Raw genomic sequence first — 72,089 nt, 5'->3', positions numbered from 1 at the left:
TAGTAACACTAACTTCATAACACACAAAACAAAAGCTACAAGATGGTTGGTCAATAACGCTATGTAAATATCAACGCTCAGTGGTGGAAAATCAAACTGTGAGTTGATTGGTCGAGTACATGCGCAAGATAAAACTCTATTGGAAAAACTTCTCTCGCTTTGTTTACATCACATCAAATTGAAGCATATAGTCAGTCAGTCAGTCAGTCTCTCTCTCTCCACTAATCAACTTCCCGCGCACCACTGGACCGTTCTAAGCGATATTTACATGTGAGTGAATCGACCATTAATATCCTGGTGTGTTGGGAAGCCTTGGCTGGTGATTCACTCTCCTCACCACCAACCACAATCTACATGATCCTCACCAACAACCACAATCTACATGACCCTCACCAACAACCACAATCTACATGACCCTCACCAACAACCACAATCTACATGACCCTCACCAACAACCACAATCTACATGATCCTCACCAACAACCACAATCTACATTATCCTCACCACCAACCACAATCTACATTATCCTCACCAACAACCACAATCTACATGATCCTCACCAACAACCACAATCTACATTATCCTCACCAACAACCACAATCTACATGACCCTCACCAACAACCACAATCTACACTATACATGATCCTAACTTAACCTAACTCAACCTAACTTAACCTAATCTGACCTAACCAAACCCCGCTGGTAAAATAAAACAACAATATTACTGAAATTACACTAAACAGAACTATTCTAATATCTATTCCGATAAATTTTTACTTTAAGACACAGGGGTTGACCAATATGTATTTCCAGTGTATTTTAAACAATCTAACCTTCATTTTTGGTGGAAATTGCTCGTTTTTGCAACAATAATGGGGGAGAGCCTGGGAAATCGGGGTTTTTGGGTGGAGGAGAAAACGAGTCATCTAACCTAACACCTAGCGGACCCCCGGTAGGCCTAACTTAAACTAAACTAAATGTTTCAGTAGTTTAAAACTTTGGGGCGCGCAATGTCCAAAAGCACAATACCTAGGGTAGAAGTGGAAGGACCAGGGATACGTAGGTTAAAACGATCGTCAGTCAATATTGATGCGCCGATGACATCACACAGACGAAGACTGTAAACTACACTATATACGTAAAATCAATTAAATTCAACTGTGTCGTTATTATCCATTTCCGCCTGGTATATATGGGGTTCAAAATGCTCAGAATAAGGAGATCTAAATGTTTCATTACTTTACAACTTTCGGGCGCGCTATATCCTAAAATAAAATAATACCTCTATTCCTAATCTACTTAACGCTATAATTAAGCACAGCATTACAAGGCATAATTTACTGGTATTAATCTTTTAATATTAACCCCTTACGTATCTTCATTACATTTACTATCAGTGTATTTGTAACTTTATAAAACATACTGAAGTGATCGTAGGAATTACCTAATAAACACATCATTTGACTAACTAGATGAACCAATGCATTAAAAAAATCACTTTGCTTTAATATACAGACTGCCCACCCCTGCAAGTACAAAAACGCATTTCACCAGGGTTTTTTCTCCTCCTCCGACAATCTGATTTTTTTTTCTTCCGAGTATGACCTAGTTCAGCATAATTTTCACTGTGTTAATGATAATTGCGATACAACAAGCACTTACCAGCATTAGCATAATTAACCAAATTAGCGATAAAACTTTGGAATGAAACAATCAGTTGAGATAATGAGCTCATTTAGCGTAGTGGTGAGTATTCAGAGCCAGCCACACGCACAACTCTGTTCACGTATTATTTGTTGTTACTATTTATAAAAACTCCGCTTGAGTCTCTGCAAAGCGAATCATAAGCTGGCTCAAAATGACCCCGTCACCCAGCTGCCATTTTCTTTGTATCAATAAAATGTTTTTTGTCATTCGTTATACTATAAAACAAAAGATTAGTCAACACATTCTGTACTTTACATAACCTATAATTTATACACTGTTTCCGCTTAGTAATTTACTGCACTCGGCAATTCTTGTACTTTACACGCTAAACACTTAACTGATTTTTTTCATAGAACATGATTGTCAGGATACACCACCAACCCTCCCTCCTAAACGTTCATTAGATCAATTTTCTGAATCTATCACAAAACAAGAATGAACACAACAACCAACATCGAGGAAAACAATACCTGTGCTCTGTTCTAGACATAGTAAACACCAAAGATCCCCGGACGTTCCCTAAATACACAACTATTGTTTAGATGGTAAATGCGCAAAAAAAAAAATCCTCGGACAGGATCTAAATACATAATTATCATTTCTAAGTGTTTTGTACCAGCAAGTTTCATACTGTTTCATGGAAAACTACAGAGGTTTATTTTGCAAAGTTATATGGACGAGTGAACAGCACAAACACCCAACGCTTATATAAGAGACTTCAGAACAAAAGTTGACAATTCAATTACCTTGTGCCTGCATGTGGAGGGCAGCGTAGTGTCAGGGAGGGTAGTATACTTCCAGGGAGGGTAGCGTAGTGCCAGGGAGTGTAGCGTGCTTCCAGGGAGGGTACTGGTAGTGTAGTTCCTTGAGGTGTTGAGGTTCAGTTCTCAGTTGCACCTAAATATATAAGTACAGTACATAAGTATTTCTGTATAATGTATCATAGCACATTCAATACAGTACATGTAAACAGTGTACAGTACTATCAACATGTAAACAGTGTACAGTACTATCAACATGTAAACAGTGTACAGTACTCTCAACATGTAAACAGTGTACAGTACTCTCAACATGTAAACAGTGTACAGTACAATCAACATGTAAACAGTGTACAGTACTATCAACATGTAAACAGTGTACAGTACAATCAACATGTAAACACTGTACAGTACTCTCAACATGTAAACAGTGTACAGTACTATCAACATGTAAACAGTGTACAGTACTATCAACATGTAAACAGTGTACAGTACTATCAACATGTAAACAGTGTACAGTACAATCAACATGTAAACACTGTACAGTACTCTCAACATGTAAACAGTGTACAGTACTATCAACATGTAAACAGTGTACAGTACAATCAACATGTAAACACTGTACAGTACTATCAACATGTAAACAGTGTACAGTACTATCAACATGTAAACAGTGTACAGTACTATCAACATGTAAACACTGTACAGTACTATCAACATGTAAACAGTGTACAGTACTATCAACATGTAAACAGTGTACATTACAATCAACATGTAAACACTGTACAGTACTATCAACATGTAAACAGTGTACAGTACTATCAACATGTAAACAGTGTACAGTACTATCAACATGTAAACAGTGTACAGTACTATCAACATGTAAACAACATGTAAACAGTGTACAGTACTATCAACATGTAAACAGTGTACAGTACTATCAACATGTAAACAGTGTACAGTACAACAGTGTACAGTACATCTAAAACATGTGTACAATCAACATGTAAACAGTGTACAGTACTATCAACATGTAAACAGTGTACAGTACTATCAACATGTAAACAGTGTACAGTACTATCAACATGTACAACAGTAAACAGTGTACAGTACTATCAACATGTAAACAGTGTACAGTACTATCAACACGTAAACAGTGTACAGTACAATCAACATGTAAACAGTGTACAGTACTATCAACATGTAAACAGTGTACAGTACTATCAACACGTAACAGTGTACAGTATTATCAACATGTAAACAGTGTACAGTACAATCAACATGTAAACACTGTACAGTACTATCAACATGTAAACAGTGTACAGTACTATCAACATGTAAACAGTGTACAGTACAATCAACATGTAAACACTGTACAGTACTATCAACATGTAAACAGTGTACAGTACTATCAACACGTAAACAGTGTACAGTACAATCAACATGTAAACACTGTACAGTACTATCAACATGTAAACAGTGTACAGTACTATCAACACGTAAACAGTGTACAGTATTATCAACATGTAAACAGTGTACAGTACTATCAACATGTAAACAGTGTACAGTACTATCAACATGTAAACAGTGTACAGTACTATCAACATGTAAACAGTGTACAGTACTATCAACATGTAAACAGTGTACAGTACTATCAACATGTAAACAGTGTACAGTACTATCAACATGTAAACAGTGTACAGTACTATCAACATGTAAACAGTGTACAGTACTATCAACATGTAAACAGTGTACAGTACTATCAACATGTAAACAGTGTACAGTACTATCAACATGTTAGCCTAGTATGGGTGCTGCTGCGGTGGTCTAGGATGGTGTTAGTTATCTGGTGAGTATTAAATAAAGTATATACTAATTCAGGTTAGTTAATTTAGCTTTGCGGCAACTGAGATGGTGGAAGATGAATTTGAAATCCATGGCAAGAGATTTTAAAAGATATTTTCAACAATTTATTACGAGTGAATGGTTTTTGGTTTTCAGAGATGACGTGGTGGATTAGTTCCTCTGACACTACAGTACACCAGCACCATGCGCCTCCTGGCAATGATTCAAGTCTTCTGAAAGAAAAAATAATAATCCCGAAAAAATAAACTAAAACAAGGGTACAAGGGTAAAGTAGCAAGCCCTGGTACCTGCTTGTTGTCATAAAACAAAAAACCTGTATGAAAATACTGACTTCCGTAGTGTATTTAAAATCTAGAATACTCTCCTAAAGTTCTTCGTCGATAAACCGTAGGAATACATTATAAAACCTGTTTACCCTATTATAGCGGGGAACACACCAGTAATAACTTTATCAGAACAGGTAATACTAAGGTAAATATTGAGTAGTTTCAACGCCGTCAGAAATGAGCCGTAAACAAAACGGACGACACCAGACCTATTGTTTGTCTGTACACTGATACCAATCGTTGGGAAATTACTGGAGACTGGCGGGACAACCAGTGGTAACTCGACAACACTGCTTCTGTTCATACGACCCTAGCCGCTGGTAACCAGTGGTGGAAGCTGGGTAAGCGGTGGAGGATGGTCGTAACATAGTGAAACCAGAAATATCTGGCCGGGATGGGGGTAGTCCCCCTGTGTATAAGAAACTTACCTTAATTAAGAGACGCAGGAGGATTGAGTGATGCCCAGATCTCTTCGTCAGTGTCCGTCTCTTATCACAGCACCACATACGGGCATCTACACGCTACTGACAGTTGGAATCACATTTTTGACACTTTACTGACGAAACGAGAACACCGTGAGCACTAAATATGTCAACGGCTGTGGCTTCGTACTCCAAAACGCCATGAATAAAGCGCCAATCAGCCAAAGTACTACTTACAAAAAAAAAAAAAAACTTACACACACTCACGCCATTTTCCAACCGCCCGTGCCCGGCTGCCCGCTCATCGAGACTGGCGCTGATTGGCCAATGAAGAATTAAGCGCATGCGCACGACTGTCACGTCACATCGACACTCACGCTGATTGGCCGAGTAATTACAATATAAAAATGAAAGAACTCGAAAACAATAAATTTGCGACGGAAACGCCATAGAAATAATTAAATTTTTCCCCTCTATCTCTCTGTTAAATATTAACCCATAAAGCGTAACACAACACCAGAGGACTAATAATCCAGTCATTATTTATTATTGTTTATATCGTGTGTATGGCTGCATAATCTGCGTTTGTGTTGACATGTTCACTCCAGCGTGTGTTTTGAGGAGTATTTACCAAGGACTGTAAACAGCATAACTATGATCCTTGGTATTTAGCTCCTTCTCAGTTACTTTACTAACGACATGTTCAAAATTGTGCATCCATTTGTCAGTTTTGAAAATGTTTACAAGCCACTGTATAGGTGTCGTATCTTCAAAAATGTGTTCACATGTTCGTGAGTGTGTACAGTATGTCTTCAAACAACACTCACAGCATTCATCAGTCCCATTGTGTATTTTTATCATTCATAATTACAGCAATCTACTTTATAACTCACTAAAAATCACTCAAAATATTGAGGAAATTATTCCGATTGTGTTGCATGTGTTAACCACACATCGCTGTTACGGTGACCCCGCCTCCTCCCCGCCGCCCTTATACTCCCAACCTCTACAATATTTTCAACAGTTAATTTTTTCTTGTACAGCACAGTTTAACAGCTATCCGAAAAATAGTTTAACAATATTCTTTATTGTATTAGTATTTAATTTTATACGATCACATTAAATAAAAAGAACATTACTACTACTACTACTACTACTACTACTAATAATAATAATAATAATAATAATAATAATAATAATAATAATAATAATATCAACTACGGCACCAGGACAAATTGCCAGTACATCCAGTCTAATATTTTTTTAGCCACGTAAGCATTAGGCACACTACCAAAACCAGCCACCTGTGGCAGGTCATGTCATAGTTTTCTTTAACACCCGAATATATCCAGTGGGTTTTTTAACATCTACAGTATATGTGCTAAGAATGTGTGAACCCTTACCATACCAACACTTGGTCAATTTAATGAGATTTACACCAACAATTTAGCTTCACGAATATTGGTAAAACGTGCCTAAAATGTGATGCAAATCCGCAAACCTGTGGTCAAATTATTTTGGTGAAACTACAGTCAGGACCGAAAACAACACCCCGCCCTGTAGTAAGCAAGTTAATAAACAAGTTAACTACAAGAAAAAGTTGGATAAAACACATAAACGGTAAAACAAAAATGTGATGCAGAGAAGTTGGGGAGACTATAACGTTGGCAGAGTTATAGGTGAAGAATGTAGCAGGACAACAGTGAAGGGTGAGAGGACCGTCCCAACCACCTCTCAGGAGCACCGCTCTTGGCTGGCCGTGAACCAAGAAGAATGGGACCCCGAGTGACCATCACCGCCGGCAGAAGGAGTTTTCCTGGGGTGCGCGTCTCCTGATGGAGGCAGAAGTGCTGCCCATATAGACCAGGGATGGCTGAAGGCGTCGACTAAGTGAAGGTTACGCCGGCCCGGGGCGTCACCTTAAGTAAAGCTTATTCAGGTTTGGGTGTCACCTTAAGTAAAGCTTACACAGACGGGGTCGTCCGCCAGAAAAAGTTCGGGACTGGAGGATGTTACACGTGGCCAATGGCTGTCTCAGTGACCTGTGAGGTACTGGTCAAGATGCTGCTGCTGCTACTGCTGCCGCTGTAGTTTCTACTACTAAGGTTGATGAGCGACTATTACCTCCTGTTGATAATGGTTTTGTAGTCACCTAGGCCGCTTTCTGTTCATGTTCTTGGTATAGTGATGGTGTTCAATACGATATGATTTTTACATTTCTGGAATAGCCGCTACAATCTACATTCCGACTGTGAGGTGATACTGTCTGCAGCACAGCATACGTGTTTGGTGACCTTGTCTTTATCGGTTAATTCTGCGGACTATATGCACAGATATACTCTACTACCAGCCACATACTGTATATATTCGTGTAATGTATGAACAAACTATAGTACTTTTGTCAGTGTTTCAAATGGGGGAATTACCTGCTATTAGATGATAGCTTTCGGTAGTCTGTCGAATGCTATGTTAAAGAAAGGTGGAATACAAACTAGGTCTTTGATGTGCGCTTAAAAAGATTTGTATTCAGTTAGGTGAATGACTAGTGTATGTAGTGATATTCATCATCATATATTTTATCTGCTCAACATGTTAAATTTGGGTTTCATTTGCGTGTTTTGATTTCACTAAAAGGAAAAAACTGATGACCCAGATACAGTATATGAAAATGTACACAAATACATGTCAATACCGAGGTTGGTGGGGGGTCACATGTTTGTAAGCTTTTAACCACAAATTTGGTTCAGTATTTGCACCGAAATGTTTGAAAATAGTGAGCATGAATATTTTACCAGTGAAAAATTGTCCGCCTCTGTGCAACGAGTCTCTCTCTCTCTCTCTCTCTTGATTATAACATTGCAACAAAACTGCCCAGAATGTGAATATTAATATACGGAAATGACGTCATATAATGTACGCAGAATCGACTAAACCATAATAAATATACGGTAGCATTAATTGTATTTTTACTGGTGATCTTTCCGCTTCCATTGACTTGATCTTAGTGTTATGTAGAGTGGTTGGTGATACGTAGCTGACATTAAATGATGATGTTGTGATGGTGAGGCTATTGTTGACACTTATAATGGTGATGATAAGGCCATAAAAGATATAATCACAGAACAATGCAGTAGGTACCGGGTCCAAACATTCATCCCCCGATTAGTTAACTTACAAACATTATCGATCACGTCTTCCCCCCCAACAAAATAATACAAAAAATATTAACAAATAAGGATTAGTTTTTTTTTAATTAAATGTTTAATCATCGTTTGCTATATATTTTAACGGCTCTAAAAGAACTGCATGGGATGTAGACACTGTAGAGTAGTGATAGTATATATAAAGTTTGGATCGAACCATTAAATGAAGACTTCACGTAAGAACTAAAGCGCACACACACACACACACACACACACACACACACACACACACACACACACACATACACACACACACATACACACACACACGACGGATTTTTCACAGATATATATATAACTTCCCCAGACGCCCAGAAAACGTCCATTGTGTGTGCTTCAACGAGAGGCTATGTGCAAATACGCTACACAAATATTTGGAGGACATTTTCCCCTCGCTACAGAGAGGGGAAGAGAGGGAGAGGGGAGGGAGGAGAAAGGGGGTGGGGAGGAGAGGGGATGGGAATGGAAGAGGAGGGGACGGGAGGATAAGAGAGGGGGAGATGTCCTCAAGACCGACACGAGAACTGCTTCAGGAGGCCATATTATACCTGGTCACCACGCTAAGAGCTTTTCCCTTAGGCATGTCATCTGTCCCTTCCAACACCACCATCCTATACTACTTCATGTTGCTGGAGGTTACGAGGGGAGGTCATTCTAGAGGTCACGGGTGGAGGTAAATCTAGAGGTCATGGGTGGAGGTTATTCTAGAGGTCACGGCTGAAGGTCACTATAGAGGTCACGGGGGAGGTAAATGTAGGGGTCACGGGGAGGTAAATCTAGAGGTCACGGGAGGTCACGGGGGGGATAAATCCAGAGGTCTTATAGACGGGTAAGAGGTTTAAAGATGGGTGGTAAAGTCTTGTAGTCTGTCACCAGAGCCTTACTAAACTGACGACCGAGGCCTATACTAAGACTGATAATTTAGCTCCGGTTAAGAGCCTCATAGACGGGTGGTGAAGTATTATAGTTGTACAGTGGCTTGAATGACAGGCTGAGTTTTATAGTCAAGAAATCTACACCCAAAGATACGGAATGAAGTCTTATGGGATGGTGTGTCGGTTAAAAAGCCTTACAGGACAGAGCTTTCTAAATCGTGATAGACAAGGGCTGGTCTTATAGAGTGAGACAAAAGCTCTAAAGACGGGTGTTGAGAGGGCCAGGACAGCTTTCTAAATCATGGAAGACAGGAGTTGGTCTTATAACATGGTGGACAGGAGTTGGCTTTATAGCATGGTGGACAGGAGTTGGTCTTATAGCATGTTGGACAGGAGTTAGTCTTATAGCATGTTGGACAGGAGTTGGCTTTATAGCATGTTGGACAGGAGTTGGCCTTATAACATGGTGGACAGGAGTTGGCTTTATAGCATGTTGGACAGGAGTTAGTCTTATAGCATGTTGGGATGGGGTGAGTTGGTCTTATAAAGCATGTTGACAGAGTTGTGTATTCTTATAACATGGTGGACAGGAGTTGGTCTTATAGCATGTTGGACAGGAGTTGGTCTTATAGCATGTTGACAGGAGTTGGTCTTATAGCATGTTGGACAGGGAGTTGGCCTTATAGCATGTTGGACAGGAGTTATTCATAGCATGTTGGACAGGAGGTCTTATATATGTTGGACAGAGTTGGTCTTATAGCATGTTGACAGAGTTGGTCTTATAGCATGTTGGACAGGAGTTGGGTCTTATAACACAGGGACAGAGTTGGTCTTTATAGCATGTTGACAGGAGTTGGCCTTATAGCATGTTGACAGGAGTTGGTCTTTTATAGCATGTTGACAGGAGTTGGTCTATAGCATGTTGGACAGAGTTGGGGTCTTTATAGCATGTTGACAGGGAGTTAGCCTTATAAATATGGTGGACAGGAGTTGGTCTTGTATAGCATGTTGGACAGAGTTATTTTATAGCATGTTGGACAGGAGTTGGTCTTTTATAGCATGTTGGACAGGAGTTGGTCTTATAGCATGCTGGGACAGAGTTAGTCTTATAGCATGTTGACAGAGTTAGTCTATAACATGGTGGATGCAGAGTTGGTCTTATAGCATGTTGGACAGGAGCTATGTTGGACAGGAGTTAGTCTGAGTAGCATGTTGACAGGAGTTAGTTTTATAACATGGTGGCAGGAGTTGGTCTTATAGCATGTTGACAGGAGTTGGTCTTATAGTGTGTTGGACAGGAGTGTCTTATAGCATGTTGACAGGAGTTAGTCTTATAGCATGTTGGACAGGAGTTAGTCTTATAACATGGTGGACAGGAGTTGGTCTTTTACAGCATGTTGACAGGAGTTGGTCTTATAGCATGTTGACAGAGTTGGCCCTGACAGGAGTTGGTCTTATAACATGGTGGACAGGAGTTGGCTTTATAGCATGGTGGACAGGAGTTGGTCTTATAGCATGTTGGACAGGAGTTAGTCTTATAGCATGTTGGACAGGAGTTGGCTTTATAGCATGTTGGACAGGAGTTGGCCTTATAACATGGTGGACAGGAGTTGGCTTTATAGCATGTTGGACAGGAGTTAGTCTTATAGCATGTTGGACAGGAGTTGGCCTTATAGATTTTGAGACAGCAGCTCTAAAGACGGGTGTTGAGAGGGCCAGGACAGAAGCTCTTGAACGTGTAGTAGACCAAGTAATTAACGTCAGCCTCAGATGTGGCCAAGTTTAAGATGCGTTTAGTTAGTTTGTGTCGAGATTACGATGCGTCGCCGCTTAAGACCTCGTTAGCAGCAGGTGCAGCCCAAGTTTACCACACCTCTCACGACCACCCTCTCTCTCTCTCTCTCTCTCTCTCTCTCTCACGACCTCTCTGACTTTCTCTCCTTACCTCTCACGACCACTCTCTTTATATCTCACGACCACACTCTTTATATCTCACGACCACTCTCTCTTTATATCTCACGACCACACTCTCTTTATATCTCACGACCACTCTCTTTATATCTCACGACCACTCTCTTTATATCTCACGACCACTCTCTTTATATCTCACGACCACTCTCTTTATATCTCACGACCACTCTCTTTATATCTCACGACCACACTCTCCACCACCACCAAGTTCTACCAGACTCAACGACCATACGACCAAGAGGAAAGTTCACTCACACGTCAACCAGACACAGTGAGATAAAATGCAGGAAATGCCAATTGAGTCATTCCTCCCTAACCTCCTAAGACGCTCGTATTAAGAATAGGGGGAGAACGAGAGAGCAAGTGAGGAGTGGAAAGTAAACAGAGAGGGAGATGTTTTATTATCAATGCTTTAAGTGAGTTAACGCATGACAGCTTTGTAGACATTCATCGCTCTTATTTAGTTGTAATATTAAAAACGTGTTTGTACAAAACTTTGTCAAGCTTGCTGTCTTTACCTGGGTGTGGTGTCAGTGACCGGAGCGTGGGGACGGGAGCATGGGGGCGGGAGCATGGGGGCGGGAGCATGGGGGTGATGTAGCTGTGTTCTAGTGTGTCGTCACCCAACCCGCCGACGTGGTCGTTTACAACCATCTCGATACTGTGATCATTACGTTGCAACCTTCTTAACTCTCGAGGTTAATGTGTCCGATGTAAAGGTGTCAGCGACAAGGTACAGACTCAGCCATTTTCCCCTTTGGTTTAGCACAGCCTCAGTCACATCACAATGTCTGGTGAACTTCAACAACACCTCGTCCAGGGGAGCTTTCCTCTGGATTTTCTCTCGGTCCAGATTTGCATGACAATATTGAGGTTGTAATGTCATGTAAACACCTTCGGCACGACTGTTCACCAGACGTGTAGGCCACTGGCCACTTGTATACTAGGGTGACGTTGGTTAAATTCCACTCTCAAGAGGTTTATCCTTGATCAAGAGATTTCCTAAATAGAGTCTTAGTAGAATGCAAGTCTCGTTTACCACGTACAGTACTTCCTTTATCACTTTGGTCTGTGATCCGTCCACTCCAGGGGCTTTGAATTATTTCAAGCTGGTTATTTTTTTTTTGATGATGTCGTCTGTAATTGCTAACTCTTAATTCATTTTCCACCCCTGAGGTAGACATTCTCCCAGATACTGGCATGTTATCTATTATCTCGTGTGTGGACACTGGGGCAAGGTCATCATTCAGGGCATCTGGTGTTTGTTTATCATCCTCCAGGGCCACGTTGTAATCGCCCTTTAGAGGACTAACAATACCGATGGTTTTCGTTTTATTCCTGGCATACGCATAAAAGGACTTGGGATCTTCTGAATATTTTGAGGTAACTTCATCTCGAAGCGCCATTGAGCTTATCTAATTTCCTGATTGGGCATATTTACCTGGGGCTCTTTTGTATATTACTTAGTCAACAGATGTTTTGTTCCCGTGTTTCTTCCACAGGTCATGTTTTATTTTGGAGGCTTTCCTGCATCTGTAATTCATTTGACGTATTCCTTCTCTTCCTTGATTTCTGGGGTGTAAAGGTGTTGTTTACTGCATCCGAATATACAAAATATATATGTTAGAGTGCATTAAATGACTGGGGTCCTGATCCACTGAATCCATTCCTGCTATATAATGTGTCACACTTATATACACTTTCCCCCATATTTTTCTATAGAACCTTTGCTGCAAAATGACACAAGATGGAAATAACAAGTTTAACCTTAAAATATTATTCAGAGAAAATGAAACTTATCTAGACTGACAAAGAAAACGTTACTCTACATATACTAAATGGATAACTAATATATTGGATACCTACACTATCTGTTATTTTACATACTGTATTTGGCTAAGATCGCCAGAAACCTTACAAAAGTTAGCTCTCTACAGCATAGAATATTTATATATAAAATTACCTTACGATTATCTTAGAAGGACCTGAGAATCGACAACTGCGCCGGAAAGGAGCAAGTGTAATCAGCTGATATCATTCCGACCTCCCCCAAGATAAACTGATAATTAAGTGTTGCAACACCCCTTACACGGTGTGGCAGAGCTAGTTGGTCGTGCTGGTGTGGTGTCGTTTCTTCAGTATTCAGGTGAGATATCAACTAATGGGTTTTAAGTTAAAAATCTCACGTTATCTTTTACTTTACTTTTTCTTAAGTTTTATCCTCTTTGCCACTGATCGGCTCGTTAGCAGCTTGGGTGGGCGTTCACGTCTCTGTTATGTATTGTTGGCAAGTACTGGCTCCAGAACGTATCTGAATCTTCGCCAGTGTTGGTCAATGTCTGGTCTTGAAAGAGCTCACACACTCAATGCCGTCACAACACTCTCTGGCAGATTGTTCCAAGAGTTCATAATTCTCACCCGTAAAAGCTTGCCCTGACGATTTTCTGGACTTGTGGCTCCTTCAACCTTGAGCTGTGACCCCAAGTGGGGCGGGCGTCCGCCAGCTCCAGGTATTGACACTCGAGTAGTGCCCTCAGAGATGTTTATAAACTTCAAATAGGTCGCTCCTTGCCCGTCTATAGTATAATCTAGGCAGTTGCAGGCGTTCTAATCTCTCTGGGTAATTGATGTGTCGTCGAGCAGGCACCAGTGTGGTGGCCCTCCTTTGGACAAGAACATTACGCGGGACGGACTGGCTAGACATCTGAACGACGTTCTTATAATACCTACTAGCTTAATTGCTTGGTTCAACATACACACTCAGGTCCTTTTCACATTCGGTCTCCATTAATGCTGTTTCCTTGTCCCGTTACGACATGTGATACGCCCCCTTACTGTTGGCACAACTCAGGTGCATCCTCTTACACTTCTTGACATTGAATCTTAACAGCCATTTCTTCGACCACTTTTGAAGCTGACAGAAATCTTTCTGTAGCTCTTCACAGTCTGCTTGATCCTTAATTTCCCTGAATAACTTGGCATCGTCCGCAAACATTTGTATGGGGAGTGTATAGCTTCTGGCATGTCATTTACGAAACAAACAAACAAACAACAACGGGCCGAGTACACTGCCCTGTCACGGGTACACATGACGATTTCGTGCCATTAAACACCAGACACTGTTTGCGGCCATGAAGAAAGTCTCCGATCCACGCTAAGACACTTCCCCGAATCACGTACCCTTCCAGTTTAATTCTCAGCCTTTCATGGGATACGCTGTCGAAAGCCTAGGCATAACCCAGGTATATAATGATGATATTGCCACCCTATTCCAGAATTTGAGTCCAAACATCCAGACACCTTCATTAATTGTGTCAAGCGTGAGCGCCCCGGCATAAAAACATGTTAGGAATTCTTCACAAGGTTGTTTCGTTAACGATGTTCCATCATGGCTTTTCTTGTAATGCTCTCTAGTACTTTACACACTATGCTGGTCAGGCTCACCGGTCTTTAATTATTCGTGGAATGGGGATCACCCTGCTTGAATATAGGACTCACATAAGCCATTTTCCAGGTACAATACCTTCACCTTGCAGCTTTGACTTGGGCTGAGAGAATATACTGTACAGAACTCATTGGGGTATTCAAGTCATGCCTAAATGTCTGATCATGTACAGTCAGCCAAAGATGCACCGACCCCACCCTGGGTCTCGTGCTCGCAATTTTACCTGGCAATACTTGGTAAAGTAAGGCTGTATGTAAAGGTGATTGTAATTGGTGGATCTGTTTTCGGCTGTATCACTGTCAGGATAAATATTAAACAATCCAAAGGTAGAATTATTATAATAATAAACTGTTCATTGTTATTTAAGATAATGAGAAGTTTCCAAATGTTCGTATATGTGCTTAAATATCGAAGAAATTATACTAATGAATTGGCAACTCAACTACAACGAGGAGCAAGGACTGCCACGAGATTCTCAGATCAAATTTTCTTAATTATTTAAGCAAATATAAGAACATTTGGAAACTTCTCATGATCTTAAATAACAATGAACAGTTTATTATTATAATAATTCTACCTTTGGTTTCTTTAATAATTATCCTGACAGTGATACAGCCGAAAACAGATCCACCAATCAAAATAACCTTTACATACCGCCTTCCTTTACCAAGTATTGCCAGGTAAAATTGCGAGCACGAGATCCAGGGTGGGGTCGGTGCATCTTTGGCTGACTGTACAATGATAAGCCTTGGTTCAGTCATCTTTGTCAGATGTGTATCTTATATTATACCAAGTAATATTTATAGTTTAATTAATAGGTATAGTTATTTCTCTGTGTAGTTATTTAGAAGCTTGGGAGGTAGTAACGAGAATGGACGTTATTTTCACCGCCCCCAAATGTTCAATTTTACATTATTGTTTATGATGAAACATAAGCCAGACATTCGCTGCAGGCGACATATACCCCTGCCATGAGTTAGTGACCAGAAACCATAGTTGCCAACGTCAGGTTATGACTAATACATAACAAACCAGTAATTACCAAACGTAGCCAAGATATTGATGAAATATGGCTATTTTATAAAATTTGATGTAGATCCATCAATTTATTAACGTAATTATTGATCTAAAATCACACTTGCAATGCACTAACGGACGGATTTGAGAATTTTTGCTTCCTTCATTATTATGTCGGGGCATAAGACAACCCCAAAAAAAAAGAAAAAAGAAAAAAGAATCCAAGGTTAGGCAGTGAGCCCAGTGGCCTCGCTGACTCATTATCATTGGACATTTTTTTATTTTATGCTATCCCTTGTTGTAGACTAAAAAAGCAAACATTGTAATATACTAATTGTCATTTAAAAATATTTGTATAAAGCCATAAACCTTTTTTGAAATACATCTTAAAATTGAAAATTAAAATGTTCAATTCAGTAAGACGAATTAACGGATAACATATACATGTATTATGAATACTGTATTTACTCTCCATCTTGTGTGATAACAAGATACACAAGAAAGTATAACATGATTTAAATCTGAGTGGCGAAAAAAATCCGATCATTGTGGTGGACCTGTTCTTGTCACACACTACAACTGAACATGATAAAATAACTTTTTTAAGTAAAACCTTGAGACAACCGACACGAGAGCTGGCAGCCAGACCTGAACAAGGCTTACCCAGGGAGGCGGACCTGGCCGTAGCCAAGTCTGGTATTGATCTGCCAAGAGCTCCTACTGTTCACTAGCATTGGTGGTAGCCCTCAGCACTTTCTTCTCACAGCTACGTACCACTGCAGACAATACTTGGAAATGATCCTCTTAAAGGTCTACAATTGCCGAATATTCGTATCAAATTACAGGTTGAATCAAGCCAGGACGTGGCATAGTGCACATTGTTGCTATTGGCGGTTTCTCAGACATGAACTTATTAAGGCGGGTACGCGTGGGTGTTAGTTGTAATTCGTCCTCGGTTATACATGTACCCAGATAGTTATGCTTGTTATGTATCCTCAAAAGCTTATGTGGTGTCTAATATGCTACTTTTTTTTTCGAGAACATTGTTTATATTATCAACGTTGCCAAATAAAAAAAATCGAATCCGCCTTAACCTGTAACACGTTACTTAGTAGACAACATTTATGTCAATTCGTGATAAATATATATAAAAAAAACAATAGCCTCATATAACCTAGTTCAGGGATACCTCAACTCAGCTTCAGTTTTGCCAGCTTAACTTAAGAAAACTATCTAAATCTCTAGCCACCGTCGTATATCAAGCTAAATTTGAAAATAATTGTATTTGTTCAGTAGGAAAATACTTGTACCAGAAACTCTAAAAAGAAGAATAATTTCAACAAGAGAAATAACCTTTATCAATATCTGAAAAGAAGAGAGACCATAACCCCGAAGCCCATTAATTCTTCATCCCTGCACCACGCCAAACCTGAAACCCTCTAACCCTGAATCCCCTCTTCCTGATTTTTATTTATCTCTAATGCTTAACTGTGGATGACTAGTCTAGAATATGCGCTCAAAGACCTTAGTTTTTGAAGCTCAGTAATGTATTGTAATATCAACATCAACTTCGCAGGAATTTCCACAGGCCGCCACTCAGTCTGTAAGGAGTACCCAGATAACAGGCATAGTCCTCACCGAGAAAATAGCTTCTTCTTTTTTTTCTTTTTTTTTCGTGGGGGGGGGGGGCTACGGGGGGGGGGGGGAAAACTGTTTGCCTATGAAAAGACTAGCTTTCTGCCTGCACAAATATATATCAACACAACAAACTCAATTCTTCCGATAAAAGTTTCAGTAAAGTGTAAGGTAGAAGCAGCAGCACACTGAACCACATCAGTGAAATAATAGGAAGAAAATTTCCTGGCCAATTATAAATCAAAATCAATCACTTGCAGGACTCGTGGCAAAAGAGCACAATGCGGCGGACCGACGTTGCAGGAGTGGTAGTTGTACCCTACGGCCGGGTAAGTCACCTCTGTATTTTTATATCTTTTTCGTACACTGTAGCCCCTGGTTTGAGTATGAATTTTGTATCATTATTTCTAAGTGTGATTTAAAACTGAATAATAAACATTATGTATAAAAGCTACGAGGTTCTAAATATGATGAACTAGTTTATTGTTCGTGCATGACGGAGACTAATTCACAATTTTCAACGGTTAAAAACAAAGTAGTTCAATTTTACAAGGTGGGTGGCATGTTCATATTGATGAGGGCGATGGTGGGGTGTGCCTCCTTTTCCATATCCTTTATTGCCTCGGGGTCAATTCTTCTTGGAATCGACACTGGCGGAGACTCTACTTTGACCACCATGGGCGGCGTCTTCCTTGGTATAGGAGGTAAGTTTGTCGATGGTTATTCTTTTTCACTATACTCCTTCTCTTTGTTTTTACTTAAAAGTGAAAGCTAGATAGCTCATATGGTGCTATCCTGTGGCGATTTTGCTCGTCATTATTCAAGATTTAAATTACATATAATTTTCTTTACCAATTTCTTAGTAAGCAGTTGTGTCAAAAGTAGCTCATCGCCAATTTTGCTTCCAGAAATACTTCCATCTCTACCTCTTGAAGTGCACAGACACCTCCGCATGTAACTCCTTACATGCTGTTCATCACTGGGGTTCCAATTGTCTTTTTTGCATGGGACCTACACCTCAAGTATCGATCTGCACATATATTGTACATTCTTTGCATATGACTATCAGAATTATTTTCCTTCATTAAACATAATAATGAGTTCTACTCTGAACTTGTCTTGGATGTCTTCATTTCTTAGCCTAGTTTACGCCACCTATAAATACGAAGACTCGCTTCTGCTACTTGACCGTAGCTTAGTTTTCATTTTCAAACCATTTAAAACTGACTTGTCGACCAATGCTTTACTTCTCTTTATTAACTTATCTATCATTTCACCACTCATCAGCTACCTATCCGTTCGTGAGGTTAGTCTGCTTCTGGTATATTTTTGTATATAAGTATAGTATATAGGAGAGAGTTTAGTGACGCTCTATAGCTATTTTATGCCATGTTTTATTTCAGCAAAGTATAATGGAAGTTGCCCCATCAACTGTTACATTTAAATATACACAGTTGTGCTTGAATGGCCGACACTTCTATCAATTCAACATAACTTAATAACTTTTCTGTTAGTGATGATCTTGGTTGGAACGATCGTGGGAGGTGTCTACTTCTACAAGAAAATCAAGAACGACGAGCAGGAGCAGAGGAACAACCCAGGCGGTAACGTCGTGCCTCCACCACCTGGATTATATCCCCAACAGACAGGGGGGAACCCTTCCTACCCACAAGTAAATCTAACCCAAATAGAGAATTCATCAGAGGCTGGAGCACACCCTTTTCAACTACATACATATCCACCCACGTCTGGGGCACATCCACCCTATCCAGGAGCATATGCACCTTACCCACAATTTCCTGTCAAACCTGGAGCATACCCAGTACAGCCAGGAGCATACCCAGCACAGTCAGGAGCATACCCAGCACAGTCAGGAGCATACCCCGCACAGCCAGGAACATATCCAACACAGTCAGACAACCCGCATCCTCCACCCAGCTACCAAGAGAGTGAAGCACAGCTAAGAAACAATCTCCAGGAGCAAACATCGGCAGAGTGAAGCACACCCTTCTCGACTCCACTCGGCCACACCAACACATTTAACTGTATTTATTAGTTGAACTGTGGTTAGCGGTGATGAACTACAGTCGCAAAACGTGTTAACGGATAAATAAACTAAACTCCAGAACTATGCTAAAATTAATCCAAATACGAAAAGTATTTCGAAAATATGCGAAATGCTTTAGATTATCTGAACGCCTTCAAAATTATACAGCGGTAAATGCAGTTTAGTAAGGTTAGCTTACCATGCTTGCTTTCAATCCGTGGACCCCTAGCTAGTGTAACATTACTCTGTAATTAATTAACTAGAGCTGTGTACTGATAATCCTATGTTTATAAATATATACCTGAACCTTATGATGAAAATTCGTTAACACTGTCACGGGAATATAAATTAAACTAGGAAGATATTTACCTTTAGTTTTATTATGTGTTTTCCTATACCTTTAGTCTATTAAAACTTACAAAGACTCACGAACATTGTTGCGTTTGGTAATATTGTACGGTATATAAATTACGACGACAAAACACAATGGTTGACATCTCCTACAACAGAGGCTAGGCTACTGATTTTTCTTACCATGTCTTTTATGCAGTGTTCTATGATTTGATGAGCAATTTCGGTTTCCTCTTACTGAAAGGGAGAGGAACTAGTGCGATCACCAAGTTATCTAAGTGTATCACTTATCCATAAACGTACATGTGGGGACTGTATGTTTGTTAGTGCTTGTTCGTGGTGTTTTTGGTATAACGATATCTTTCAAACAGCATGACCAAATACCATGCAACTTAGTATTTAGGTTTATAATAAAAAAAATATTTAATCATCGCTTGGCTGGTCTAACACATAATGAATTCGCTGACTCCAGCCTCCGTGGCTCTCATCCCTAACTTGAAACCAGGAGGGAAATCTCTATTGATTACGTTTGGGAAATCTGCCGAGCTACATTGGTCTGATGATACTTCACAATCACAAATTCGTATTATAACAAAGAACCACAGGAGTTGTACTTTCGGGAAGAGTAAAGATGGATTTTGCTATAATTATATGATTGTGTAGCCTAGCCAACATGAAGATGTCTGTTGATATTTAAAGAAGGCATATGAAGAAAAAAAAAGACTTTATTTAATAACAATCTGTTTACCTTTTTACTTAATTCTTATTCCCAATAGAAACAGCCCATTCGTATACGACTTAATATTTTCAGTTAAATGAAATGAGTTATACAGGAGTAGAAAGGCTCAGTGCAAGAGCTCACGGTAGCAACACTTCCCAAGACAATACAATATTGGACAAGCACTTGAATTGTTACTCGAATGTGAAAATGCGATGTATGAATATATAAAACATATAAACCATTAGAACATCAGTATTCACTGCCACAGGAACTTACCGACATAAATTTTAAGACTACAGGTGAGTCTCACCTTTGCTTACGTGATCGTCTAAGACTTTCAAAAGAGGGCATGCACCAGTTAATGTTTTGATTACGTAATTACAGATTTACTCCTCACTATTAGGTATAAAAGACTTTTACAAAAAAGTTACTGAGAGAATACAATCTTTCCAACGGGTGAAGCTGTAGAAGGATAACTTTATAGGAAGAAATCTATCACTTCAGAAAACTATGGCAGATTAATCGTTTAGCAAGTTTCGAGCACTACTGTATACTGACTCGAGAACAGGCTAAATCTCAGCAAAAATTGACAAGTAAAACTTACGAACTCTGAAACTTAACTTTCTAGAGATATGAATGCTTCTAATTACTGCATGTGTGATGATGTTGGTTGACACAAGGCACGTGACGTGTCCATACGATGTCAAGGCAGGATCACATCTGTCAGTGTTAGGCACTGGGCGAGAAGTTACTTTTCGCCGATGGAATGAAGTTGTAATCACAAAAAAGTGAATATTCCGTAAAAAGCGGGCTGTGAAAATCTGCTGCTCTACATCCATATTCCATTAACCCCTTCAGTATTTCAGCATTAGACAAGATCCAGTTCAAAAACTTTCGCTTGTCAACTTGGATAGTTCTGAGTTACACTCCCTCCGTTTTTTTCAATACTATAATACTGCAACTCTTGTTTCCTTCCATCACGACAACTTTGAATAATGTTGTCCACAATTATTAACCAGTACACCAAACCTCAAGTACAAGACATCCTGTCTCAGGCCATTAATGAAGGGTTGCAACGTAGTCTCGTTTCCATGGTAACCGAAATCGGACATCATTTACAAGACTACTTTTCTAGTTGTATTTCGAAACCAATTCCATTATGTGGACCAAATAATCTTTTTTTAGTCTTATCAATAATACCCTCACCATGTTTCAGCTTTCTCTCAATATTCACCAAATTTAAAACCAATCTATATTCTGAACCCCTCCCCCCCCCATTGTCAGCACAGCGGTAACGAAACATGCACACTGTCCAGCCACCTTCAGGTATCAGCCTATCGTGTACTGTACCAATTTGCTGCTTGATGGAAGTCAGCCTCGTATGTTTCCAAAAAATTTCTCCGAATATTTGGTAGTTGTTTTATTATGGGTCTTCTCTAACCTCACATGACCTATTAAAGTTTCTCCCGACCCACTGATTATACTGACCAGTAACATCAGTTGTGCCAAGACCCCATTTAGACTTTACAGGGGCAATATAGTTTCGAAAAAAATATTACCAACATGTCACAAAAGTTCTGTTTTCCGTCGTAAGCTGTCGTCGCGCGAGCCTATTTTATTGGAATTAGTTAATTTTACTGCCACATCACCCCGTTAAGTACTGTACTGCCGTGTCCCTCAGGACTCATTTAGTTTAAAACTCGGGTTGAAACATGACAACCCTCTTCAAGGGATGATGTTTAATAATACGGAAGTCAATGTTGTCAGGGTGGTGGTAGAGTTGGTGTTAGACCCGTGCTGATGTCCATAGTGTTGTCAAGGTGGTGGTGATGTTAAACCTGTGCTGACGTCCATAATGTTGTCAAAGTGGTGACAGAATTGGTGTTAAACCTGTGCTGACGTCCATAATATTGTCAAAGTGGTGTTAAATCTGTGCTGATGTCCATAGTGCTGTCAGTGTGGTGGTGGTGATGTTAAACCTGTGCTGACGTCAAGAGTGTTGTCAAATTGGTGGTAGAGTTGGTGTTAGACCTGTGCGGATGTTCATAGTGTTGTCAGGGTGGTGGTGGTGGTGATGTCAGACCTGTGCTTGTAGTGTTTGGTGAACGTGTTGACTGTTTGGTGAACTTGTAGTGTTTGGTGAACTTGAAGTGTTTGGTGAACTTGTAGTGTTTGGTGAATTTGTAGTGTTTGGTGAACTTGTAGTGTTTGATGAACTTGTTGACTGTTTGGTGAACTTGTAGAGTGTGTAGGAGTATCTTTCATTTTGACAGCAATACCTCTTTTAGGTGTTTCTGTAATGTGTTTCAAATAACTTGAAAATATTTTGATGTCCCACATGAGAAAATTAAGTCAAGTTTTTAACAAATATCTACACTAACAAAATGATCACTGTCGCAATACAGTGGGTACACTATCCTATTATACTCTATTATTGCCTAACTGACATCAAAAGACTGTAAACAATACATCGTAATTCTTATTTACTAAATCTCTATCATTCATTAAAAAAAACGCGGGGAATGCCACAAGAGACACCAGGTACTAGCTACTCTATTCAGTATTCCCTCTTGACAATACGATACTGTCAAGCACCGTCACATTAAACTGTAGTGTGGAGTAAGACAACCAGTGCAGGTGTTGCCAGGCTGAATTAGCCAACATACCGTCACAGACTGCCGTACTCCTGCCTGGACGCCCGCGGGATACACCTGAGCTCTGGGGGAAGACTTCTAAAAGATTAAACTTCTCTGATGTCATGATATGCGGTGTGGCTGTACTATATGATATACACATTACTGCCATACATACGACATAATACTATAACTGTCAACGCATGTATAACGGTTTTTTATTCCAAACCCTTACTAGACCAGTGAAGGAACACGATAAATTTTTATTTAGCTTGGAGAAACAAACATGACACCAGCGGAGGCCATATTGAGGACGTCACCGATGGATAAGTAATGCTCCGAATTTTTTATTGTAAGACAGTACTATATGTTGTATAATATGCTTTCTTGCCCTTAAAGAAAATGAATAAATTTAAAAAAGAAAATGTCCGCAAGATATGTTCAGAGAAAAGACACAGCAACTGCTCTTTTTTAAATGCTTTCAGCCACCGGGATCAGATTCTCAAAGGTTCGAATGATGAGTTTTCCTCGTAAATGAAGACACAAAAATGCACGTAGACTGACTTAAGGTAGAATATAAAAATAAATTGTTAAAAGTCATAAGATAGAATATAAGAATAAATTGTTAAGTCATATGCCACCCAAAGATCAGAACTTAACTGAGACAGTTAAGTTTCCAACACAAAACGATAATATGTTAACTTCAGAGCGCTACTTACTATCGGTCACGTAATATTTTTATATGGCAAGTAGTTTTTTTTTAATACACTGCCGAGGGATACAACAACTGAGCAATGAGCCCGAGAGAACTTCTGTACATACACGAAATGGTTATCGACAAATATGGCAAAACTCTAAACAATTAACACCCAACTTCAAAACACGTTAAAACAAGTTGTCAATAGTTTTACTTAATTATAATTTGGTAACGAGATCCACACTAACACAATGACAATGTTAATCATCTACGGAGTCTGAAAGAGTAATTTGAACGATTTGTGCAACTGACTGCCATGTGTATCAACATTCCTCTTACCCTGGACAGGTGTTTAGGGGAAGCAGCACAATGTCTCAGGCCACATTACTGACGTATATACAGTACAGATGGATACACATGTAAGACGTTGACAAGGCCGCAGTGGCAAGTTCTGCTGCGTTCAGGAGAATCATAACTAACAATTTATTTTTAAATATTTCGTTTGTCTCCAAGTTCTCTCGGGTACAGAGGTCAGTGGGCTCTAGTGTTGATCATACAATAAGCAGAGCTTTCAAAATCATCTGGTACCCAGTACATTTACTCTCCTAAGCTTGTTGCTGGTACTGTACCGGGTAGTTAGCCCAGTGCCTTCCTTGAGAAGTACTTCGTTTTCACTGTTAAGTACCTCCTGAGAGGAATTATTTTGAAAGCCCTGAATAAACCATAAAACCAATCACATAAACTTTAATTGTGTAACAATAAGTATAATTTATAGTAGCTGCCAGATAGCTGGACCATTCGTTAAGGTTGTCTCCTCAAAGGGGGAGGGAGCACTCTCACGAAGGTACTTGTGGTAGACCTTGTAGCAGCGGCAAGCCACTGCGCCCGCCGCCACAATGCACACTCCTGCGTGACACACAGAAAAACACATTATTATCTTACCTCTGTACAGTGTTTCCAGTTACTTTGCATGAATACAAAGTTTACATGTCCATTCTTCTCTAGGTTGAAAAAGTGAAAGTGGGTTCCATGGGCCTGGTCACCCCTTAAGGACAATGTGGATACAGTTCACTTAATAGTGAGCCTTCGGTACACAAGGAGGACACGTGATTGGCACTACACTCGACTGCCTTCTTTTCTCCAGCTGCAAAGTTAAGTACCCATATTCAGTTAGGTGGATTTGGAGTGCCCTTGGCTTTTTGAATCAGCGACCCTTAGTACAGGAGGCGGTGTCCCTTCTCATGAGCACAAAAAAGAAGCATGATGGGTCAATAAACACTGCCTGCTCGTCTCTCATACAGTACCAAGAATACAATTTGTTTTTGTAACTCTAAACAATTAAGAAAAATATATACCAACCTCCAATACAGCCAAAGACGCCGCACAGAATGTCTATGGTAACGTTGGGCAGACTGTTGAATGCTACACCAAGAATGATGAAAGCAGCGTTGAGGAAGGTGTGTCCAATGCTTGCCAGGAACACAGCCACCCAGAACAACATCAACATGTCAGTGTAGAGCCAGAGCGGAGCCTCGTGTTCATCTGGCATATAAACATTCACCGTGCAACTGGATTCCACTAAGTATACAGGCAGTACAATCATACCAGGAGATATATCTATAGTCCGGAGGTCTGCTAGGTTATCAACACTTCCACTCTTTCTAGAGTTCGTCGTGGCTAAAGTATCCACACTGGCACTCTTCCTCGAGATTCTTGTAGCTAGGTTATCGACACTTCCAGACCTCCCAGAGTTTGTTGTAATCTCTCCCATATTTACTTCACAAATCTTCCCATTACAATACGCTTCCAAGGGCACTACAGTATCACAGATGGTGACTGTGTTGTCACAGGCAGCCATCACTCTCAACAGCTCTCCCCCGGAACCTAAATCAAGAAAGGCGGGTGAGGCGCCCTCACCTCTGGCCATTCGTCTAGCCCTGGCCATGACGGCGCCCACCTGACGGGAGCGGTACTTAGTATACCTCTTGTACCCTACTGCCGACACCACCGTCAACATCACTGAAATAACATAAGTATCTAGTAACAATCATTTACAAAATACACTAAATTCATACACATTAAAAAGAATGGTCCTATATTTTTCCATTGTCAAGGAGATAGCAACGTACATAACAACTTACTGATAAATTCTTTCGGTAATCTAAGGTATTCTGTTTTACAAAACATTAATCAATCAAAGGGCTGTTCTCAGGTCTGACAGATGGCGAACATGGCCCTCCATTCCAAACGTATTCGTACTTTATTTACCGATCTCCCTCGAGTGTGTATATATCTGTATTTTTCTGGCTAAATAAACTGTTACAATTCAATTCAATCTCCTGGGTCCTTCTTTCATCCATCCCTGTTCCTGCCTTCCCATGGTCCTCCTACCCTCAAACTTTCCATTAATATCTCTAATAATATCCTCTCACCCGTAATTCCATGGCCAAAGTGAGTTTTCCGTATTCTACGCATTCCAGCATTTTTACCCCCCCCCCTCCCCAGCCAGTCTCCATACCTCTTCATTCCCTTTACTATAAGTATTTTTAACTATATCTCCTGCTGCACAACATTTCGAAAGCCTTTTCGCAATCCTTTCGTCTCTGCTGACCAATACAACATAACTGAAATTATATTCCAATAGTCATAACTTTAAACTAATATAAGTTAACCTTTTAACACACCTCATTAAGATGACAGGTGTGAGGATAAAGAGGAACAGGTGTGAGGGCAGATACAGACCTCCAATCAGTATGAGTGTTGATCCAACGACAGCGGCGGCGGTGGAGGAGCCATCCACAGCCATGGTCACCACTCCCTCGAACACTGTGCTGCTGCCCGTCGCCATACCCACAATGGCCGCCCGCTGTATCACACAAAGAGAGAAATCCCAGACGGCATTACAAGTTAGAAAACCAGAGGCATTAAACAGAAACACCAGAAGCATTAAACATAGATAAACCTACACTAGAGGCATTAAACACAGAATAAACATAAAGCATTAAACAAAGAAAACTAAGAAGTAATAAACATAGAAAAAATGTTTTACACGCAGTAAAGCCTTGAGGCACTAAACACACAGACTCACTAAACACCCAAAACCGGGAGCCATTAAAAACGCCAAAAAAAAAACAAGACATTAAACACCAAAAATATAAACCTTGAAGCATTAAACACAAAAAAAACCCAGAGGCATTAAACACACACACACAATAAACCCTTGAGACACCAAGCACACAAAACCCAGACGCATAAAAACACAAAAACCAGGAGCCATTAAACATACAAACACCGGGAGCCATTAACACAAAAAAACGGGAGATATTAAACACATAAAACTTTGAGATATTAAGCATACAAAAAAACCGGAGGACATCAAACACAAAAACCGTGACATCAAATTCACAAAATCTCGGGAAGCATTAATTACCCAAAATCGGAGACATTAAAACAAAACAAAATGGGAGGCATTAAAAACAAAACCCAGAGGCATTAAACGGGTATATTCGATAGAACACGGCGGGTATACTGTGTGGAGCATGACGGGTATACTGTGTGGAGCATGACGGGTATACTCTGGAGCATAACGGGTATATTCAGCGGGTTTGGTAATTGATATAATAACAGTATGAGCGAAAGCAATACTTCTCCCTGAGTGAGCGAAAGAGGGAGAGAATGAGTAAAGAAAGTGAGTGACTGAGTGAGGGAATGAATGAAGGAGTAGGTGATTGTGTGAGGGAGTGGAGGGGGGGGGGGCTGGGAAGGCAACTGAGTGGTGACATTGAAGGGTAATAAGGCAGTAGGCGCAGTTACCATTCAGGGAGACATTAAATAAACAAACCGGAACATCAAAAAATTAACACCAGACACACTATAAATATAAGCCAAGGAAAAATTCATAAAACCAGGACAGGAAGGCATTAAGCAAAAAACCAGCGAGGCATTGCTCTTTTAACTCGGAAAAAATGGTGGCATGAATATAGCAACCAGGAAGGTATAGTATAAATAAATCATAAACCGCCGCCAGAAACCATCATACTTGGGACAGAAACCACAAAAAATAGATAAACCAGGAAGTCGTAAATATTAGAAACCAGTGTGTGTGTAATTACGTGCCAAAGAGAAACCAAAATTCACGAAACAGAAGCCAAGGAAGAATATATTAGAAACCAGAGCGAATACTGTAACCACATACGTGTAAAAAAAAACGTGATAAAACCACACGTCACACACCACAGAAATATAGGAAAGATTCTCTCTGCTCAGATTGTAGAAACCCGTCACACAAACAATACGCGACTGACAAAATTCCTAAAATTATACAAGTTACACAAGAAATAGTGTACAGTAGTTACTCGAGGAACAATTTATACGAGAGATATTAGCTGCAATTACAGTATATGTGAATAAAATCATGCTGAGTAATACAAAGTATACGGTTACTATACACCATCATGCTGGATAATACAAGACGTATGGTTTGTTTACATCATAATGGACAAACAACAGAATGTACATCATATAATCTCTTTTTTACCGATATCATACCGTGAGACTTATCAACAACAGGAGATTAATTATCGTAACTGTTTGTTAAGATGTTCCTCTTAAGAGAAAAAGTCAACAAATTTGGGAATTGGAATTATGGGGTGTCATTTTCTTTAGGCGTATGTTATAAGTTAACTACAGTAGATCTTGAAAACTATCTACACCGCACTGAAGTATCCAATCTCTTCGCTTCACGATAAATGGACGAAAGTCGTACAATCAATACTTGACATTCAGAGCACAACAGAAAACTGTATGGGAATATGTAACAGGGAGACACATCCTACCCGACTTTGGTAACTTGGGTAGACACGAATTAATGTGAGATTAGTTGACGAATAACCCGCTAGGCTAACAAGTGATCAAGATGAACAGATAGGCCACGTATTGTGTCATCAAAAGTAAAAACGCGGCAAATTAAACAACAGTATATAAGCTCTTACAATAAATAATAATTATCATATTAAATTCATTGCGAAGTTTATATAAAAAACCATAATTTCATTTGTTATACTCTGGGCTCAGTCATAAACTTTAGATAGCAGTCACAAAAAAAATAATTAACATTGCGATACCTGGTATGTGGTGCAAGTATTTTGAAAGAGTGCCTTGGTCAGTATGGCTGTGATATATGGGAACTGGAAAAAAAAGTCAGCTGTAGTGATTGGGTGTAGTGCGCAAGATACATTCTGAGTGTGAAGCCTCGTACTCACAATGAATTGACTGCTGGCTTGATGTCCTCACCATTACAAACAATAATTTACAGTTGGTTGGTCTTCTGTAGTGGAGGAGTTACCCGTCCTGTTAAAAACATTCTGTTACTATCTAACCAACTGCTTCACCATCCTTCTTCCAGGATTTTTTTTTTTTACAAATATGAAAACAATGATAAAAATAGCCTATCTTAGTTTTTGGTTTAAAAAACTCTCACCGTGTTAAAATACAATGTTATGTCAAAAACTCCTTTGGCAATGATGGCAAGAATTGTAAAGACTTTATTGTTAATCATAACACTGACAGTTCCCCAAATTGATATCCTACTTTTTTTTTAATACGCGGAGCACATCTCAATGACCTCATCCATAAGATACCAGGTCGTAAGCCTTCACGTGCCAAGCAACGCATTCTTATATACGAGTAATTTAAAGGACATCCAAGCATAAATTAAACGTCAGAGAAATAAGACAATACTCGATTGAGATCTAGCTGACTCTTCTTACAGTGAGTTAATATATTATAAACTACGTATTGCACGAGGTGTATAATCTCCAAATATACTATACAGTATATTATATACATACACATGTATACTCTTACCTTAAATCCTCTTTTAATAAGTACATCGGTGACCTCGTTGGTGGCGTTTGGCATGACTCCTCTCGCGAAGACCTTCACTGTGGCCTGCTAATGAGGGTCGGCAAAGTCTTGAAGGAGGCGCCACGCTGGTGCCACGAGGTAGGGGCCACGCCGGAGCCACAGGGGAGGTGCCACGCTGGTGTCACAGGAGTGGGGGTAACGCTTTAACCACCGGGGAGGTTGATACACTGGTGTCACAGGAGGGGCCACGCTGGTGTCACAGGAGGTGCCACGCTTGTGTCACACGAGGTGCCACGATGGTGTCACAGGAAGAAGGTCCACGCTGGAGCCACAGGGGAGGTGCCACAGGTAGAGGGGCCTCGCTGAAGCCACAGGGGTGCAGGCCGCGTTAGGGTTATAGAGGTTGGCGCCTCTCTGGAACCATAAAGCTCCCGGGAGGGCCACGTTGGATGCACAGTGGATGGCGCCACGCTGAGTCACAAATCGAAGAGAACCACCTGGTTCTGAGTTCTAGCATGTCCTGACTGGGGAAGAAATTGTGAACAATATAGAGTGATGACTTCAAACAGCAAGAAATTCACACAAAAAAATAATATATCTAATACTCAGTTCACATAAAAGCACACTGAACACTGTAATGGCATAAAGGAAGTCCCATTGCTAATACCCAGTGACGCGAGATAAACAGAACAGATTTAACAGTATTAACCCCCCCACCCAACTCTGAAAATGTTAAAACGCATATAGCTGGTCCAATTACCGGCTGAAATTCACGGAGATTACTATACTGTACTTCTGAGGTCATGACACTCCTGAATGATCATGACACTCCTGAATGGTCTTGACACACCTTGAAGGGGTTGCGAACATCAGAAGGAACGTTATTACTGAATACTTTGTAACGGAGAGAAAAGCTTACGTTTGAATTACCAAATTCCTTTCAGTGACAACCCTTCAGGTATACTGCACAGTATTCTTACTCCCTGGTTTTTTCTGTAAAATTCTGTCACATGTTATACTATGTTACGCATGACAACGTTTTCATAGCTCATGTTTGCCTTATTCCATTGAGCTTTGTGATTAAAATTACAAGACATCAAGTATGTATACGTCCGGGGAAATGTCATGTATCTTAAAATCACGATTAAATTTATTACTTAATGGAAATAGGCATTTAATAAATACTTGTGTACTTTCCTGTCAACTGCTATCCCCACAGCAAAAGTAGCTTTATCAAAAATTGAGGATACTTAAGTATTTTCAACAGTTATAGGTAATTATTGATGACTGACCCGCGGCAGTTATACAATATAATATTAGCTTCAGCTAACCTTTCGTTATATATCATACAAAGGCACACATAATGTTATATGATGTCAGGTGATATATCAGTTAAGATCTTAACCTTTAACTGAAAATTTTGTTTTGTTTCCCTTGGTGTTTTTTTTACAGTTGAGTACCTCAAGTTACGATTCCAATCCCCAATTCATTTTTTTCATTGTCACTTCACTGAATAGTTTTGTTACACACATATTACGATATTTAATACCTTTAATCCATGCGAGGAAGAGGCAGTCTGCCTGGTAGTGGGTTTGTTTACGTGACGTCGTCGGCTGCTGCAGTGAGGTGCCGAGTGTGCGCCATCACTCCTACACAGTTACCAACGCCATCATTTCTTACCATATTTTCATATTTTCTTTCATCTTTAAAGATGGTGTTTTTGGCAATTGAACTAATCTTGGTGGACATACGTTGATAATTAAAAAAGAAAATATTATTTTTGGGTAAAACATAATAAAGTTATAGAATGAAGATACTACATCTGGCATCGCTGGTAATAATATTGACGTTTAGGAACAGTTTAACGTCTGGTATTAAATAACATGTGTCAGTCCTCACTGATGAAAAAAAAAACGGGAGAAATTTCGACGGTACAAATTTTATGGATATACAAAGTGCTATAGAGGCTTAAACTATCCGATAAATTAGCAGCGAGTAAAATTCAGTTGAATGAATTCCAGATTCGGCAACTTTATCGAGTTACTTCCTGGCGCGATACTTAAAACTCCATTAGATCAGACTTCATACACTGAGCGAGCCATTTTATCGTTGTGCGTCTGACTGGATAATTGTGTCTATTCACCTTAAGTTGTAAATGATTGAACACTTTTTTACCATCGGCTTTTGTTGATCATTAGTGAAATTTAATGGAACTCCAGCGCAGGTAAACAATATTCACCTCTTGAGACCTGGGTATCACCACTAGACCACGACAGACTAACATTAAAACATTGCTGTCTCGTCCATTAATTAAAATCTTGTCAGGTGGACCAAGTGAAAGGGGGGGGGGGGTGAGGGGGAAAGAAAGGTTTTGTTATTATTTTCTTTTATTTCTTTTATAATTTTTGTTTGTTTTCTAAGTTAATATATTTTTCCAAGTCTTTATTTCTATATGCTTATTAATTTCTTACAAAGTTTTACTTTTCTCACTCATTGTTATTTTTTTTAATGTTTTTATTTATTTATTATAATATTCTTTATCTTTCTTTTCTATATCTTAAATATTTGTTTCAAAGTCATTACTATTTCTTATCTATCCTCTTACTGCTTTCAATATTTATCAGAGCTTAGTTAAGGAGGTTATTGTAAGGCGTTTCAGATGCACGGAATAATAGCTAATGTGTTCGCTATTCTGTCTGCGCAAATGCTGCTGCTGACTTCTGCGCATGACACTTTCAGAGGGAAAAGCTAACACCTCGATCAGGTGTTAGCTTTTGCAGCGGGCGGAGGCGCCCGAATAGCTAATCAATCAACAAGTTTCTCCCACTGAAAATACACGGATCATGGCCGCTTATGGAGAATATTTTGATTATTATTGAAGAGTTGGGGGCATGTAAGGCAATAAAAAACTGTGATACAATATAAAAATAATTCTATACATGGTAGTATATTGGATAGGACCTAAAACAAAGCGTATGGCGTGAAATAATTGAAAAGGATTGCGCCTATGGTTGAAACCAGTTTGGGTTCCGATTTCATTAGCCATTGGTGACTTTGGTGTAACAATATTGATAATTACTCAATTATGATTAAAACTTTAATATCATTACTCATAAGATACTGTGGGGTATGGGTTGTTTGGTTCACACTCAGGATGGGATGGAGAAAGGAAACTCACAATGTGCTCTCTATATACATGTTGTATTGGATGTACAATGCAGCTTGGTGCTGGGAAGGCAGCATGGTTACAAGCGTGATGTAGAGAGAGCTGGTTGGTGAGGACGCTCAGAGAAGGACAGCTTGTGGGTCGCCATGCTCGCCAGCGGGAGAGAGGACCGCCAGGCAGGCGGAGGAGCGAGGGCCGCCAGGCAGGCGGAGGTGTTGCTGGCTGGTTGGTGTAGGTAGAAAGAGAGACAGATCACCACGAGGTCAGGTCTTAAATAGCGGGGGTAGGCGTGGCTTAGCAGTTGACCCCCGCTCCGTGGTGTATGGCGGCGCTGGTTGACCTAGACCACGAGGCATACACTGGGGAATTGGTGGGGTCGGCTAGGCAGCGACAAACAGCGTTTGTAGGGGAGAATTCCACTACAATACTCCCCCTTCCCTCCAGGCTGTGTAGGAGACTTGTTGTCTGCAGGGTTGCATAGCACATGTGAGGCAGAACGGGCGGTGCGTGCCTCATGTGAGACAACGGCGATGGCGTGGATGAGCCGGTCGCTGGGGACAACTGTCTAGATACACAATATCTGTGGGAGTAGAGAGGGAGAATAAGGGTGTGTGGAGGCGATGAATTTTGTGCTTCCCTCACGGCAGGTACAGAGTCGCCAGATGCGCCTGCTGGGGTGTGTGGGCCTGGGTCAGGAGCAGGGGCTGCGTCAGCAGAAGCGGATGAGGGCTCGTGACAGCAGCTGGGTCCACGACAGCAGCAGGGTGCAGGACATTAGCAGGGAGTACCTGAGGGAGAAAAGAGGGGTGTGTGGGTCCGCACTCAGGAACAGAGGCCGCATCAGGGGCGGCAGGGGTTACTGCTGGGCCGGGGTCGGCGTCTGAGGCAGGACGGGTGTGCTGGGGTCGGTAGGACGTGGTGCTTAGGGCAGGAAGAGGAGCTGGTGTCTGCTTAGAGTAGCAGAGCTGCTCTAGGGTGTCTAACCTGCGGTGTAGAGACAGTAGCTGTAGAGCCGATGAGAGCTGCTTCTGGGTGGATAAGCCAGTCTTCCATGTTGCTTGAAGACTGGGAGCGTGATCAGTTTCTCCTCCATCCTGTGTGAGTGCGAATCTCCGGGGGTCACCATTTGTGGGGTATGAGATTGTTTGGTTCACACTCAGGATGGGATGGAGAAAGGAAACTCACAATGTGCTCTCTATATACATGTTGTATTGGATGTACAATGCAGCTTGGTGCTGGGAAGGCAGCATGGTTACAAGCGTGATGTAGAGAGAGCTGGTTGGTGAGGACGCTCAGAGAAGGACAGCTTGTGGGTCGCCATGCTCGCCAGCGGGAGAGAGGACCGCCAGGCAGGCGGAGGAGGAGCGAGGACCGCCAGGCAGGAGGAGGTGTTGCTGGCTGGTTGGTGTAGGTAGAAAGAGAGACAGATCACCACGAGGTCAGGTCTTAAATAGCGGGGGTAGGCGTGGCTTAGCAGTTGACCCCCGCTCCGTGGTGTATGGCGGCGCTGGTTGACCTAGACCACGAGGCATACACTGGGGAATTGGTGGGGTCGGCTAGGCAGCGACAAACAGCGTTTGTAGGGGAGAATTCCACTACAATACTTTTAATAAGGGTGAAGAAGTTGATTACAGTTCTGAAATTCATCGTATTGCGTGTGTAAATATGTGAACGCCTAGTCGCGTGAGAAGAAGCGTATAGCTGTTCTGCTGGATGTTACATATGGTTTCCTAGTCTGGGAGAAATTACCTTTACAACGGGCCCAATTTTTTGTCTTATTCTTATTTATTATTGACTGATCGACTTTTTTTCCTTTTTGTCTTTCTTTCCATAATTTTCTATATATTTTCTTCACTATTTCTTTCCGTATTGTTTCCAAATAACAGTTCTCCTAATTTTATTGTTCTCTGAAGACTGTGTTGGACAACAGTTATTTCCAAGACAGTACAATGTCATAATTTTTAATGACAGTCCGGGAAGCTAACGCGTTAGCTATTCCATGCATCTTAAAATGCCTTTATATTCTATACAATGGATTAACCTGGGAAAACCATATCATTCTTTAACAACACCTATTGGTATAGTTATGTTACTGACAAGGGTAGACTGCCCCCACCCAGGCTTTTATTAGAATATAACTGATATCATTAAAAATGTTAGGGAGCGTGGTAGATACAAGCTTAGGCACATGAGTTACAGTATTGATTTTCTGAGAAGCAAGTGTTAGAGGGGAAACAGCAGTGATACTCACAATTTACATGTACCAGTTCTCCGCTAGGAATAAACATTGATGGTTTACTCACAATGCATATAACAAACTTTAATACTGGTAATATCAATATTTATGGTTTCCATACTCAACCTGTTAGGACAGGCTTGGAATCCAATGTTCTGTTTGTTCATTTGAGGGATGATAAGCATTGCATTGACTGGGATAATGCCTCCTCAATATTACCTTGTAATTCAATTGACAGTAGGAACATTGTAGGGGTATCGATGTAATAATGTTGTCTGTTGCTGGCCTCCTGGTTGAATGAAATGTTAACAGCTAGGAGCTTGCTGGAGGAGATGTTGCTTGTTCAGGAAAATGGGCAGAATCAGAGTTGGTTGGTGAGGAAGCTCAGAGAAGGACATGCTCGCTGGCGGGAGCGAGGACTGCCAGGCAGGCGGAGGAGAGGCGAGGGTCGCCAGGCAGCGGCGGAGGAGGAGGTGTTGCTTGTTCAAGAAGATTGGTCAGACTGAATCTCAAGGGAGAGACAGAGCTTATATACCTCGCAGCAGCCGCCATGAGTCATGGTGGGAAAACCCGAGAAGTAGCCGGTGAATAGTTTCGTTGCTAAGATACGGTAACATCTGGTTGGTTGCTAGGGAAGGCGGCACATTGGAATGCGATAGCAGGTGGTGAGCTGCTACGCAGTTGTAGGCAGTTGTAGGGGAGAAGTCCACTACAATACTCCCCCTCCCCTCCAGGCGGTGTAGGAGACTTGTTGATTGTAGAGTTGCTTAGCACATGTGAGGAAGACCGGGCGGTGCATGCCTCATGTGAGACAACGGCGATGGCGTGATGAGCCGATCGCTGAAATACAACTGTCTAGATACACACTATCTGTGGGAGAAGGGAGAAAAAGGGTGTGTGGAGGCGATGGATGTTGTGCTTCCCTCACGACAGGTACAGGGTCGTCAGATGCGCCTGCTGGGGTGTGTGTGGGCCTGGATCAGGAGCAGGGGCTGGGTCAGCAGAAGCGGGTTAGGGCTCGTGACAGCAGCTGGGTCCACGACAGCAGCAGGGTGCAGGACATTAGCAGGGAGTACCTGAGGGAGAAAAGAGGGGGTGTGGAGGCGATGGATGTTGTGTGCTTCCCTCACGGCAGGTACTGCTGGGTCGGCGTCTGAGGCAGGACGGGTGTGCTGGGGTCGTCAGAATGTGGTGCGTGAGGCAGGAAGAGGAGCCGGTGTCTGCTTGAAGACTGGGAGCGTGATCAGTGTCTCCTCCATCCTGTGTGAGTGCTAATCTCCGGGAGTCACCATTTGTAGGGGTATCGATGTAATAATGTTGTCTGTTGCTGGCCTCCTGGTTGAATGAAATGTTAACAGCTAGGAGCTTGCTGGAGGAGATGTTACTTGTTCAGGAAAATGGGCAGAATCAGAGTTGGTTGGTGAGGAAGCTCAGAGAAGGACATGCTCGCTGGCGGGAGCGAGGACCGCCAGGCAGGCGGAGGAGAGGCGAGGGTCGCCAGGCAGCGGCGGAGGAGGAGGTGTTGCTTGTTCAAGAAGATTGGTCAGACTGAATCTCAAGGGAGAGACAGAGCTTATATACCCCGCAGCAGCCGCCATGAGTCATGGTGGGAAAACCCGAGAAGTAGCCGGTGAATAGTTTCGTTGCTAAGATACGGTAACATCTGGTTGGTTGCTAGGGAAGGCGGCACATTGGAATGCGATAGCAGGTGGTGAGCTGCTACGCAGTTGTAGGCAGTTGTAGGGGAGAAGTCCACTACAACATTATAGAATCCACGAGTTACACGAGGAGGAGCCTCGGCTGTAAGTACTTCTTTACGGATTGTTCTCTTTATAAAGTGAAGACAACCTTCAAGGACTTTACTACCCACTGAAATTTTAAAACGTAGACATTTTACAATTATTACTCAATACTTATATTATCGATATAATATATATATAGCATAAAATAACGTGTATTATTATTATTCCAAATTAATATAAGAACCACCCATCCGTTGACACAATTTTGACGAAGGCCGAATATATATATATATATATATATATATATATATATATATATATATATATATATATATATATATATATATATATATATATATATATATATATATATATATATATATATATATATATATATATATATATACTGTACTGTATACAGTATATATATATATACTATGCATACCCATTTAAGACCAGTATCGGACTGCCATCTCTAAGGGAGGGGGGAGCCATTAATTGTCAAACACTTATCTTTGGCCCTGCTATGAGCGAGGGGTGTTTGTGATACATACATATTGGTGTTAAAAATGGACTCGTTTAATACTGTATTTCGGATTACCTGGACATCCGATGTGTCCATTAAAACGATATGGTATTGAATTTATCAGAGTGGCCTTTCTCCCAATTAGTCCAATATAGCAAGGTTCCATTTATGCCTGTGGCACTAATTTATATTAATTAAAACAAAGATGAATATTATGCTTTAAATGGTTTATTAAAAATAAACAAATACCATCAACAATATGGGAATTTGTTTTGAATTTCCATATGTGAAGTTGTGTGGAACTAGAAGAGATTTTGCGGCATTTTCTAAAAAAATATGTAAATTAGGTACCAGACACACCAATGGTTCTAACGTTATCACTTAGCTCAGTCCTGTACTGTGCCCAAGGGTGATCTGAAAGTTTCACCTGTGACGTTTTAAGCCATTTTTTGTATTCTAACAAAAAGATCTTCATACCTTCCAGCTTTCTTCTTTTGATTTTCATATCAGCATTTTCCCCTTCCTGTAACATAAATCATATTTGAGAGACTCTTTACAGGCATATTACAAATTCTTACTGGTGTAAATATATCTTATAAGTTCCTTAGTTACCTTAAAGCCACTGAAATGCCTCATGAACATCCCACTCCAGCCTTAAGTCTAAACATGTTCCACTACCAGGTTGCCTGTCCAATTGGATCAGAAAAAATGCAGTTTACAACTCCTCGCCCAGTGAATAAGGGCTGAAAAAGGAGAGATTATTTCACATCCTAATCCCCCCGATTAAAAATGTAAGAAGCACAATTTAATCCATTACAATTATGTAATCTACCAGTTTATTACCATCTGAACTTCAACTCCATCTTCTAGCTGGATCTCCTATCGCAGTACAATACAGTAGTTTGGAGAGATAAATATTTATCCCAACTTTTGCCTTTTCCTGTGACTGATACCTATATGGTTCCTATTTCACAGCAGCTGGTAAAATATATAATGATTTTTTACTTTCAAAATGTTGGACAATAAATACTGTAATACTGTACAGGTAATGTTGTCCATTGACATCCCACATCTTGACCTAATGATTGCCAATTTAAGTCCCATGGCCAACCAATGAGTGGGACACACCCCAGTCAACCCAGTTGCAGAGTAGGGATCCAACTTTACAGCTAGAGAGCATAAAGGTGGCAGAAACCAGAGCAAGCCAAGCTGCCTCCTTGTGTAGTAAAGGCTTAGTCTCCTCTAATAGACCATCAGGCCCATGCGACCCACTTACTGGTATAATCTCTCACTGCATGTGTAATTTAAACACTAAAAATTTTAAGTTTACTTACCATTTTCAAGAGAGTATTTCGTGCTTTTGTCCTGCCTTGTTCAAGATATTGAAGAAGAAGCTCATCTGGAGTGATATTTCTTTGGTGCATTTCTTTCAATATCTCTAAAGTGTAGAAATACTCCTGCCTCACCAAACTGTTCTTCACCAAAATTGTCAATATCTCCAAATTTGGTCTGAGGAAGAAATGGACAAAGGTTACACAAAATATTGATAAGGGATCAAATATCATTTAATTCATCACACAGCATATTAGATCCAGTTTTCCTCATCTTTTGCAGCTGAAGTCCTAAAATTTCTCCATCTACATATATTTGAGGTCAGGCTGCATGTAATCTGCTCAATTCACTGAAAAAAAGAGGATTGGCCCTGAAATCCTATCTTCTACCTTAATCCACAAGGCTGTAAATTGAATAAGAAATCCAGAGGATAGCCATTGTAATTGATCTCCCACAACTGGAGCCATTAAGAGTGATAGGACAGAAGAACCCTAGCTGATATATTGGGGGCTGTTTGAGGTCTTGGAACTAATAATAATAGGAAGGATTTTCAGCCATGGCTACCTGTGGATGTTTCAGTTGTAATCACATGCTCACAGCTCTATAAGTAATTATAAAATACTGTACAGTCAAATACATGAATGACAGAAACAGATTAAGACTGGTAGATAACAACTGTCCCACACTCAAGTCATTGACATTATAAAATCATACCTGAAGTTTGCAGCATCCATATCACGCAGTAGGTCCAGTGCATTGTCAAGGTAACGACAACCCAGAGCCAAACATCCAAAAGTAGCAATATCAGGAAGTAAGTGATGTTCCTGCATAAGTTGAAGAACATCCTGAAATGAAAATAATTATTGTAATCAACCTGATTCACCCTTATTGGTCTAAAATATTAAAACTGTACAATATAGTTAGTTAGTTACCAACTAACTAAATATAAATATATATATATTTATTTATTTTTACACATAAAGCACCATGTGAACAAATAAAAATTGTATGTCGTTATTAACTCGAGACATGACTTGCAACTTGTCAAAAAAGATTCAGGAATTGAGACTCACCAATGAAGACTTAGACACATCTGCAATGACTTGTGGATAAGTTTGGTAAGAACAGTCTTGTGTTTCAGATGTAATAAGATTCATACAACATTAATCATACCAGAGGAAGGGTCAAGCACTAGGTAGCTATGACCTTCTGGATCTTTTGAAAATTTCTAAGGTCATAAAAAATTTGCTTTTTTTTTTAGGGGAAGGATTGATTTTTTTTCTAAGGGGGAAACTTTTTGTGGGGAGATATACTACTTTGTAAACTATACAGTTCAATCTGAATTAAGTTACTGGTGTCTTGTTATTTTTATAAGATACAATACTGACGTACCTTGGCACCCTCCATATCTTGCCGAAAATTTCGTTTGCGTATTAGCAAGTTGCAAAACTGTGTGTCTGGATTGAGGCCAATATTCTTCATTGACTGGAGAAGTGCCTTGAAAAAATTGATAAATTTAATTAAAAAAATGCATTTGAATAAAATAAAAGTACTGTACTAGTCCTAAATTGTACAGTATACTTACTTTAGAGTAAAAAAGTATCAAGTTCAGAGAATACCAAAGTTGTAATAATAAAAAGTAGTATCTGACTACATGAATAATTTACTGTCCTAAGCACTTAAAAATGCTCATAACAATAAATGATTAATTTTACCCCTAGGCAGAATAATTTTGTCTCATTCAGCCTTAGAACCACTAACTCATTCCTACCACCACGTACAGGTAGTTTCAAAAATGCCCAAGTGCTTAAATTTCATGATTCATTTTACTAATATGTGTGGAACTTTAACAGCCATTTTCCATGCTTGTGTGGGTTGGCCGTGATTACCTGATGGCACGGAGTCCAAGTTGCCATCATGCAAATTTGAAGTAAGTTTTATGGCTGGATGCCCTACCAATCACCAACCCACTTTTACGGAATGGGAACCGACTTTTATATGAAGGAGTTTCAAAGCGCCCTCTCAGCTGGTAAGGCAGGGTCGCTACTCCCTGCCTACCTGAAGTTGTTGTTTTCAATCCAAAGTTACCTCTTCTGCCTGAATGCTAGAGGGTAAGGAGCCCAGCAGCTGGGTGACTGTCTTCAAATCTGGTTTTACTCGATCCTGTGACATCTGCTTAAGTATACCACTGGGACCACCTAGAAGAGCTAATCTGAAAATATTTAAAAATGATAGAGCTTTATTAAGAGTTCCATGGCTACCAATAACATAGTAGAAAATTACTATTCCCTGTTATTTCAAGAACCTATGAAGAACATTTCCTTAACCTACCACTATGAGATTTTCCTTAAGAAGCAACAGCTAATTATTTGTTAGCCAACTATTTTTTTTCTAATTTTCAAGTTAGTTACTATATGACCCTCATTTCTCATCCTGAAGAATATCACCAACTTGTTTTTTTTTAATTTTAACAGAAAATTATATCCTGAGAGAATTTGTCAAGACAGAATAAGAATGCTTTTAAATTTTTATACATTTATGTAGATAAATAAATAGAGAAAACAGACACCCAACCCTCATGATGGTGTGACAATGACAGTGTAAGTGATGGTGAGGAAAAGGAACAGTGAAGAGGAGTGAAAACAAATTGCACAATATTAACAATGCATCAGTTATTATTTCAAGGTTTACAATTGATCACACAGGTAAAACAAATTATTTTTCTTTGTGTGTTGAAGCTGGAGTTCCCTTGAGTACCTGTTCTGTCAAGACAAAAAATATTTCACTGATTCATGTCAGAAGAATGACAAAATCAGCATCATCACCACCTTACTGAATGGCATACAGTAACTGCTTAAGGTTGGGAGTGGTCAGAGAGAGAGTGGAAGTCAATGGTGGCCTCCTTCTCTCAAAATAATAGTCTTTTAGATGAATATAATACAGTATTTGCAGTAAGATGAAATATTTCATTCTGGAACAAGTGCTTTCCCCATTTAATTCAACCATGGCAAATAAGATACCTATACAGTAAAAATCACCACACACGTTCACTCTGGTTTAGTTTGTACAGTCGTGAACAAAAAGTCCTGTTGCCTACTTCTGCTGTTACACAAACCCTGAGATTCAGACTTGTGAATCCGAAGCATTTAAGGACAGATTAGTGCATCAGTGTCTATTGCTCCAGGTTCACAAGTCCTGAATCTCGGGGTTTGTGGAGCAGCAGATGAGGCAACAGGACTTTTGTTTGTGACTTTGTACACCTTCAGGAGCTTCCGTGATTAACAGACAGGGCAATGTAATAATTTGAATGGTGGCAAAGTCGTCAGCTGCTCTTTACCACACCATAGATGGCTTTGGCACACACAAGCTACTTCAGTGTTGCCATATCTAGAAGCTCCCTGTAAAATGTAAAGAATGTGTGTGTTTGGGATTGTGCTACATATATGTCTCTGTCATGTCATTGTTGTAAAACTTACCTGTCCTGTGGCTGATCCAGTGGTCCCAAGCCTATAATTGTTCCACTTGTTATTCTTTTCCCCAATAAGTCAGGTAACACATGATTCTGCACTCCATCACCTTGGACCTCTCTTTTTACTTGAATCATACCATAATTTTGCTCTTCAGGGATATTTCTTGGTTCAGAGGAAAGAGGCTCTTTTTTATTTTCTACAACTATGACTTTTTCTGTGATTGTTTTTCTCTCTCTCTTTTCTTTTGTTCCTTTGTTTGAAGTACAAAAATTTCCTTCCAGTAACTTGGAAGTTAACTGTGGGTCGCCAGCACTACAAGCACTGATGGCCCGTATTAAGAGATTATAAGAATATATGTCAGGAGACAGCTTCAACTCTCGTAATTTCCTCCAAACCTGTTGACAAAACAAAGTTGCAATTATCCAAAAATAATGTGATACTGTATATCAATGAATAACTTTGCTCCTTTAAACCAAATCAACTATTACAGCCAAATTTCTTGTTACAAGTTCTCAAAATTTGTGAATTATTCAGTACAATAATTAATGTAAGTTGAAAGTTTCAAATCATCAGCACCAAGGTTCCCTCTAATATTTTTACATCACAGTAAAAAATAAATATTGTTATGTGCATACTCTAAAGTTACCATGCTTAATTTTTTTAATTTAATATGATGTCACAGTCACTAATAATATGCGTAGCTGGAAAATTTACTCGAGTGACACTTAATGGAGCCTAAAGGGAAGAAAAATCAGCTCATATTTTGTCAATAGATATACATCAGCTATTAAAACAGCTATGAGGTTCAATATCTTACCCTTATTGCATGTCTAAAACCAATTTCCTTGTTGGTGATACACGCTTGTAGCAGAAAATTTATAGTTTCAGTGGTAACCAATAACCCTTGTTCGATCATGTCATCAACAATTTGAAAAGCTGTGTTGATATTTCCACATCTGCCAAATGCTGAAAAATTGAATCTTAAAACTAACTTTCTTCACAATATACTTCTGCTTTCAATTAATTAAATTACTGTATATAAAATCAAAATCTCTGCATTTTTTCTAATGAACACTGACTTTGGCCATCTTCTGTTATGTACTAAGAGAATGTTATTAATGTAACGACAGAAGAGAAGATCACAAGTTAAAAGTCTTATGGTCTTCAGAAAAATTCAGTAAAAGATCCTTTACAGCATCACTTTCATTGAGAGGTCAACTATCAAAAGCTTTTTTCCAATGGTCTACAGGCAGCTAAGATACATTTACAAGAAGCTTAAATCTTTGCAGATAAACTATTTTTCCTTAAAATTCCAAATTAAGTTAAGAAATTCACCACTTATGATACAGATTGGAGGAAGCTTTGCCTTTCCTAAGATGAAATACAGTAATCTTAGAAGAGTTTCCAAGTATATTCATATTGCCTAAATGAAGACTCATGGAAGAGAAAAAATTATTAATCTACAGTACTGTACATTAAATATTTGGTAAGTAAGAAATTTATTTGACAAAACCCAATAATTAAGATTGCAGAAATGAGAAATAAACAAAAGACTATCATTGTTACTACTTTCTGGTGTAATGCTTTAGGAATCTCAATAGGTTATGGGCAAAATTGAATCAAAATTAACCAAATCTTGTTCATCTAACAGGGGCTCTTAGTGTTGCTATTTCAACAGATGTGGCTAATTTCTGAATTACAGGTACCCCCAAAAAGTGATGGGTAGGGTCACGCTAAATCTATTACTTAATTTTAATCCTAAGACAGAGCCATTGTCCCAAGGGAAGGAACTGGTGAAATTAACAGAGAAAGTCTTAGATTCTGTTAATCCTGTATAAAGCAAAAGGTCACTCACACCTCACGAGTAAAGGACCAGCCCACCATCATAACACATAGAGAATGAACCTTTAATCATAGAATGGCTGATCGTTTGGTTGAAGATATATCCCTGTTCTAGCAGCTGTTCCCGAAGTCCAGTAGCCCGCTTCAGTCCATCTGTCAATGGCCACGGGGAGTTGGCACAGGCATTGAATAGTCCAGTGTAAGCTACTGGTTGAACCTTTAGTCCACGCTTCTTCATCTGGAAAATGAAAACAAAATAAACAATAAAAAAGGGAGTGTACTAGTTCTATCCTCCTTTACAATATGAGAGGAAAAACAACACAACATGAAAAGCGGTGATCATCTTACGCATGTTCATACTTTACCTCATGTTCAGATATTCCTGAGAGGTAGAGTGAGAGGGTAGTTGAAGTAGTACAGTACAGGGAACAAGAAAGCAATACACAGTATAACCTCACTTTCCCTTTAGCAACAATACTGATTATATTATCTCTATGAGAGGAAAAATAGTTTTCTTAAATTTTTCAGGTAGAGTACAGTACAGTACTGTACATACAAATAGTGTTGTACTGTATATCATCATCAACATTTTTTGGCCATTTTCCACACTTGCAAATCGTGGTAAGAGGATCCCTACTGCATATTTTTAACAGGGTATTTAAATGTGTATCTAAATACAGACTGTATATTAAAATGGTGGATTTTTTAATTATACTGTATACTGTACATATTTTCAAATACAGAACACTGCAAAAATTGGCATATGTAATAATTTATTTACTTTTGTGTAGCTTCCAAACTGTACAGTACTGTTATGTTTATTATGATTAATGTACAGTACAATGCTCCCTTCTCACTGTACAAATACAGTACTGTATAAAAATATTAAACACTGATATGGAATGTGTTTTGGATGTATTGTACTGTATTTACATTGTATTTATATACATTTTTTAAGTACAGTATACAGAATGCACTGTACAGTATTTAGTATCAAATTACAATCCAACAAATTACAGTAATGTATTTGAAGTAAATTAATAAATATATGTAAAGATATGACAATGATTATGCAATAATGTATAATACTGTATAATCTTAAAGCAATACCTGATTGTACAGCTGAAAAGCCTTTTTAGTGTAGCCTGCTCGGCCACATGCATTGATGAGAACTTGGTAACAGAAGTCATTAGGCTTGGCCCCAACTGATGGCATCTCCTCAAAAATCTTTAATGCTTCTGAAAGCTGAAATAGATTTGAGTGAGTAGGTAAATTCTCATTTTATGGTTAGGGAGGACACAAAGTGGAGTTCGACATCCCAAGTTAACTACATCAACATGAGGAGTGAAGGAATATAAGTGACCTGCCTTTTAAACTCTGTCCAATCTTCTTAAAAAAGATGACCACTAATAACTTCTTTACACTGCTGTGTCATGATTTTATATAAGACCACATCTTATACACTTCCAGCTCCTCTTACAAGTGAAGATGCCACCCTATGCCTGAGCCATCTATCCAATTAAACTCAACTACCCTACTACTGGGATTGCCCGTGAATATTTGATTGCTTGTTATATGTTGTCAAAAACATCCCTTAAATTTAATGTACTTTCAGCATCAATGGACACCCCTTTTCCTCTTATTAGTCAGTTAAAATGAGTTTTTAATGTAATAAAAACTATAAACTCACAGTACAAACCTTTCTTTCCTTACACAAATTCTTCATCTGCTGCCCATAATATTGTGGTCTGTGACTCCTTTTAAGCTTCGACTCCTGGTACTTCTCTTCTCTCTCATCACCTTCATCACCGACCTCCTTTTCATAATCAATCTTTGGCGGAGATACTGTACCAAATTCATCTACGTTACTTGATTTTAATCCACCTATAGCTTCATTTTCTGCAACTAACGGAGTATTTTGCTTCTGTCTTTCTTCTTCAGGTGTCCAATTTTTTTCTATGACATTTTTTGCAGCTTTCTTGGATGTAAGTCTCTTTAGAAAATAATAATAGTCATCCTCACTGTCATCTTGTAAAATATCTGTAGACTGCTTAAGAATTTCCTCATAGTGAGCATCTTTAAAGGCATTCCATTTTTCATGAGTATTTTCCAGGTGGTAATTTTTTAAACTATCCACTTTCTGGGTATCTCTATTCTTTTCTTGAATTTCAAAAAATTTCTTATTATACTGAATTTTTGGTAAACTTTTAACATAATTCTTGTCAGTATCCTTTACACTTAACTTTTTTTCACTGCAGCTGGATAGTGAAGCTAAAGAACCAAAAGTGTCACTATCATCTTTATTTTTTGAATCAGCCTTCACAGGTGTAGATGAAATCAGTCTAAGCCAGTGTGGACTGCAAACTGCTGACTGCCATAGAGGATGACACTTTCCCACCCGTAAATTTAGAGAATACATCTTTAAATGCACAGATATCTGGAAAAAAACATATTTATCAAATTATGAGAAAAATTTATCAAATTACATTATATATAATGTACATTATTCTAAACTGAAATGATTGAAATAATTGCATTTATAAATATCGAGAATAGTGCTGTACACCAAGACCTATAACATCAGGTGCACATAGTACAAAGTAAAAAAAAAAAAAAAAAACAACAACAACAGAACCACTCAACTGTGTATCAAGCTACACAAGCCATCCTAACCTAACCTAACCTTATTCAACCATAAGGTTAGGTTACTTTAGGTTGCCTGTTTGTAAATTATTTTGCAAAATTACCAATATGCATGCCGGTCATTTTTCAAAATAACATATTCCGCAAAAAAACCGTAAGATATACACCATGTAGCTACAGTACTGCACTGCAAGTTGTAAAGGGTGTTTTATCTTCACAATACAATGTTGGGTACTGTCTTATTTTGTGGGCACCACCTAAATATTAAATTTTTTCCCAAAATTTCTTATTAGGGGTATCTTTCTTTCAGTAATTTAAAAATAATCAGGGGTCCCCGGGTTATGAACGGGTTCCGTTCCTGAGGACGTTCTTAAGTTGGATTTGTACGTAAGTCAGAACACATGCTATGTGCATTCCGTACTTACAGAACAAGGTTTAAAATCCCACTACATCATAGCCTAAGTTCTTATATACATCTAAAATCATTTAATTTAAGACAAAAGAAGAAATAGAATGACAAAATAAAGTAAATGAAAGTAAAAAGGGTTAATATACAGTGTAGGACTAACCCACGGACGAGTTATTTGTATTACTGTTTACTTTCTTCCTTTATTTTCATCAGTGAGTTCTGATATGGAAATCATTTCTTGTGAAAATGTTTCATTTTGTAGATAATAAGGCGCCTAGGCGTGTACTAATTTGTCTTCCGGCGGTATTGAGGCCGCGCTCTGCTGAAGCGCTTTTCCCAGCACCTGAGGCAGTTTCATTTTCAGCATGACATGTGAAGGTTGTCGCCGGTTTTATATGGACGTTATTTGCGAATTTAGGGATAAAGACAAGACCCTTCAATTGTTCAAAGACCACGGCATTGTTTCTTTAAATAGAGACTGTCCACACTGCGGGAATCCCTGTGCTTTCAGACTGGAAATAAATTTTTTCATCACTTCCTTAACGCTGCGGCTCGCCCTTTCCCGCCACCTCAACACTTCACTCCGCCGCCCAGGCAGCACAAGCGCCCATATGAATTCATGTCCAGAAAAAGCCTAAAATTACACCATATCAAAGTAAGTTCTTTCTGTTTTATGCACCGAGGAGTCCGCGGGGCTGTAAGGAAGTTAGGTTAGGTTAGATTTGTTTGGCAAGGTTGGTTAGGTCTGTTTTTCATGCCCACAAAGGTTAAGTTACGTTTATTTTAGAAATAATCACTTTTTAACACATTTGCACAAAATAAAACAGTGTTCACCATAAAAGACATTGAAACTCCAGAGTTTTTAAAATCATTTTCTATCAATTTTGGCCACGGGTCAGTCTTGAATAATTACCGTTAAAAGTAAGTCATTAGGTAAATAAAATACAATAAATTACAAATTTAACCTCGTTCATATCGGAGGGCGTTAGTCGGGGTCCCCCTTATGGAACTTCCTGGTGTATATAATTCCTTTTCTGTCATTACTTCCACCATTATGATACATGACAGTAAAACTAACTTGGAATGGAAATGTTCTAAAATTTGCAACAGAGAAACAAACTGCTAGAATGGAAAGGGCTTTAAATAGTAAGGCATATGAAGTGTCTAACAAGGCAGAGGCTGTAGTGTGGAATAGGTAAAGAGGTTCACTGTAATGGTATGGACATGTGACCAGCCTTCATGAGAGTATGATAGTAAAGGGACAAATAAGCCAACAAAAATAGATACACTACCGGGTATGATATATTATAGCGTTCATGAATTAATATAATGTCTCTAAAACAGCTGAAGTGGGCAGGTCAAAAAAAAATACAGTATATAAATTGCCATTATTTCCTAACAACTAACCAGTCATGTGTTGTGGTGGGCGGCCTACACCATGAGAAAGCTGGCCTCTGATTGGTCGACTTGCCTACACCATGAGAAAGCTGGCCTCTGATTGGTCGACTTCATTGGTCAAGGGGATTTCGGCCAAGTAGGGATTTTTTTTATCTTTTTATTTTTATTAATCTTAGTAGTAATTGGACTACAGAATATTATATCGAATTAAATTAGCTTTTAGAATTAGAAATACAACATTACTTTTTAAAGCACACTTTATAATTACCGAATTATATGAGAATTTGTTCAGATTTTACTATAGGATGAATCTGGATCTATTACACGACTATTACAGGATTATTCTTATCATGTTATCTAATCGTTGTACTGTGAAGTTTAATTCGTCAATCCGTAACTCGCTAAGTGTTACAGGTGTAGAAGTTGACACTCAAGTGTCCTCGCCACTCACTGTCCGACGTGATGGTCACACTGTGGTTAAGTATTTGTCAATTATTATTAATAGTTGTGTATAAGATTACAAAACAATCGGATAATCTTGTTTTACGCGATTTACTCAACCAAGCCAAACGTAACCTAACCTAAGAGGGTAAGTGGTATAGTATGACAAAATATCCATAACAGACAATCACCCCAATGGAAATATTCCAAGTGACATGACACTTGTGATGCTGCTCACCTGTCACATGGGCAAACAAGTGCTTGAACACTTCCCTTGTGATATCTATAATTGATTATGGTAATTGTCTGGATGAATTGTATGCCTTAACTACCTACTGTAAAGAGCTGCCATGCACAGGCCAACCGACCTATTACACTCCTTATTTTTCTTATGCAAGACATTTCACCATAGAACATACATGTAAATGCAAAAAAAAATCTCATGAAATTGATGAAAAGTGCGCGAGCAATACGTGTTGTCAGATATTACTTATAAAGCTCTTTTACATCCTTTGTCTGCAGTGAGGACTCTAAAATCTACCTGCCATGTTCATAGTGAATCAAGGAAAAAGAGTCAAGAAAAAAAGTCAGAAAAAAAGGCACGGAAAAAACCTAACCTACGTGCACTGCCATCATATATATATATATATATATATATATATATATATATATATATATATATATATATATATATATATATATATATATATATATATATATATTGTGTTGTCAATGTGTACAAGTCATGTGACTTTTTTCCTCTGACTTTATTTCCGTTCACCATTCATAGTATATCTTAGTATTGGTTCTTTCCATTGTTTTTAGAATATTTAAATACTCTATAACTGTAGTGTTTTAGGTTAGGTTACTTTTGGTAGGTTATATTAGGTTAGGTAGTTTTTTGGTTCATAAAATGAACTTAACCTACCTAACCTAAGCTAGTGTTCTTTGAATCTAAGCTGACAGGCATTAGGCATGCTTATAAAGAAAAGCAATACTGGCATTGCTTATTTTATTATACTGTACTGCACTGTATTATATCAACCAAGTGAAATACTTTTGTGGTTCTTCTCATTTTTTGCTATCTTGTAACTGTGGTGTAGATGTTTGGTTACATGAAAACTGGAATCCTAAATACAGCATAATACAAAACAGTACAGTATATCAAGCTCTAATTTAAAAAAAAATGATTCAATTCCTCATAGTCTTCCATTATGAAATTAATTGATAATTTCAAACTACATGAGATGTAAAGTATGAAAAATAATGAAAACAAATACAATTTGAAAAATATCTTAACTAAATCAGTTTTAGAATCATTCAGAAGTTACAAAAAGTGCCTTGAATACTTCACGTCAAAGCCATCAAATTCTGCTTTGTACTGCACAGGAATTTGCTGTGGAGTCTGTTGCCTTCACTCAGTTTTGCCAATTATTATTACTGTGGTATCATAGTAGTTAATAAGAAGTGTTTTGTTGACTAAGAGTTTGCCAGACAGTTGGTAATCTCAGGTGCCTGCGAGAAATTTACTTGTGTTGGATCATCAGACAAGGGTAAATCAGTCAGGGTAAATCTCCGTACTCTACTGTATAATTATAGTTGTCCTCACTCTATACATACCTGTACAGTATATTGTACTGTACTAAGATTCTCATTTATAATTTGATTCTCATTTTTTTTTACAGTTGCAGGCATTTCCTTATTTACGAAAGTGTTGTTCCTGAAAATCTTGTATAAATTACTTTTTTGTAAGAGCACTTTTATTTAATTTCCCCACATACCTGTATTACATGATAGTAAACGAGAAATTGGGCAGTCAGGCAACTGGCCGAGTGACTGTGTTTAGTTGTGTGATAAATTTTAATTAAAAAGAAATATATGATATGAAAGTTATAATACAATACTGTACTGTATGTTCAAAAAAAAAAAATAAAAAAAAAAAAAATCATTAAAAAAATTTCACCAAAAATTCTCAAAAAATATGTTTAAAAATTGAATACAGTGCAGTAATTTGTAAAGGATTGGATTCCGTACAGGGTGTAGACAGTAAAATAGCAGTGGAATTCTTACCCCAGATGCCCACCCCATTAGAGGTCACAGCTTATGGTTGAAGAAGCTACAAGTTCCAGAAATTTTCAGGGCAAACTTTTTCAGTGAGGGTTGTGAACTCTTGGAACAATCTGCCAGAGAGATGTGATGGTGCTGAGTGTGAGCTTCTTCAAGACCAGAGTTGACCAACACTGGTGCAGGTACAGATATGGCCTGGAACCAGTACATGCCCAGAGTACTTACCAACAGTGCATAACAGAGACACAACCGTTTGCCTAAGTGGCTAACAAGCCGATCAGCAAGGTAGCTACTGTATTATACTTCAGAACAAATTTTGAAAATGAAAATTGCTTCATATCTTATGACTTTTGGTTCGTAAATCAAATCCTGGGACAACTTTTTTTTTTTATCGTAGCTTTGAATTTTGGAAACCAAACCATTGTAAATAAGGGAATACCTGTACTGTTTTTATACAGCACTGCACCATGACAGTATTATTTTTCTTTCAGATTAATGTCTCCAAGTATGGTCATCCATCCTCTACTGAGGAATACCCTCCTTGCAGGGGCAAGGAAGGTACACATACCCCAGGTACCAACTACCGGTAGCAACTCTAATAGTTCGTTTGTTTTGTATGGAAATTTCATACAAGGCTGCAGCTTCAGCCAGCCCTCAGGAAGTAAAATCATACCAACACCTTTAAAGTTTTTTAACTATCATAATCATCAATTAATGCATCAGACAAATCTCTCATCATGTACACCCATGAGCAAAGGAAGTGTACAGTCCCTAGTAAGTCACAGGGAGTTCAGTTTCACTATATGTTGCAAAATAATAGATTCATGTCGAAATGCTAGAACAAGACTTATTAGTAAGGTCAATAATGTTCTTCAGAGAACTCCTAAGTCTAAAGTTGGGTTCAGAAAAGTAAGACTGGATAAAATAATTTTGGGGTCAATGTTCCTCAGCCCATCACAGTTATTTAGAAATCAAAAGGAGGAGAAAATGATAATTGCTGAGCTGCCTAAGGAACCAAAGAAGAAAACAAGAGGAAGGCTGTTTCAGCTTCTTCTTAGTGTGTATGAACTTTTGCAACTTTGTCTCCGAGCTCTTCGCCTTGTTCTGACATTTGGTCCAATTTTGGCATTGTATCCTGTTACCTACTTGGGGAAGACTGCTACTGATGCATGGTGGAATCTGCTCTTAATAGGTAAGGTTGTATTTTCTGGTTATTCCAATTAAGCTAAGTGGCTCTCATAATACTGTACAGTACTGTACTGTATAGGACAACTTACTAAGAGGTTCTTGACTTCTTAAACAAAGCACTACTTAGATACAGTGATCACCGTCTCTTCCCATCACACCGCCCACCTCAATTGAGGGAAAACTTGGTGTAATGATGCCCTGAAGGCTGATGGTCTCATTAAAACCTGTTAATATACTGCCTAGTCAGCACTTACCATGTTGAGGCTTTAGCTCTGCTATTTTTTAATCTACGGTAAGCAAATCTGTGCCAGACTTGACTGTTTTTCATTGAAGTTCCTGATTGACATTACAAGAGAACAATGCAATGGCTTCATGTAGTATTAAATAAGATACTGTATAGTAATATGATAGGGAGCCTCAGGCCTGTTTTCCCGAGGAAGTAGACTTTGTCAAGTGTACATAACGTATACTCATGGGGTTAAGAGAACCATTTGACTCTTAAATTCTTTTTAGGCAGTATAATATGTCTGTTCCAGCTAGTATTCTTTGTCAGGCATATTTTGTGATTCTATTATGTATTAATTCTTTGAAGTATCGTAATGATTATAATTAATCTTTAGACCATTTCTAAAGGTTTTATCAAATTTCTGATTTTTTTTTTTAGGTATTAGTCTGGTCAAAAGGATTCTTTTGGTCCAGTTAAATTGATGTACTGTACAGGTATTAGGGACTCCATAGAGGTGATTTTAGTGATCACCAAAAAAAAAAAAAATTCCAGTATACTGTATATATTTTACACACCAAAATAATGCCTAATACTGTAATTACACAAATACACTAAGAAGCACTGGGAAACACTTTGTCTCCTTATTTTACCATTCACTCACAAGCCCATGTGCCTGTTATACCACTAGCCATGAATGTGTACGAGTTGGTCTTGGCACGAGTTAACACTTGAACTAATTTAGTCTCCCATAATACCAGTTGACTCTTAAGAGAAAAGGGGGGTTTGACCGAACCTCCCTGGATACACCACTTTTCAGTATGCCGCACTGAGGTACAGAGAGTAGTTTGTGAAATGTTATCACCGAAAAATAAAAACTTGCAAAAATTTTGTAATATCTGTACAGTATCTGGTAATATATGCCTGCTTGTGAGTTACTTTTAAAAGTCAAGTCTGCTTGCTTTAGGGTTGCACTCAGGAGTTAAGTGAAGAAGAGTTCAAATAGTGTTGTGCCACTAGCCATTTCTTGCTTTGTAATTAGAATATTGTTCAGAATGAATACAGTATTTCCTTTTCCTTAAAACTAATTAATCCTTCCTAAGACATTTTACATGTGGAGAGAAACATATTGGAAGTTTGTGTTATTATTTGTGTTTTGTTTATGACGTGTGGTTAATGTATTTTGTTTATATTGCAGGTACTGAAATTTTGGGTCTTGTCTTAACCAGATCCATAAAGTTTATATGTTCATCTTTCAGCAGTAGAATTTTCGGGTCCAATCCTAATCAAGCTGGGCCAGTGGGCATCAACACGTCGAGACATCTTCCCAGATTCATGTTGTTCCCAGTTCTCTCGACTCCAGAGACGCATTGAACCCCATTCGTGGAAGTACACTCTCTATCAAATGAAAAAAGCTTTTGGTCCCCACTGGAGAAAGGTTTTCGTTAAGTTTGATAATGATTGTAAGCCTATTGGGTCTGGCTGTGTTGCTCAGGTGAGTTTGTATTTTTTTATTAATAGCTACTGTATTATTGTTGTGTTACATTGAATATTCACTATACTACTTTCACCATATATTTATTATTCTCTTTTGAAGTAAACAGAAGGAGGCTGTTGCCTGTAAATACAAACTAACTCAAACTTTGTAATATTACATTACCTAAGATAGAAAGTCTGATAACTCCATGAGTGTTTTCTTAATAATGACCATACATGGCAAATTACCTAACTTAATTTACAAACATTAAATTAATTTGTAGTATTTCACTTTGCACACAAGGAACAATATTCAATTGATTCTTTGAAATCATAAGTGAGAACAACTTATATATATATATATATATATATATATATATATATATATATATATATATATATATATATATATATATATATATATATATATATATATATATATATATATATATGCTATTTAAATTAGTAGGGTCATTATAATACCTGACCATTGTGGACCTGGTCTCACCCTCCTCTGTATATATACACCTTGGTTTGTATTTCTCCTCTAGTCTGTACTCACCCTGAAGATGTGAATTACAAAAGCGCTTGGGAACCGTGTTTTCTTCTTCCTTGTGGTTATCAGCATATATATATATATATATATGCTGGGTTCTCAAACAGGTCATACTAATCTTTAAATAGCGGGTAGTCAGGTCAGAGGGTAAGGTGACCCAACCTTCTCACCTGGTTACAAATCTTTTAATTACAAAATTGTCCAGTTTGTACATGCCATTACTCAAATTCATGTTGAATGCTTCGGTATGTTTAATGAGACTAGATTCTATGATGTTCCTACTATCAATTGAATTACATGGTAATATTGAGGAGGCATTATCCCAGTCAATGCAATGCTTGTTATCCCTCAAATGAACAAACAGAGCATTGGATTCCTGGCCTGTCCTAACACTGTATTTGTGTTGTTTAATTCTAGTTACAAGATCTTTACCTGTCTGGCCTAAGTAAAACATATTACATTCCTTGCAAGGAACCTTATAAATGCAGCCAATTGTGTTGTTGGGGGAGTTCTTGATTAACATTTGTTTAACAGTGCATGAGTTTTTAAATGTTAATCAAGAACTCCCCCAACAACACAATTATTATTATTATTTTTTTTTTTTAAGGGGATTAGCCCACCCAGGCACAGGTCACTGACCACATCAGGGTCTGGAGGGCAAAAATATAATAATAATAATAATAATAATAATAATAATAATAATAATAATAATAATAATAATAATGATTAATACAAGAAAAAATAATTAATAAATAAATAAAATTTTTAATAATAATACACATAAATGAATACAAAAATGAAAAAATAAATCAATTGTGAGAAACGACAGTATGTATGTTATGTTGTCAATACGGTGGTAAGAGAAACAATTGAGACCCTGCAATTGTGTTTAGATGAGGCAGAAATTCAGATCAGCAACCTGGGACTTGGTCACAATTTTTGTGATGCCATAAGGCAGCAGGGTCTACCATTAGACAGGATACATTTGTTGCCAAATTATTTGGCAATAAACAGTGATTAGCAGTTGTGATGAATTTATATCATGTACTGTACGTACATGTAGTTTGGGGAACCTTTAACAATTTTAAATGGGAGAATATAAATAATTTGCAAGTATAAACTTGAAATCATATTATTAGATAGAGTACTGTATATCCAATTCAAATTTGAGATAGACATGTAATCAAGTGATCACAGCCATAACATCCTCTGGCTGTGTTGGCCTCATCAGCCTGCCACAGACAGCACTAATTCAAACATACCATCATCAAATGTCTAAAAGTAAGTTTCCTAATTAGTTTTGTGGCATGTAGCAACTAAAATGCCCAAGGCTGCAGTGTCGTGGGGGGGTTTAATCGTATTCCATATGCTATGTTTTTGTTTCAGGTATACAAGGTATGGATGGCCACAGATGCCATTCTTGACAATGATATAATGGAGGAAATTCTCTTGGACATGGATGATGACACCCCAAACTTGCAGGAAGGTGAGTCTTACTGGTATGTGTCTGTAAAAGTTTAATGTCCAGGAGGAGATTCTTTATTGCACTGTGGAGGAGTGATCATTGTGATGGGCTGTAAATACAGGTAGAATGAATTTTAATAATATCCTGTGGATGTGCTTCTTAAGAATCAAGTACAGTAAAGCCTCCGATAACAACGATTCAACCAACAACTTTTCATATTTAAAACCCTAGTTTATTTAGGGCCCGATTCAATTTACATCCTTATTTCATTCGTATTTACGATCAAAATATAATAAAAATAAAATTAAATTACATTTTCATATAAATAATAACTAAATCCCGATATGTATTATAAAAAAAAAATACTAAAAAAAATAAATGAAGAGCGCCTTGCGCAAAGAAGCTACCTGGCTAATGAGTGGTAAACAACAGTCGGAGCTTGGTGGGCCTTTTGTTTTCACACATCTGGAACAGGGAGAAAAACTTTCCCAAGTTTCTTACAGTATTTTTGCATCCCTATTGAGCAAGAGAGCAAGTGATGGTTGTGTTGGGTCAAAAGCTAATAGAAAGTGTATAAGCTTAGCCGAGAAACTACATGTGTTATAACGATATGAAAAAGGTGAGAGGTCTGTGGATATTATATGGAGCAAGCAATGAACATATTTTCTGAAGTGGATCCATTAACAGAACAAAGCATTGAAATTGAAATAAATGCAAATGACCTCTACATAAGGATGTATAATGAGAAAAGAAAGTAGCTGTGCAAGGTTTTTTCGATAGCTTTATTATTCGAAGGCCTAAGCCATCAACTTTAGCTACACCATCAAATTCGGCATCATAAGCAGCTTCAACATCAACTTCACGTTCAGTAACAGTTTCAGCAACAGCTTTATGGAAAGTTACAGCTTCAGCCAGAGTTGAACCTGATGACTTCGTCATATGAGTAAAAACTCGCACAATATTCATTGGATGTCCTTATGTTTTAGACTTTACCACCATTTGTGAGTAGAATTTTTTTTTTTTTTTTTACATTCGCAAATATTATTTAAAACATATATGAACAGAAAATAAATGTTGCTTTCATAATCATGTGTAGAGAAATGACGATATGTTTTCACATGTACGCACTTACTGTTCATAGGTTGGTGTTCCCAATTGTCTCGCCTTATTTCTTTACCATTAGTGGTTAGCGACTTCTAGTGTTCCATTTATTAATATTAAATAACATTACTTAAAACATACTTACAGGTATTAATTTTTTTTTTAATTAAGCTCACTACAGCTACAACCAGGGTCTTATTTTCTTCAGTTTCTTATGTAGAACCATCGTCACTCACGAAAACAATGCCTTCTTGTCTCCTCTTGTGTGTTTTAATATTCAACATATTATTAATGAATTGCATTGTTCATTTCACATATTGTATATAAACATTAATTAAATCAAATACATATTCAGGAATAAACAATAATGAATTTTTTGTCATATTCTTAAGATAAATGACTTTCCTTGAGTGCGCACGTACTGTATACATTGACGTTCCACTATCAGTCTCACTTTTTCTTTAATATCAGTGGTTACTTCTACTGTACATTAAATAACATTAATTAAAACACATATTTTTCACATTAATTTTACTACAACAACAACCAGGGTCTTATTTTCTTCAGTTTTAGGTGGATAACTGGCATTATGGGTGTAAACACTGACAACAATGCCAATTCTTATCCTCTTGTGTGTTTTAATATTCTACATATTATTAATGAATTGTACAGTGGTCTCTCAGTTAACGAACGTTTCGGTTAACGAATTACCTTCCATAAGAATCTTCAATTCAGTTAATGAAAAAAAATTTGATTCACAAAATCCTTACGAAAATCACATTTTGTTTTGAACATCAGCTGATCAGCTGAGGGGGTACTCAGCCAATTCAGTAATCTGTTCTATGTTTATATTCATTTCCAATGGAGTAAATATCAATAAAGTTGTGCTTTATAATATACAGTATATGCATGTTTTCTATTAAAATTTTAACATTTATTTAACATATTGATAATATACAGTATGCGGTACAGGAAACTAACTAGTTGTGCACCCATCAGATGCGTGGGTCGGCCACCAGGCGTCAGTCTGGCTTTGTTTACAATCAAGAGAGCAACTATTTTGTTAGTGTCTTGAATATTTTTGCATTTTTCATTGAAATTATTGGTCATTCTGAACTTTAGTTAACATATTGATAATATATAGAGCAGTGCAGTGTTGATTTAAAGAAAATAATCTTGAATTACACACAGTGAACTTAAAATTTTATTGGTGAAATGACGGCATCAAGCATGGGTCCCCTGAAAGGTGATTTCTCCTCCATCCCCACTTCCTTCTCTTCTCCCTTCTCCTCCACCCCACTTCTAATTCCCATCATCATCATCAACCAGGAGCCTTCTACATACACACCTCAAAGTAAGTGTACTTTACTGCATTTTTTTATACTTTGTATGTACTTTTCGGTGAGCTGGAACTAATTACCCAATATCCCATTGAAACAATGGGTTCGGTTAACGAAATTTACGGTTAACGAACGACCTTCTGGAACGAATTGTGTTCGTTAACCGAGGGACCACTGTATTGTTCATTTTGCATATACTGTACAGTGAACCCTCACTTTACGCGGTTAATTCAACCCACGGCGGCCCGCGCAAAGTGAGAAACGCATAAAGTGAACAACATAACATATGGGATTAATTGAAATAGAGACCGGGCCGACCCCCAAACTCCACTTTTTCAGACACAATACTACGTTGTAGTAAAAATAACTTCTTAATTTTATGATGGTATGCACACACAATTAATAATTAAGAGAAATATCAATAATATTAGGTTTTTTAACACTTACGGTAGTAGAAGAGATGGCTGGGCACACAGGGATGGGGGGTTGGTTCTGAGGCAGAGGGCAGATTATTGGCCCTCACCTGTATCACTATCCACCACAGAGGCTTGCAGGGCCTCTTTGTCAAACCCCTCAAAGTCCATATAAGTCCATATCCTCACTATAATTATCACTATCACTGACTTGGGCCGGCTGTGGCGGGTGAAGAACTCGGTAATGTTTTGATGACTGGGCGACCTTGTGTGCACCCTGCTCGCGCCGCTTTCCGTGTAAAGGGGTACACGTACCGCGGAATGTGAGCATTCCGGTTTCGGCAGGGTACCGCTTAAACGTGGAAACGCGGAATGTGGGACCGCGTAAAGCGAGGGTTGACTGTATAAAAATTTATTCAATTAAATACCCGGTACATATTCAGTAATAAACAACATTGAATCTTTTGTACATACAATGTATTCTTAAAAAGATAAATGACGCGGTATCCTTAATGCGCACGTATGTATATGTTGGCGTTCCCAATCCATTAATTTTATTTATTTTTTCCCATTAGTGGTTAGCTACTTCTATTGTTCCATTTATTAACATTAAATAACGTTACTTAAAACATATATATTAATTTGTTTACATTCATTTTACTACAGCTACAACCAGGGTCTTATTTTCTTAATTTTCTCGTGTAGAACTATCGTCTTGGACTCCCGGCTGTAAACACAAACGAAAACAATGGTGTCCCATCTCCTCTTGTGTGACCATATTATTATTAATTTATATTGTATAAGGTGCATTCAGAAACATTATTTAAAGAATATACTAGTTTGCAATTTTCATTAATTGTATTGTTTTGGGGGAAGAGGGTAAAAAGCCACACAAAAGATATGAAAAGGTCACACTTGGGAACGCATCTCATTATCATTGCTTTATTTTAATGGTAATTAATGATTCGGGATAAGACGATTCACCTTACACTGCAATGTTGGAGGACACATTAACGTCGTTATTAGAGGCTTTACTGTACAGTAGGTACAGTGCAGTACAAGATGTGAGGTGTCGAGGTGTCTCAGCAAAATTTAATCATTTGAACTTTCAGGACTGGAAGTCATGGGATTTGGAAACCTCTTTAGTTCAGAAAATTTGATGAAGTTGGAACAAGCTCGTGCATTGCAAGATTGGCAAGAGCAACGAGAATTGAAGAGACATCAGAAGAAGGAACAACAACAGCTGTTGATCCAACAGTCACAAGCAGGTAACTATGCCTCACTAGAATCTTTATATGCACACTTTGATTACTGTAAACAGTATTGTGATTAAAATAATTCTGGGAAGAGGAAATGACAGGTATTTATGTCTAATCATTATTTTGTGGATAAAAAGATCTAGAAAGAGAAGACTTTGCTTTACCTCTCTTTAATTATCCATATACTGTACAGTACTGGATTCTGTAATATGATGTAAACAAACTGTATAAATAAATTAGAGAATGCAAAATAATAAATATAAGAATTAAATACAATGTAAAATACAATCTTACAGTAGTACAGGGTTCTTGCATCGGCAGTACTGTACATACACTCAACAATTGAGATCTGTGTGCATATTTTCACTGTCATAAGAATATGTCAACTGTTGATCTTTCACCACACACACATACAGTATATTATTTAATAATGTCTAATTTCACTCTTAATAGGACTCTTTTGGCGTTTGTTCACACAGGGTGTGCTCGGTGAAGCTCTGTTGGTGTTTTTGTACTTATTTTAAGTGATTTGGTGTGATTTCTACAGAAATAATTGTGTATATGGGTAAACACTCGGGCTACACACACTTAAGGCTGAACATAATGGCAGCACTCATAGCAGACTGCCATCATCTTCCATGCTGCACAGCACATGTAGAAGCTAATCGTTGATTGCTGCTTGGCTGAAAGTAATTGATGTGCACAGTGAAATTTTTCACATAATGGTATTATGGTAAAATTAAAAACATCGTAATGATCAATTATTATGGTAATAAAAACAAAATGACATGATATTTAATAAAAAAATACAAGTTATATACATGCACTCACCAGTGCATTCAGTTGGAACTTCCATAAGTTTGACCATCACCTGCCATTGCTCCTAACACAATCCTACTCCTACATGGCAGCAATAGGAAATGAGATTGAAGGAGCTGCTGCAAGGAGGCTAAGTCAGGCTGTGGCTCATCATTCTTTGGGAATGCAGGCTACATGAAGGAGACTTTTAGGGTGGACTGCCTTGTCCTTAGCTACAACCAATATCAACCTGACACTCACCCACCTCCACATGTCTTATGATCTGTATTTTTACACCCACACTGATGCATTTCCTTGACTTGTTGGTCAAATTGCCAGTGATATCACTTTCAGAACGTTTACAGATATTATTAGTAAAAAATATGTTTAAAACAGAATTAGTACCATTGTGGAGTACTGTGGCGCAGATTGGCGCTGTCTGAGTGTTAATCATTGCACTGTACAGTATATCATTCATTGATTGAGCACATCTGAAATTTTTCATTGTTTTAAATTTTGAACTGTATCAAAATCATATACATTATCTAGTGTTTAGTGATCATTGATAGCACTAACAATATTATTTTTCTGCTAATTTTTAGAAGAGGAATATAGACTTATTACAGTATTTCTATACTGTACAGAGCTAAGAAAGCAGATAATGTAGTTTCCTGCAGTGCAGTATTGTACATGAATGCATCACTCACATTGCATGGAGGTTTATTTAACTTCAGGCAAATAGCCAGTAGAGTGACTTCCTAAAGCATATATCATTTCTACTTGCAGAAAATGAAGGCCAACCACCTAAAGTACAAACAGTTGAAATTCCTAAAGAAGAAACTGACGTACTGTCCATAGTAGAAAATTTAGCAAGTGATGTATTAAATAGTGAAGACCAAACAGCAGTTGACTCCAGAGAAACAGCAGAGCCTGGGGCAAATATTAAGGGCGAGGTTGAGGAAGACTTACTCACGCATTCTCTGGTGGAGGTAAGTTGACTTGGGGTTAATTATTAGTTCCCAATGGGTTCATCACAGGGCACTGTAAGATTGTTCTCTGTGACCATCTGGAGTTGTGAGGTAAATTTAGATGAAGATATTTATCTCAACTTGGCCATATTATTTTTGGAGACCCATAGGAGGAGGATGCACAGAAAATTATATTTGGAAAAAAATTCTTAAGGTGGATGGGTATAAACAACCTTTATGCCTTTGTCAGAGAGGGCATTCGTGTTTGTCCTATTTATCCTTTCATTCTGAAAAGATTCTTAACGTAATTAGTCCTACAGTTATAATTGGATTAACTTCATACTTGGAAGACAGTTTACGGTAATCAACATGTACTGATGTACCGGTAGGTATTGTCAGAGTATTAATGGTTTCATAAATGGTCAGGTCACAACTTGAGATCAAATTTCCAAACTTAACAAGACTTATCAGGGATAAGCGTCATGACCAGACAAAGTGCTGGTTATTATATTCAAGTCTATAAGTCAAAGGTTAAAATGTTTTATTGTGTCAATTATACTAATGCAGATATTTTAATAAAGTTTGTGTGAAAATGCATAATCACTCGACGAAGTGTAGTGCAGAAGGCCAAATTAAAATGTCTATGTCCAAGGTTAAGGTATGTGGTTACTAAAGAAGAAATAGCTGATGCAAATAACACAACAGCTGGTGTTGCAAGGTGTGAGCCAATTTTGAAAACTGCCAATATTAATTGTTTATTATTTTAGGAATGGCAGGAAGGTACCGATAGTCATGATAAGTCACTGCCACTTGATGAAGCCCCACCAGATGACCTGGAGGGTCTGGTGCCAGTGGCCATCAAAGTTCTTCACCCAGGTGTACAGTCAGCCTTCAAGTAAGACAACAAGGCAGTGGAATGTTTGCATATTTATAATCCTGGAATTAAACACTTGCATGTATTTAGAATAATATTTTCTAATGGCTAGAGATGTGAGAAGGAATGTAACTTGCTCACTTAAATGGTAACTTCTGAGGAAACATACAGTACTTTAAAGTGAAGTCCTTTACCGGTACTCCCCGACTTACGACGGGGTTAGGGACCGACATCCAGGTCGTAAGTCGAAATGGTCGTAAGTCGGAAATGCTTAAATAACACATATAATCGAAAATTTGGGTCTCTTTCTTCTCAGCACCACAAAACACTCACTTTTAAGCTTGCCAGCCAGATGAAAATTTTGTCTGTGTACTGACTTTGGGACTCAAGAATACATAATTTGTCCACATTTTGGTACAACTGAGGCGGCCGTAAGTGTGGGTGGACGTAAGTCGGGGACTACCTGTATATTGGAATCTGATGTTAATTGAGTATTTTTCCACTAAAAACTTATTAAATATGCATCTACTTTTTTAATATTTAATTGAAATACTGTTTATCAAACATACCGGAGTGGCTGCATTTTTGGAGGTAAAGTTTTCAGTGGGAGAAATATTATTACTTTACAGTATTATTCTTCAAGCAGTTCTTTCTTGTAATTTCTGCACTGCTGTATGAGCTAATTGGCCTAATATCCATCATCCCATAGTTTACATTTCTGTCCCCAGGAGGGATCTAAGGATCATGAGAGCATTTGCATGGTTCATCACATTCGTCTTCCCATCAGTTAAATGGCTGTCACTTCCTCAGTGTGTTGATGAGTTTAGTGAAGTAGTGACTGCTCAGGTATGTAAACATTATGGGTTACTTGGAGTCACTTTCTTTTTCTATAAATAAAATATTATTGTGTGGTGTAAAAGTTTTCTCAATGCGCAGTAATTCAAGAACTTCTGTACTTTGAACAGGTACCTTAATCCATCACTGGCCTGAAGCCATTAGCATGAGACCACTACTGTCTACCAGTCCATTTTTAGAATACTTGGTGTACTGTATTAGTACTTAATAGAAGCTGTATCTCCCGCTCCTTGGAAAATAAACTAGATAACCATGACTTTTAATGATTTTCTTAAGTATTTTTAGTATAGTCTCTTAAATCACTGCTTTCACTCTGCTTTTTCTGTGTGTGTTAACAGTCTTTAAACTGTATCACAGACGTAAAAAAATATCCTGGACCCATGCTAAAGAATGACTTAATAAAGAATGTTTTGCAAAAGAGGAAGATATAAATTTCTTGCAAAAGATAGATGAGTGTGCATACTGTATTTACCAAAATTGAGTGCTGGTAGCAGGTGATCTTGTAGCCTAAAAATACTTGACAATATTATATATGCTACTGTATATAAAATGCAATGATTATATACATGGTACAGTATTCTATATGTACTGTACAGGGTATCGTACAAAGTAAATAAAATAATACAGTCCATGAAAAATTTGGGATAACAATGCTGCACAATAGACCTTCATTTTAATCATGAGAGTGGAACTGCATCTACCCTATTCTCACAAAACCTAAATAAAGTAAACAAAACTAATTTTAGTTTTTTTTTTCGCTTGACTCCTTTCCTTTCTTCATAACACATTTTATCTGACATTATAACACTAATTATATGACAAGCATCAGTGAAGACTCGTTTGAGGTATTAATACACAAGAACATAATGATAAAGTTCACCAAGGTGAGTGGAAACAGCTAAAAGTTCCCTTTAGCTGTCAAGCATATCTTATTATGCATCTACTATCCCTCAGAGAACATTGGTAAGTAAGTTACAGTACAGTACTTAATCAACGGTCAGGCTAACAGACGACATCGCCCTCAGGTAAGAAGCTCATGCTGTCGTCTAGTGATAGGTGGAATAAAACTTTAATTTGTCATTTGTAATCAATTGTTGTTGTCCCAAATTGTGCATAACAAGTACAAAAGAGACATGCCCAGTGGTTGGCAAAGCACATCTTTTATCAAGAAACAGTGAAAAAATCTAATTTTAAAGGTAAAATTATATATTTTTAAATGAAATGTGTCAACAACAATTTATCGGCTTGGCTGTGAGTGCCATAAAAAATCATCGGTGGCATGTAATTAGCATTGCACGAGTCATTAAGACAAGTAATTATCCAAATACTGTATAAATTTTTTTACCACTGAACCTTTATCAACATGTTAGAAGTGCCGACAGGTGCTCCTCTACTTACAAACGAGTTAAGTTTCTGAGGCTTGTTCATAAGTCCATTTGTCCATAAGACCAAGTTTACTTTTATAGATGCCAAACATATTGTAAGAAAATACAAAAATAAAATAAAGGATGTACAGTAAAGCTATATGTACCCCAATAATAAATACATCACATTACTCTACACAACTGTACAGTATACAGTAGTCTCGGTTTACGCGGTCAATTAAACCCGTGGAGGTCCGTGTAAAACGAGAAACGCGTAAACAAAATAACAGAACATATGGGATTAATTGAAACAGAGACTGGGCCGACCCCCAGACTACCCTTTTTCTGACACAATACGTACATTGTAGTAAAAATAACATTTTAATTTTATGATGGTATGCACACAATTAATATTTAAGAGAAATATCAATAATATTAGGTTTTTTAACACTTACGATAGTAGAAGAGATGGCTGGGCACACAAGGATGGGGGGTTGGTTCCGAGGCAGAGGGCAGATTATTGGCCCTCACCTGTATCACTATCCACCACAGAGGCTTACAGGGCCTCTTTGTCAAACCCCTCAAAGTCCATATCCTCACTATCACTGACTTGGGCTGGCGGTGGCAGGTGAAGAACTCGGTAAAGTTTTGTTGACTGGGCGACCTAGCGCGTACCCAGCCCACGCTGCTTCCCGCGTAAATGATGGAATGTATCGCGTAATTAATAATTGCGCGTCTGGCCAGGTGCCGCGTAAAGGAAATCCGCGTAAATCGAGACTATACTGGATATCTTACCAGCCTTTAACAGTAGCTTATATTAATTTTGTCGATAGCTATACTTAGGACTCTCAGCTTTTAAAGTCATTTGGATAGGTATGTGGGCAGGTTTGTTCATATTTCTGAAAGCTTGTAAGTCGCATGTTTATAATTAGAGGATCATCTGTAATTTAGAAATCTTTGGGAAAAAAAAGACAACTTGTCCTTTGTAGTGGAATTCATAAGTGCATTTATACTAGCTTCATTTTTAGTATGTTTCCATATTTTAATAAGTATTTATTAAGTGTTTGTTATGCTTTCAGATCAATCTAAAGACAGAAGCGGAAAATTTGGAAACATTTTCAGAAAATTTTGCTGACATCTCCTTTATCAAATTTCCTAGACCACTGAGACCTTATGTGACTAAAAAGGTAAGCTGTGATTAACTCTTGACTGGGTATTAGACAGTTTAAGGCTTCAAAATTACCAGTATCCATGTTCTTGCTGGGATGATTTAATTAATTTGTTTGACCTATTATTCTCTGCTCACAAATTCTAGCATCAGAAACTCCGGCAACCCTTGACAATAGTAGCTCTGATCTAATGTGGAGGCAGTGTGACAGAGTTAAGCCATTCTTGTACCAGCAGGTGTTGGTGGAGACATATGAGGACGGTGAACCAATGATCAACTTCATCAAATCCTCAGAGGAAGATTCAAATGAAGAACTAAGGAAGCGCTTGGCTGTGATTGGTGTTGATGCATTGTTGAAAATGGTTGGTACTTTTTTTGTTAGTAAAAGGTAATTAGGAAAAGCCTCAACAATGGCTTGAAAGACTTGGAAAATGAGCATTCTATGATATTTAAGGTAAATTAACATATAAAAAGTCATAAAATAATGGCTGTTCTGTAAACATCTAGTATATGGTATTGTGATGACCTCGGTAAAATCAAGTTATAAGAAAATACATTAAAAGTTTTTATAATTATACAGTACAGTATTAATTACTACAGGTGTTTCTCTATCAAATTGGAAGTGATTTTTATAAAATTTGTATCTTGAATACCCTGACATACCAAGGGCCACATCATTCTCTGATGAACTTACTTTTGAAGGCACTATATTATTAAAAAAAGAAAAAAGAAAAGAAGACTGGTGGGAGGCAGGAGTGAGGTGCGGATGTGACGAAGGGCTTACGCATGCTGCTGATTGGCTATCAGCCTCCCTAGATAATCACTGATATTTGGAGAGCCACCATGTCTTCTAACACCAGCACTCTACTCCCCTTCAATTAACCCCGACGCCCTGGGCTAGGGTGCCGCTGGCCGTACCCCGCACGCGGGGTAAATCGAGAAAAGTTACCTTTTCCAAAAATAATTTTTAACCTTTTTAAGTGACAAAACAATCAAAATTTAGAAGTAAGAAAAACTATATATTGACCCTCTAGAAACTTCCCTGTGGCAAGAGAGATAAGGGGACAGTGTTGCTTTTATGAATAGCAGTCGTAGTCACTACGCACTTAGTGGCCATTTTCTGCTTGCCTTTGTGTCCGGGATGGCCAGTAATGCATATATTTACTGATCATAATACTGTACTTATTTCCTATAAATAATTCATTTAGAATATTTTTTTCCATTATTTCTCATAAAAAGTGCTCGGCAACACACACGGCCAAGCTGTCTTTGTGTTTGGGAGAGCAAGTAATGCATAAAATAATTATGGGAATAATAATTCCACAAATAAATACATTTATAACATAATCATAGCATTAATTTCCAGTAATACTACACTACTTTTAGCAATTTTACTTTGATACAACATGATAAAATGGACAAATGATGAAAATTAAACAAAAGTAGGTACTTACATTCAGGAAGCTTCCCTGTGGTCAAGCGTGTGGCGTGACAGGCAAATAGCCACATTGGAACCTGATAACCCACACTGGGCATTCAAATAGTGTTGGGAAAGCGCCAGTCGGGTGTTATGGAACGTCACCCGGGACGTAAGGGTTAAGTATAATTTCATCATGGAACATGGCCCATTTTATTCTGTAGGCTCTGGAAATAGGATTATCAATACCACAGAAAGTGGATATTTGCATAGGTACACCTGTATTTACAATGGGGTTAGGTTCCTGATAACCCTATCGCAGGTCGAAATATCGTAAATCAGGTTCATCATAACATAAAATTCAATGGGATAGGTTCCTGGCCAGTCAGAAACCCATATATATATAAAAATTAATAAATAATAATAATAAAATAAATGAAAATACTTATAAAATAAAATCCAAGAATATTACTAGCACTACAACATAGTTAAACAACACTCACCACATCATTATGATCAAGTCTAGTTATCATCACATGTCCACTTCGGGGCTAAGGGGACTCTTGAAGGAGGAGTGGAGATGTCACTCTGACTCCCACACAGCCTTTGGGGAATCTCATGCCGCTTCATGGTATCAAGCTTCACCTCCAGTGACATGGTTTTCCTGGGTCCCTTGGCAGTCAGTGTAAAATTACAAATCACAGTCACTAAAAGCAGGGATAAGTACTTCACAGTCACTAAAACAGGGGAAGCACTTCACAGTTAGAGCAAAAGCACCTCAGTCACTAAACCAGGAATAGCACTACAGAGTCAGTGCAAAAACACTTCATGATCACTAAAGCAGATAAAAGCACTTCACTGTCAATAAAACTGAGTACATGTACACTGTGAAGCTCTGTAATTTCCTGTAACCTGTAGGGGAAAAAAAAACACTGATATCGGCTGCCGCTGTTCACCTCATGTTCACAGAGGCTTAGCATTATTCAGTGACAAAAGACATGGCAATAATCACTTCATTCACCAAAACAGACTACAATATGAACTTTAGTGATGTCCTCTCACTGTAAGATTAAAAAAAATACTAAACAATGGCTAGACTGTGGTTCACCAGATGGCAACGTGGTGGTGTTTGGGTAGATGGCGCCTTAACTGACAAGTGAAGCAAGTGATGTGTTCCGTTTGCCGAGTTGGCATGATGGTGAATATTGTTAATCGAGCTTGTTTACATAGCAAATACAGGAGTGGCCTTAATATACCCGCATCATTAAAGCTAATTATCATGGATTGGGATATATTGTAAATAGAGGTTTACCTGTACACTGTATTCTTCTTTACTTCAGTGAAGAACATATTTGGACTTTAACTTCGGTTCTTTTCTACACTATCTGGTCTTAATTTCATGTAGGACTGTTCTCTGTACAGTTATTGGTGTTTTCAGTTTTTCATTACTGCTGGTCTCACAGAAACCATTGGAGATTAATTTTTCATCAGACATGGCATAGGTTTAGAGGACAATAATATAAAATTGCACATGTACTGTAATAGTTTTGGTAAAGATACAGAAGGGTCAACTAACAAGACACCTGTAGGTTATATGTTTTGTAATGCAATACTGTACAGTACCTCTTTCACAGGTATTTGTGGACAATCTCGTTCATGGAGACTTACACCCAGGGAATATGCTTGTGCAGAACAATAGTAATGGTCAAGAAGGTGGAACCACCTCTGCTGGAGACACTGTTCGCATCGTGATGGTGGATGTTGGGTGTGACACTTTTGTCATGGATGTACAGCCAGATCCAAATCCCCTGCGCATCTGTATCTTGGACTGCGGCTTTGTGTCAAAGCTCAGTCAACAAAATCTAAACAACATAAGGGCTGTATTTAAGCAAATTGTGCTTGGAGATGTAAGAGTTTTGGTTTTCTTGTTTCCATTGTAACTAGATGTATTACTTTAGTAAAGCCTGAGAAAGGGAAGAGTTGCAATGTTCTTACTTGGCATATTCACTATATTCTCAGTGATGACTGGAGCTGTTTTAGGGAACCTTTCCATTGATTTGTGTCTAGCTAAATCTCTTAGTTTTTCCTAATAAGAAAAATATTTACAGGGTGAATCAGTTGCAGATCTTTTCCTCAACAATAGTGAGCATCAGTGCAAAGATCCAGAAGCCTTCAAAGGAGAAATAACAGATCTTGTGCAGACAGCCAGAGAAAACACCATATCCCTGGGACAGGTATTCATTATTCTTATAGCTATATTCAGTAATGATTTATTGCAAAAGAAATTTCTATCCCGGTAATGATTTATTGCAAAAGACAGGGAAGGTCAAAGATATATAATTAAAAATTTTTGACCATGCCCTGTGAACTGAAGATAATGGACAGTGAGGGTTTTAAACAACAAGGGCCAAATGTTAGAAATATAAGTAACATGGTACATTTATGCAATTACATTAAATTATTAGTTAGTAGGTAAATTTTATACTTAACTTATTGGCTGCTTTGCTGTCTCAGTTACCCTGCCATGGGAGTATGTAAAACTGAAACTGCCTTTATGCTGAGAGATCTGTGGATAAAAAAAATCTGTGTTCATTAGTCTTGTTCACTATAATTTGTAGCAACAGAGATCATGTATAATGTATACAGTACATAAGAATTTACTGTATTGTACATTGAAATAATTTTTTCTTTATGCTGTACTGTACAGTATAATGTTAGTACAGTGTGTTGCATATAACCATATTGCAACATACTGTACAGGTTGACAATCCCTTATCTGAAATCCTTGGGGCCAGAGGCATTTCGGATTTCGGAATTTTTCGGTTTTCAGAATTTTTTTTTTTTTAATCCCACCCGGGCATAGATCACTGATCCACATCGGGGCCTGGGGGGCGAAAATATTATTATTATAATAATAATAATAATAATAATAATAATAATAATAATAATAATAATAATAATACTGTAATAATAATTCATAGGTCTACGTCGCATTTCTCACTTTAGATCTTTTTTTCATTCTTGTATTTCTTTATTGTTATTATTATTTTATTACAGTATTATTGTTATTATTATTATTATTAATTTTATTATTATATTTTATTATTACTATTATTATTATTATTGTTATCATTATTATTTTATTTTGGTGTACAGTATTTTAATTAAAAGTTTTAATTACTGTGAATAATTATTATTATAATTATTATTACTATTACATTTTCGCCCACCAGGCCCCGATGTGAGTCAGTGATTTATGCCCGGGTGGGCTAACCCGTTAAAAAAAAAAAAAAATTGCCCCACAAAAAAACTTTCGGTTTTCGGAATTTCGGATAAAGGGTTGTCAACCTGTACTGTGCAGTACAGTACGGCTTTTTCCTTGGCAAACATTTTCAGTCATTATGCATATTCTACTGTGTTAGTGACCAGCTAAAAGGATGTAAACATAACTCCTGTTCTGTTAAGTTTAAATACAAAATGACTGACAAATTAGAGCTATAGATATATACATTTTTTTTTACATTCATGAAAGAACATCAAAATTTTTTGTGTTTTGACTCACAGGATGTATTTTATAGGTGGATGTGGGAATGCTGCTACAACAGGTTCTGGGTATCCTTCTACGTCACCACGTCCGCCTGGAGTCGGCCTTCAGTGCTGTAGTTCTGGCAATATTCGTCCTGGAAGGTCTCGGAAGAATGTTGGATCCAAACATGGACATATTAGAAAGAGCCAGACCAATATTGGTCACAGGAAACATGAACTAACTTCCCTCCAGACAAAAAAAGATTAATCAATGAATTAATGTATAAGATAGAAAAAATTTTCTTAGGTGTATAATTCATAAATTTTTTCTAGTGTTAAGAGTTATTACCTACCATTCATTGTAAAGTGTTTGATATTAAACTTGAGATTATCTGTGAAAACAAAGATTATGAATGCTGGAGTACTAGATGAGTTTTTATAGAATGAACAAATATATGGTACATGAAACCCTCGGTATAACGGACACTATGTCACAGACCCTGGTTATACGAGACGCCCTAACCCTATCGGACAAACCCTCGAGATAACAAACAAACGTCTGTTATCCCTTATCCCTGAGGAGTTGTTTGATAGTTTGTCACTGCATAAAGAATATGTTAGTCAAAATAAAATACCAAATTACATAATACAAAAATAATATACAACTGAAATTTCATTCTACCTTGTAGATGCTGTAGTTCAGAAAACATCCCAGAGCTGTTTCAAATGGACAGTGCCTGAGTGCTGTATGAGTTTGTACACTTCAACCTACAATACACACTTGTACATCTTCACAGTACATGTGTACTCACTTATTAAACCACTGTATTACACTCACTGTTACATTTACATACATACATACTACACTTAAGTATCCAGTACACTTAAACTGTATTATATATTGGAGCAGTTTGTGAACACACAGTGGAGTACAATGGTGGTGGTGTTTATGGTGCGGGCTATGCACTCAAACTGTGATGCCAGTGTGGCCTCTCAGACTTTCCCTCTGGTTAACAATGCTTATCAGGATTATTGGACATTAACTGTATCAATTAGTCCATTACCCCGAGGGTTTACTGTATACAATAAGGTTCTGTTTAATGACTAATAATAGTTATTGAAAAAGGGTTTGTTCGGTAAATTCTCACTAAACAGGACCCATTTTCCCAAAGGATGAGATGTGTTCCATCCTAGAAAAAATTTACCCATACTATAAACGGAGATTCACTTCAGCCCAAAGACTTTCTTCCCCAAAACCTAACCTAACCTAACAGTATTAAACTTGA

General features: G+C 38.2%; 4 protein-coding genes across 14 annotated transcripts; 2 read left to right on the top strand and 2 right to left on the bottom strand.

Moving 5' to 3' along the window:
• Positions 1-13,170: 13,170 nt before the first annotated feature.
• On the top strand, positions 13,171-19,642 carry LOC121863815 (calcium-binding protein P-like). Its single transcript, XM_042362671.1, has 4 exons — positions 13,171-13,276; positions 17,488-17,556; positions 17,781-17,931; positions 18,742-19,642. Exons 2-4 carry the CDS (start codon positions 17,509-17,511, stop codon positions 19,224-19,226), a joined length of 684 nt encoding a protein of 227 aa, XP_042218605.1. The 5' UTR covers positions 13,171-13,276; positions 17,488-17,508; the 3' UTR covers positions 19,227-19,642.
• Positions 19,636-31,199, bottom strand: LOC121863814. Of its 2 annotated transcripts, XM_042362670.1 has the most exons (6): positions 31,091-31,199; positions 29,542-30,065; positions 28,938-29,025; positions 26,419-26,542; positions 25,036-25,695; positions 19,636-24,582 (listed from the first exon to the last, which is right to left on the bottom strand). In XM_042362670.1, the coding sequence occupies exons 4-6, from the start codon at positions 26,522-26,524 to the stop codon at positions 24,446-24,448; spliced, it is 903 nt and encodes a 300-aa protein (XP_042218604.1). In that variant the 5' UTR covers positions 26,525-26,542; positions 28,938-29,025; positions 29,542-30,065; positions 31,091-31,199; the 3' UTR covers positions 19,636-24,445. The 2 variants fall into 2 exon arrangements, with proteins under 2 accessions (XP_042218604.1, XP_042218603.1); XM_042362669.1 differs by lacking the exon at positions 28,938-29,025.
• A 6,224-nt stretch (positions 31,200-37,423) lies between these two features.
• Positions 37,424-48,410, bottom strand: LOC121863812 (pentatricopeptide repeat-containing protein 1, mitochondrial-like). 4 transcript variants are annotated; one of them, XM_042362666.1, is made up of 11 exons: positions 48,315-48,410; positions 45,555-46,292; positions 44,966-45,100; positions 43,919-44,093; positions 42,831-42,979; positions 42,020-42,408; positions 40,632-40,755; positions 39,936-40,040; positions 39,258-39,388; positions 38,546-38,720; positions 37,424-37,734 (listed from the first exon to the last, which is right to left on the bottom strand). In XM_042362666.1, exons 2-11 carry the CDS (start codon positions 46,272-46,274, stop codon positions 37,555-37,557), a joined length of 2,283 nt encoding a protein of 760 aa, XP_042218600.1. In that variant the 5' UTR covers positions 46,275-46,292; positions 48,315-48,410; the 3' UTR covers positions 37,424-37,554. The 4 variants fall into 4 exon arrangements, with proteins under 4 accessions (XP_042218600.1, XP_042218601.1, XP_042218602.1 ...); XM_042362667.1 differs by lacking the exon at positions 48,315-48,410 and adding an exon at positions 48,200-48,280; XM_042362668.1 differs by lacking the exon at positions 48,315-48,410 and adding an exon at positions 48,077-48,110.
• A 206-nt stretch (positions 48,411-48,616) lies between these two features.
• On the top strand, positions 48,617-71,465 carry LOC121863811 (uncharacterized aarF domain-containing protein kinase 2-like). 7 transcript variants are annotated; one of them, XM_042362662.1, is made up of 14 exons: positions 48,617-48,781; positions 50,901-51,098; positions 51,305-52,005; positions 53,484-53,719; positions 55,643-55,742; positions 59,688-59,843; positions 61,419-61,621; positions 62,368-62,495; positions 63,203-63,320; positions 65,773-65,880; positions 66,095-66,223; positions 68,913-69,185; positions 69,387-69,512; positions 70,857-71,465. In XM_042362662.1, exons 3-14 carry the CDS (start codon positions 51,309-51,311, stop codon positions 71,043-71,045), a joined length of 2,463 nt encoding a protein of 820 aa, XP_042218596.1. In that variant the 5' UTR covers positions 48,617-48,781; positions 50,901-51,098; positions 51,305-51,308; the 3' UTR covers positions 71,046-71,465. The 7 variants fall into 7 exon arrangements, with proteins under 7 accessions (XP_042218596.1, XP_042218598.1, XP_042218597.1 ...); XM_042362664.1 differs by having other exon boundaries at positions 48,617-48,786; XM_042362663.1 differs by having other exon boundaries at positions 48,617-48,894.
• The last annotated feature ends 624 nt before the right edge of the window (positions 71,466-72,089 follow it).

Source organism: Homarus americanus, unplaced genomic scaffold (genome assembly GCF_018991925.1).
Source record: "Homarus americanus isolate GMGI-L3 unplaced genomic scaffold, GMGI_Hamer_2.0 scaffold48354, whole genome shotgun sequence".
NCBI lineage: Eukaryota > Metazoa > Arthropoda > Malacostraca > Decapoda > Nephropidae > Homarus > Homarus americanus.
The sequence above is the reverse complement of the archived record's forward strand: the minus strand, read 5'-3'. Positions and strand labels throughout refer to the sequence as shown.

What these genes read in the sequence shown, in the direction of transcription:
- LOC121863815 (XM_042362671.1), top strand. Translation starts at nt 17,509, where the DNA reads ATGCGGCGGACCGACGTTGCAGGAGTGGTAGTTGTACCCTACGGCCGG. An exon ending in TAGTTGTACCCTACGGCCGG is followed by an intron (nt 17,557 to 17,780) that starts GTAAGTCACCTC and finishes CAATTTTACAAG; the next exon opens with GTGGGTGGCATGTTCATATT. An exon ending in CGTCTTCCTTGGTATAGGAG is followed by an intron (nt 17,932 to 18,741) that starts GTAAGTTTGTCG and finishes CTTTTCTGTTAG; the next exon opens with TGATGATCTTGGTTGGAACG.
- LOC121863814 (XM_042362669.1), bottom strand. Translation starts at nt 29,595, where the DNA reads ATGCCAAACGCCACCAACGAGGTCACCGATGTACTTATTAAAAGAGGA. An exon ending in TTATTAAAAGAGGATTTAAG is followed by an intron (nt 26,543 to 29,541) that starts GTAAGAGTATAC and finishes TGTGTGATACAG; the next exon opens with CGGGCGGCCATTGTGGGTAT. An exon ending in AACACTCATACTGATTGGAG is followed by an intron (nt 25,696 to 26,418) that starts GTCTGTATCTGC and finishes ATGTTATTTCAG; the next exon opens with TGATGTTGACGGTGGTGTCG.
- LOC121863812 (XM_042362665.1), bottom strand. An exon ending in CTTTTCAGCTGTACAATCAG is followed by an intron (nt 44,094 to 44,965) that starts GTATTGCTTTAA and finishes TTCATTTTCCAG; the next exon opens with ATGAAGAAGCGTGGACTAAA. An exon ending in GTTTTAGACATGCAATAAGG is followed by an intron (nt 42,409 to 42,830) that starts GTAAGATATTGA and finishes TTTTGTCAACAG; the next exon opens with GTTTGGAGGAAATTACGAGA.
- LOC121863811 (XM_042362660.1), top strand. Translation starts at nt 51,309, where the DNA reads ATGTCTCCAAGTATGGTCATCCATCCTCTACTGAGGAATACCCTCCTT. An exon ending in GATCCAACAGTCACAAGCAG is followed by an intron (nt 59,844 to 61,418) that starts GTAACTATGCCT and finishes TTCTACTTGCAG; the next exon opens with AAAATGAAGGCCAACCACCT. An exon ending in GACCTTATGTGACTAAAAAG is followed by an intron (nt 65,881 to 66,094) that starts GTAAGCTGTGAT and finishes TTCTTGTACCAG; the next exon opens with CAGGTGTTGGTGGAGACATA.